Source organism: Telopea speciosissima, chromosome 7 (genome assembly GCF_018873765.1).
Source record: "Telopea speciosissima isolate NSW1024214 ecotype Mountain lineage chromosome 7, Tspe_v1, whole genome shotgun sequence".
NCBI classification, from domain to species: domain Eukaryota; kingdom Viridiplantae; phylum Streptophyta; class Magnoliopsida; order Proteales; family Proteaceae; genus Telopea; species Telopea speciosissima.
Window position 1 is genome coordinate 43,294,626 of NC_057922.1, and position 72,089 is coordinate 43,366,714.

Sequence of the window (72,089 nt, forward strand, 5' to 3'; positions counted from 1 at the left end):
AGGTCGGTGTAGTCGACACACATTCTCCACTTCCCGTTCGGTTTAGGGACCATGACGACGTTGGCCAACCAGGTCGGGAATTTCTCTTCTCGGATGAAACCTGATCGGCGAAGCTTCTCCACCTCTTCTTTGATTGCAGTTTGCCGATCAAGTGCGTAGTTTCTCCTCTTCTGCCGGATTGGTTTCCGACCCGGATCCACATGGAGTCGGTGCTCAGCTATATGTCTGGGTATGCCCGACATATCAGCAGCCGACCAGGCGAAGACATCGGCGTTCGCTTTTAAGAAATCTCCGAGCCGCCTTCTTTGATCTTTATTTAGTAGTGATCCGAGCTGGACCACCTTGGTTGGGTCATCTTCGCTGAGATGAAGTGGGGTCAAGTCTTCCACGGGTCGCCCTCTTCTCTCGATAAGCTCATCCCGCTGATCCTCGGGGAGATGTTCGACGCACATGGCCATTCCTCGAACATTACCCTTGTTTTGCTTGACGAAGGTCGCGTAGCACTCTCGTGCCTTCTTTTGGTCGCCTCGGACCTCGCCGACACCGTTCTCGGTGGGGAACTTCATCTTCAAGTGAGTCGGGGAGATGATGGCCTGGAGGGCGGTCAATGACGGACGGCCGAGTATGGCGTTGAAAGCCACTACCGACCGTACCACCATGAATTTGACTGGGATCGTCGCCTGGCAGGGAGCTTGCCCAATTGTGACTAGTAGATCGATCGAGCCCTTGATAGTCGCGGCCGCTCCCGAGAACCCGTGAAGCGAGGTTCCTTCGGGCTTAAGCGCTTCGTCGCCGAAGCCGAATTGTCGGTACGCTTCCAATGACATAAGGTCCACGGATGCGCCGGTATCGACCAATACCCGGTGTACGGGTCTGTTCGCAATTTCTACCTGCACCACTAAAGCATCGTCATGGGGTAAACTTATACCTTCGAGGTCGGCTTCCGTAAATGAAATCGTCACCGCCGGTTTGAGTTTCTTGGCGGGCATCTCGGCTACCCCGACGAAGCGAGCGTTTGCCTTAGCCTTTCGAGTACCTTCTTGCCCGGGCCCCCCGAGGATAGTGTATATGGGGGCTCCCTTGTCGTTGCTCGGCCCGGATCCGTCCTCCTTCTTCTCGGCTCGGACCTTGTCATCGTCTCTTTCAACTCGCCTGGTTTCGGCCTTAGGCTCGGTTCTTCTCTGTTCTCGGTCATCCGGCCGCCGACCTCCACGATCTTCTCGGCCTCCTTTGACATATCTCTTCAAGTGGCCCGCTTTTATCAGCTCTTCGATTTCTCTTTTCAGCTGATAACAATCTTCGGTGTCGTGACCGATGTCCTTATGGAATTGGCAATACTTGTTGGGATTCCGAGATGACCCCGCTTGCATCGGTCGGGGTCGGCGGATGTACCCCCCATCTTGTATTTGCATCAGGATCTCCTTGCGAGATGCATTCAATGGCGTGTAGTCGGGGCTCCGAGCTCGATCTGACCTTTCAGCTCGGCGATCCGTCCTTGGCCTTTTGTCTTCTCTTCGGTCGTCGGTTGTCGGCCTTTTCTTGTCGGTACGACCTTCGTTGCCCTTCCGGGCTTGGAGGACCTCGGCCATGTTTGCAAACTCGTTGCACCTCTCCAAGAGCTCGGCCAGGTTTCTTGTCGGCTTCCGGGCCAAGTCCTTGATGAGGTCCATGTCGGCCAATCCGTTGCTCATAGCCGTATGGGCCGTGGCCTCATCCAAATCCTTGATATCTAAGGATTCCTTGTTGAAGCGGGAGACGAATGCTCGGATCGACTCGTCGGGCCTTTGCTTCACGCTAAGAAGGTTGACCGTGGTCTTCTTATGTTTCATGCTACTCTGGAAGCGCGTGACAAAGGCTCGACAGAGTTGAGCGAAGCTTTTTATGGAATTCGGCGGCAACCAGGAAAACCATGAGGTCGCCGCGCCCTTGAGGGATGCAGGGAAGGCTCGGCAAGAAACGATCTCGGTTCCCCCGTACATGGTCATCATCGCATTAAAGTAGTTGATGTGATCTGTTGGGTCGGTCGTCCCGTCATACCTGTCAAACGGGGGAGGTTTGAAACCGTGTGGTAGCGGCGCGGTCATGATCTCGGGAGGATAAGGGTGACGCCCAACCAAAGAGTAGGCATCCGGGGTCGCCTGTTTCTTCAATCCCTCCACCTGCTCGGCCAAGTCTCGTAGCCGTTTCTCCAGCTCGGTTTCAGGTGCTCGGCCAACCAGCTCCTCGGCCCGTGGAAGATAGGGTCGGTCATCCCGTTGTGGTCGGCCATTCTGGTCAGCTCGGTCCTCACCATCCTTCCTTGTTCTTCTTTCTTCTTGGAAGTTGGACCCTCGGGGGCTCCCCTGTTGTTCTTCTCGGGGAGGTGAGCTCTGAAGCCGGGGAGTATGATGAGATCTTTCTCCTTGCCTCGGTGCGCGCCTTTCAGCTGGGTCTTTCCTTTGTTCTCGGAATCTCCTCGGCTGTTCATCCTCTCCGATCCGTCCAGAGAATACCGACCTCCTCGCTACCGAGCCGGCTGGTTCGATTTCCTGCCCTGTTCGCGGACTTTGGCGATGTTCTCGTTCACCCCGCCGAGCGCCTCCATTGGTGCGCGGAGGTGGAGTCTTCTGACGAGACGGGTGCGAAGACGCGGCCCGACTCGGCTCGATCCTGCGCCGGCCACCATTTTGTTGCAAGTTTCTTTCAACGCGCACTGGAGCTGGAGGGGGCGCGGCCAGCGGCTGGCCCATCAGCCCGCCTCGGGCCATCTGGTTCATGAAGGAGCGCAGCATCTCGTTGGTGTGGAGCATCTGCAGCTGCAAATCCATAACCTGCCGATTATTAGCCGGAGCTTCTGGGTCCAAATTCTCCGGCAATGGTGGCGGCGCTGGTAGGCCATTCCCGTCCAAACTTGGCTCGGCCTGTACCCGGCTAGCTGCGGCCGTGGTTAACACACCTCCCCCATTCCCGCTCTCGGGAGGGGGAATGGTACTCGTGATGTGCTGCGCACCAGCTGCCCTAGGGGGTCTTCTGTTTATACCCTGCCGAGAGGCTTCGGGAGGCGGTGATCGCCTCGTTTGCACAACAGGTTGCGGCTCCTCCGTACGGGAAGTAGAGCCATGTTGCCCTGACCTCGTGTGCACCATTATTATTGCTCTGGGAATTGATAGAAACGACGATGCTTGCTGATGTCGTTCCCACAGACGGCGCCAAATCTGTTGCGTGTGAAAACCTCCGATGCTTGGTTCGCCCGTGGATGAACCTGCAAAAACCAAGCAATGAGCGCAAGAGGGCCGGTGTGGCTCCGGCCTAGGACTCTCCGATGCTCAAGTCAGGTCTCCAACGCGACAGCGTAACTGCGTAGTAAAAAGCAAGATGTGGAATAGAGCTCCATACCTGGGTATTTATAGAGTAAGTAGGAGATGAGACGGTTGGGAGAGTCCTAGTATGGTAGGAGTCCTTCTTTCGGAAGGTTCTCTCGCGTAGAGCGGAGTGGAGAGTTATTTTCGGGGTCGGACTCTTATTAAGGTAAGAGTCCATGTAGAGTGTGATTCTGTGTTGCGCTGGGATCGTGGCTCGGTCCTTATCCCATGATTCTCGGGATGTGCTGACGTGGCCCGGAGATCCCCGGTGGGGTGCTATGGGAGTCTCAATGGAGGAGGGCTCGGCCTACGAGGTCGGCCGGTGGGGTCGGCCATGGAGGTCGGCCCGATAGGAGGTTGGTCTCGGCCATGAGGTTGGCTAGGAGTGCCTGGCTGACCCGTATAATCTCGGCCTCAGTCGCCGGAAAGCTCGCATAAACCAGGCTTTGTCAGGTGACTTATCGGATATGGGGTCGGCCCAATTTCCTGCTCGGCCCAACTCGGTTCTCGGACTGAGGTCGGGTCGGCCCCGTGGCAGCCTCTGATAGGTGGGGTGTTTTATGCCTCATCAGGGTAGGAGTTGGGTTCTAAGGGTTGGATCTACGAGGGTTAAATAGAGATAATTGGAGAAGGTTTCAGGCTTAATAAAACAGAATTGAGAGAAAAATATTATGTTCTCAGGAAAAGACCGTGATGTAGGTGAAGTATTAGTGAAGTCACTTCAGAACACGAAATAGTCAGTTGATGAAAAATTAGAAAAGAGCTTCATTACACTTTTTGGGAGGAAACCTCCTGTTGCAGCAGAAGATAAGGGTGATGCAAGAGCATCTTATTCTGAAGATTGTGTTGAGGATATGGTGTATATGGATGGCTCATTTGCTTCTGAGAAAGCTGAATCAGGGGAAGATGGAACAATTGATACTGATAAATCTGTTTCTTCAGAGCAAGATAAGTCAGGGGAAAAACATGTAGTTGCAGAAAATGAGGATGATGATTCTGATGAAGAAGGTGACGATGAGTGGGAAGAAGATGGAGATAAAGAGCGGCAACTTACTCCAAATTGTGATTTTGAAGAAAAAATTGAGTTTCACAATGGAAGGCGGAGGAGAAAAGCTGTCACAGCACGCGATGTTCATGATGGAGATCTGAAGGTAATCTTTGGATATGCCTTAGGTGTTGGTTACAATTCCCAATTCCCGTCCCATTCCTCCCACCCCCACAATGAAAAAGAAAGAAGAGCCGTTTGCCTGTGATTTCAGTGTGCCTGCTTAGTCCAACTATTCCTGAGAAAATGTTATAGCTTTTTCCATCTTTGATATCGTCTCTCTCACAATCTCAAGCTCCCCCTCCATCCCAAGAGCCCTAAAAGTACAAATCGTTGCTTTGTTGTTTTTCATCATCCAAATTGCTAGCTCGATAACCTTCTTATTCTAGGAAATTTGACTGATGGGTATTGATAGAAATTTAGAATTTGCAGAAATTTCGTTGCTAATTTGATCTCATTAATTCCAGTTCGATTGAACATGATACTTGCCTCTCAAGGAGTCATGAACTTGGAAACCTGTGTTGCAAGCCCTAGCGAACATTATCGTCTTCAACACCTGTTAATTGAGTTCACAGGAATCCAGGGACCAGTTAGAACGATTCTTAACAAACCCTAGAAAGCAAGATGAAATGGAAGAAGGGTAATAAAAATATTAATTTATCCATGATGAGGTGGGTGGGGGCACATGGGATTGCAGCATGAAGAAGAAGAATGGTATTGTTGGGTTCAGAAAAGTTTGATTCAATGTCAAAATCGGAGGTTGTTGGAGCATGGTTGGGACGAAGTTGCAAGAGGAGGAGGAAGAAGAGGAAGGGTAAAAGGGTCATCTCTCAATGACCAAGGGTTAGTTTGGGCATTATAAAAAATTTAACTATGCCACATCAGCACTTAACAGACAGATGCTAAAGGCAGGGGAGGACTTAATAATTTTTCAAAAACTATAGGGGAATCGTATATAAGGTAGGAAAACCAAGGGGAGGAACGTGTAATTAGGGCAAAGTACAGGGGAGGTATATGTAATTTTCCCAAAAAAAAATTTAGGGGAAAAGTTTTTTGAGCCGCATCTTGGTTCTCCTTGATTGCCTTGTTCTTTCTACTAATGGTTGTTTTTAAAAAGATATCATCCATATGATCCCCACATATTCAAAATAGAAGAAAGAAATTGATAATAAAAAAAAGGGAAAAAGTTCTCTGTCCGGGAGTGTGGCCTACGCCAGCACTCCCATGAGTCTATCTCTCTCCTCCCCTTGTGAAAAGACACCTCTGCCTCCTTGTTTTAAGGAGGAGAGGGATAGACACATGGGAATGCTGGTGTAGGCCACACTCTCGTACAGAAAATTGCTTCCCTAAAAAAAAACACAAAATCCATGTGATAAACCCAGATTCATGAAGACCAATTAGAGGCTACCACGTGTCTGGTCCAAGGAGGTGGACCGTAACAAGACCAAAGGAGGAACTAGCACGGGCGCGGACCACCCACACCCTTGGGCGCCAACCCCTTGGGGTAAGGCCTCCCGTGGGCACCAACCCCTTGGGGCACGGACTTCCATGCACACGCAGACATGGACCTCAGACACACGTGGATACAAGTGCGGATGTGGATCCTGATAGGAGACCAACACCATCGTCACTATCGTTGTCAACTGGACGTACATCGCCTCAAGGACTCTAGAACACCGCCTATCAACTGTACAGTCCCAGATGGACATAAACACTAAGCACCATATCTGACAATGTATCAACATCTATCCCCTAAGAACGACAACCCAACTAGGACACTGTCACCAGAGGAGAAGCAACTAGCCAAGGAAGAGCCCTGCTATCCAGGGACTCTATCAATCACGAAGACTACTCATCACCGACTGAGACTCTCCACACCGCCATACTCTACTATAAAAAGGAAGGTACTCTACCCCATAAAGCCATCTTGAATTCTATTATTCATCTATTTGCTCAGAGAGATCTAACTTAGGCATCAGAGAGTTCTAGGCCGGAACCACACCGGTTCTCCTTTGTCACCCAGGTTCTTTTGCAGGTTACGGCACTCGAAAGGACCCTTGAACGATTTCCTGATGCAATAGATTGGGGCCGTCTATGGGAACGACGGTACCCATCGTACCCACTAGCTAGTTTTCCTACTTACTCCATGGCACCACGAGGCTAGAAGACCACTCCCTCCACCAACAATGCCCCGAGGAAGGGGAACGGATCACCTCCCCTAGAGAGCTCACGTTGCAGGGCCAATGATCACATCTCTCAGGAGGAGGAGATCCCAGAGAACCAACAGGTTGAGGCAGTCAACCTCAACCCCGAAGCAGCCATTGAAGCCGCCGTGGAGCCAGTACCTAATCCCAATGCACCAGTGATTGTAGGTCAGATCAACGACTTGCAGCGCCAGATCCTCTGTGACCAACAACTCTTCCGCAACTACCTGAGGCAACGTGTAACATCCCACCATCGTAGGGAGGATCCTCGATGGGAGCAGAGCCCTAGGAGGTCACCTCCCAGGGGTGATAGGTCAGAGAGACACACCAGACAGCGTGGGGATCCCTCCCAGCATCCTAGGAGAACAGCAAACCTCCCAATACGGTCAGACCGTGGGAGGACACCATCACACCGATCCGTGGTACCCAATCCGAAAGGTCAATTAGGAGGTCGGTGTTCCAAGGTCGACTAGGAGGAAGTCACACACCAGAGCGAAGCCAGACCTATCGAGAAGAAAGCCCCTCACGTTCACGCCAGGGGTCATCACGACGTGACCATTCGCCATCCCGCCAACACTCAAGACAGGAGGGAACTTCAAGGAGAGGTCGAGAGCGAGGTCGCAGTGAACGTCCAACCAAATGTGAGGGACAATCACGAGAAGAAGAGGAGCTAGACCAGAGACTCCGAGATTTGGATGAGAAGCTGGAAGGATTGAAGAAGCAGAGCAAGGGCGAGACATACTCGATCCCAGGACAACATCCATTCTCGGCAGAGATCATGGCAGCCACACTTCCCTCCAGGTTCAGGTTACCCACCTTCGAACTCTACAATGGTACCATGGACCCCAACGATCACATCAACTACTTCAATGGGATGATGATCCTATATGGGGGATCAGATGTGGTCTCCTGCCGAGCGTTCCCTACATCCCTCAAGGGTGCCGCCACTTCGTGGTTCTCTAGACTACGACCAAGGTCGATAGGTTTGTTCGTAAAGTTGTGTGAATAGTTCATCACCCACTTTCAGAGCAATGTCAAGCAGAAGAAAACCACAGTCAATTTACTGAACGTGGTACAGAACCCTGGAGAGTCCCTCAGGGAATATGTCAGCAGGTTCACTAAGGAGTCCCTGGAGGTCCGAGACTTAGATGACCAGATCTAGCATGCAGCCTTGGCTGGGGGCATCAGGGACCTGGACTTGATCAAAGACCTGGCACGTCATGAGACCGGGACCATGAAGGAGTTCTGGAGCGGTGTAATGAGTTCGCCAACATGGCCGAGGTACTACAAGCTCGAAAGAAGCTGATCGAAGCCAAACCACAAGATAACAAGGGGTCGGCGTCGAATGACCACAAAGAAAGTAAGAGGTCAAGGACTGAGCGTCGACAGGAGAAGGACGACTGTCCATCAGGAAGGCCAAAGCCCGTGCCAGGTTCGTGGGAGTAGCAGAGAAGCCGAGCAAGGCAACCAAGACCAAGATGGTAATCTCCTTCTCAGATGCAGACTTGGAAGGACTGAGCTTTCCACATGAGGATGCTCTGGTAGTACAGGTGGAGGTAGCCAACCGACCTATACACAGGGTGTTGATAGATACAGGGGCATCCGTAGACATACTATCCCTAGAAGCCTACCGATAGTTCGGGTTCGGGGATGACCAACTCAAGCCAGAGCCCACCTACCTCCACGGATTCTCGGGTGCCACCGCCTCCATCAGAGGTACCATAGAGTTGCCCATCACCTTCAGAGAACATCCTCGGCAAGTGACCATCATGGTGAACTTCATGGTTGTCAAGTCCGTGGTATCCTTCAACGGCCTCTTAGGGCGACCATCTTTGATAGCCCTTAGAGGAGTCGTATCACCACTCCATCTGAAGATGAAATTCCCCGTCGAGAATGGGGTAGGCGAGGTCCGAGGAGATCAGAAGAAAGCCCAGGAGTGCTACGTGTCATCAAGAAGAACAATGGCAACACCCGCGGGATGGCACTCTGCATAGAGAACCTAGTCAGTGACCAGAGAGATGAACTGACAGAGAGAAGAGGAAGGCCAGTGGAGGACCTCATCCCATGGCCACTCAGCAAGGACGACCCTTCCAAGGTCGTACAGGTTGGCTCACTATTGAGCTAGGAGCAGAAGGATGAGCTTGGGCATCTCCTCCAAGCAAACATCGATGTCTTTGCATGGTCCACCTCTGGCATGCCAGGCATACCACGATCCATAGCAGAACACCAGCTACAGGTAGACCCAACCAGAAAGCCCATCCAACAGAAGCGGCGTAACTTTGCCCTCGACCGACAAGCACTTATCAAGGAAGAGGTCGAGAAGTTGAGCCAGTCTGGGTTCATCAGGGAGGAGAAATTCCCAACATGGCTTGCGAACGTGGTCATGGTACCAAAGCCCAACGGGAAGTGAAGGATGTGCGTCGACTACACAGACCTGAATAAGGCATGCCCAAAGGATAAGTACCCACTGCCCAGGATGGACTTGTTGATCGATGCAACCGCCGACCATGAAATGCTGAGCTTCATAGATGCCTACTCTGGGTATAACCAGATCCTCATGCATGAGGATGTTGAGTCCTATACCGCATTACGGATAAGGAGAACTACTGCTACTGTGTCATGCCGTTCGGACTGAAGAATGCAGGAGCCACCTATCAGAGGATGGTCAACAAGATGTTCGAGGAACAGATCGGACGCAACATGGAGGTATATGTGGATGACATGCTCGTGAAGAGCATCCAAGCCCAGCAACACCTAACCGACCTGGAAGAAGTGTTAACTGTGCTGAGAAGGAACCAGATGAAGCTAAACCCTACAAAGTGTGCTTTCGGAGTAACATCAGGGAAGTTCCTAGGGTTCATGGTCTCAGTACGTGGAATAGAAGCCAACCCATCCAAGATCAAGGCCAACCAAGAGATGGCACCACCTCGGACGGTCAGGGAAGGACAGAGGCTAAATGAAAGGATCGCGGCCCTTTCAAGGTACATGTCACGATCGGGAGACAAGTGCCTGCCGTTCTTCAAGACATTGAAGAACCTTCAAAGTCCTAAAGACTTTTCATGGACAGAGGAATGCCAAAAGGCGTTCGATGAGTTAAAGGAGTACCTCGAGAATCCACCACTGCTTAGGCAACCAGAACCCAATGAAGAGCTGCAGATCTCCCTGGCTGCAACCCCAGTCACGGTGAGCGCAGTACTGTTAAAGGAAGAAGCAAAGGTACAAAGACCCATCTACTATGTCAGTCCGGTGTTGATTGACGCAGAGACCAGGTACACCAGGATTGAGAAGATAGCCTATACACTAGTGATCACGGCTAGGAAGCTCTGACCATACTTCCAAGCCCATACAATCACAGTACTCACTGACCTACCATTGAAGAAGGTACTGCATAAACCAGACGTCTCCAGAAGGCTGATTGCCTGGGCAGTCGAGTTGAGTGAACACGACATCAGGTTCCAACCCAAGACGGTCATCAAAGGCCAAGCTTTGGCCTACTACGTCGCTGAATGCACTCTACCCGAGATCGAGCCAGAAGTAGAAGAACCTGAGGAGCATGATCGATGATCGTGGGAGATGTACGTAGATGGTTCGAGTAACGCCACAGGCAGCGGGGCTGGCTTCATACTCACCAGCTCCGAAGGATTTCGAATCCAGTATGCTCTCCGATTCACCTTCCCAGCATCCAACAACGAAGCAGAATACGAAGCATTACTGGCTGGACTCCGGGTGGCCAAGGCCATTCAAGTCACACACTTGTCTATCCGGAGTGAATCCTAGCTTGTAGTGAACCATGTGAATGGAGAGTATGAGGCAAAGGTCGAGCGAATGGCGTCATATCTAGCACGTATTAGAGAATTGGTCAGGGAGTTCATGAAGTTCAAGATGGTTTGGGTTCCCAGGATCGAGAATGCCACTGCCGACTCCCTATCCAGGTTAGCCAATGAAAAACTCAGAAACCTGGCCAGTGCAGTGTATGTTGAAATACTACATGAATCAACATATCAGGAGAAGCAGGTCAATGAGATTGAGGAGGGGCCTAGTTGGATGGACCCTATACTCAACTACCTATAGAACAACGTCTTACTGGAAGATAAGGTCGAGGCAAGGAAGATAAGGATGAGAGCTGCGAAGTACACGGTCCTAGACGGAGTACTGTATAAGAGGGGGGCCACAGCACCACTGCTTCGGTGCCTAGGACCCAAGGGAGCCCAATATGCCCTGACAGAGGTCCATGAGGGGATATGCGGAACCCACATGGGAGGAATAGCTCTAGCCTACAAAATCCTCCGCCAGGGGCTCTACTGGCCACGAATGCAAGAAGAAGCAATACAGTATGTCAAGGCTTGCAAGCAATATCAATTGTTCACCCCTGTACCCCATCTACCCACCACCAAGCTGACATCGATCCTCAACCCCATTCCCTTTGCCATGTGGGGGGTGGACATCTTAGGTGACTTCACAGCAGCATCAGGGAACAGCAAGTACTTGGTGGTCGCCATAGACTACTTCACCAAATGGGTCGAGGCAAAGCCATTGGCCAAAATAACAGAGAATGAAGTGTAGAAGTTTGTTCGAAACGATGTCATCTACAAGTTCGGGGTACCAAGGATACTAGTCTCAGACAATGGGAAGCAGTTCAACAACCCCAAGTTCCGAGCCTTCTGCCAAAGCTACAACATTGACTATCGGCTTATTTCAGTAGCCTACCCACAGGCCAATGGTTAGGTGGAGGTGACAAACAGAACCTTGTTAGACGGAATCAAGAAGAGGCTAGAAGGAGCCAAAGGGAAGTGGGTCGAGGAACTACCAAGTGTCCTGTGGGCATACTGAACCATAGTAAGGACACCCACAAGAGAAATCCCATTCCGCTTAGTATATTGTACTGAGGCACTGGCACCAGTAGAGGTCCTTGCGATGTCCCACCGAGTACTACACTTCAACGAGCGCACAAACAACGATAGACTACGAGCAAACCTGGACTTCCTAGATGAGGAACGCAAAAAGGCACTCCTGAGAAACGTGGCATATCAACAGCGAACGGCCAAGTACTATAATGCCAAAGTAAGAGAAAGGTTATTCCACCAAGGAGACCTAGTCCTAAGAAGGGCAAGTGCATCGTAGCCACGGAAGGAAGGGAAGCTATCAGCAAACTGGGAAGGACCTTACATAGTTTCCAAGTAGATACGTCTAGGGACATACCGCTTGAAAACTTTGGGGGGCAGGAAGATAGATCGCACCTAGAACTCAGAACACCTAAAGAAGTACTACTCTTAAGAGGAGTAGCAATAACAGTACCATAGTCGGCTGTCAGCCACTGTACACAGTAAGTCACATTACAATTACAGTTTTCAAGGATAATTTGAAATTTTATATTGGGATACATTCGTCTACTCTACCCGTTGGTCGAACACTTTCAAAACACCATGGTCTACGGACCACCAAGGTGCAACGCCACCAAGGTCCGTTGACTACCAAGGCGCAATGCCACCAAGATCCGCTGACCACCAAGGCACAATGCCACCAAGGTCCGTTAACCACCAAGGCGCAATGCCACCAAGGTCTGCTGACCACAAAGGCGCAATGCCACCAAAGTTGGCTGACCACCAAGGCGCAATGCCACCAAAGTCCGCTGACCACCAAGGCGCAATGCCACCAAGGTCCGCTGACCACCAATGCGCAATGCCACCAAGTCCGTAGACCACCAAGACACAATGCCACCAAGGTCCGTAGACCACCAAGACATAAGGCTGCCGAGGTCCCTAGACCACCAAGGGGTAATGCCACCAAGGTCCGTAGACCACCAACGACTGCAGACCAACAAAGTCTGAGAACCATCAAAGCACTAGGTCACCGAGATCGAACGACTACCAAGGTCAATAGACCATACACATCAACAACGAGGAAGAGTATGCGGAGAAGATCAAAATTTAACCTTAAATAGCAAGGGAAAGAAGTCATAATATGTACAATCCAAAGTGCATGGGCAAGGTTCGAGGTCCGAGGTCGAAGTTCGTGAGGGTCGAGGCCAAGGTTTGAGTAAGGACGTGTCTATAGCTGACGACCAATTCGACTCAAAAAAAAAAATTTTACTACCAAGGGCCGTAGATGACAGGCCATGGACATAGGCGGGGTTCGAGGTCAAGGTCCAAGGATGAGGTTCGAGGTCCGAGGTCGAAGTCAAGGTTCGAGTAAGGACGTGTCCATGGCCGACGACCAATTTTACTAAAAAAAAAAAAAAAATTTTATGGCCTAGGGCCGTAGACGACAGGCCATGGACATAGGCAAGGTTCGAGGTTCGAGGTTGAGGTTTGAGGTCGAGGTCCAAGGACGAGGTTCGAGATCTGAGGTCCGAGGAGTCGAGGTCAAGGTTCAAGTAAAGATGTGTCTATGGCCAAAGACCAAGGCAAAAGATATATCTACACAAAGAAAAGTAAAAAGAAAAGGTGCAAGAAGAGAGGTTTGAACCCACAACCTCTCCCACTTCACCAAGTGATTCACAGGCATACCCTTCAATGAGAGGAAATTTGCAACAAACCCCCTGAGAATGTAGAATCTACTATAATGGACACTGACCCAAGAGAGTGGGGGGGCAAATGATAAACCCAGATTCATGAAGACCAATTGGAGGTTGCCACGTGTCTAGTCCAAGGAGGTGGACCGTAACGGGACCAAAGGAGGAACTGGCACGAGCGCGGACCACCCACACCCTTGGGCGCACCAACCCTTTGGGGTACGGCTTCCCTTGCGCACCAACCCCTTGGGCGCCAACCCCTTGGGGTACGCTTCCCTTGGGCGCCAACCCCTTGGGGTACGGCCTCCCTTGGGCGCGAACCCCTTGGGGGGCGGACTTCCATGCACACGCAGACGTGGACCTCAGACACACGTGGATACGAGTGCGGACGTGGATCCTGATAGGAGACCAACACCATCGTCACTGTCGTCACTGGACGTACACCGCCTCAAGGACTCTAGAACACTGCCTATCAACTGTAACAGTCCCAGATGGATATAAACACTAAGCACCATATCTGACAACGTATCAACATCTATCCGCTAAGAACGACAACCCAACTGGGACACTGTCACCAGAGGAGAAGCAACCAGCCAAGGAAGAGCCCTGCTATCCGGGGACTCTATCAATCACGAAGACTACTCATTACAGACTGAGACTCTCCACACCGCCATACTCTACTATAAAAAGGAAGGTACTCTACCCCATAAAGCCATCTTGAATTATATTATTCATCTGTTTGCTCAGAGAGATTTAACTTAGGCATCGAAGAGTCCTAGGCCAGAACCACACCGGTTCTCCTTTGTCACCGAGGTTCTTTTGCAGGTTATGGCACTCGATAGGACCCTTAAACGATTTCCTAACGCAACACCATGTATGTGAGAAGGAAATTGCACTTTGGCGTTGTGAGAAAGTTTTTCCCTTTTAAGTAGGATCGAAAAGAAATTGAAGGAGTCTGTTGTCACCAGGTCTTGGATTTGACTCTGCCTTCACTTGGGGGTTCTATAGGGACGGGGGAACGGTTTAAGGGATGGGAATTTCCAACCATCAGTTTTCATTATTATTTATTTAAATGTTATACCATATGATTTACGTTATAATTTTCTATTACCTAATAGTTGCGGCTAACGATTAAGATCCATATAAGCCTTTTTTTTTCTTCTTTAGAAAACGGTATATGTAATTGCAAAATATACGTTATTTTTCCTACAAACATACTAAATTAGCATGACCGTTACAGGTGCAATTTTCACTTCATGTATATAGAATGATGTAAAACAATTTGTTCATGAATAGTCAGTCATATGTAGCATAAGTGTAATATCTATTTGGATAAATTATCGATCACTATTGAAAATCAGATCATCCCCTGATTTTTTAAAAAGGTCAAATCATCCCCTGATTTATACCCCAAAATGCCAAATTAGTATCCACCAGTTAGTTTTTTTTCTGTTAAGTGATGATGTCAGCCAGTTAAATAAATTTAAAAATCTAAACTACCCTTGATCAATGTAAAATTACTTTTTTACCCTTGGATCTAAAAACCTTGGATCATCTTCTTCATATGATCTGCAACCCACCGCCACTGGTCCTTGCATCTCTTTCCCCTCTTCTTGCATCAGCCATGGATCCAACCTGCAAAAAGCAACCTAAACCCGCTAAAACCCAAAAAGCAAGCAAAATTTCAGAAAACTAGATCAAAACCCAATAATTCTAGAATCTATCAGATTATTAATAGGATTCAAAGCAAATGAAAACAAATTTGGAATCAGAAATTAATCAAGAACAGAAATTGATTGCAAGTTTTGAAAAAATGAAAACAAATTGGAATCATAAATCAATAACGAAGTCCTTTCCTATTTAAAAGTTCCAACTTCCAAATCCTTATAAATTCTCTCAATCTTATCGTTCGAAAGTTGAATCATAGATTCACAGAGGGAAAGGGGGGGTTGGAATGAGAGAATTTTGAAAAGTTTTTTCCCTTGTACTTCGTTGTGTTGTTCTGTTCTTCTCCTTCTTCTAAAACCCTAGATTTGATTCAAATATGAACGAAGAAAACATCTCCATCCACGAACATTGACAATGGGGATATCCATCTCAATCAAGTCTTCAATGTTAACGTATTAGGCAACAGAGTCTACACAATTGTCACTCGCCGAGCCTGTGTTGTCAATCGTCATGCTCCGATTCTTAGCGACGACGACATTCATGAGCATCAATCTTGCCTTCAGATTGCAAATGCTCATGGGTACGACTCTGATTCCGTCACCGACGACGAAGATCAGGTAAACTTTGTTATGGATTTGTTTGAACGACGACGCGTACAACAATCGCATGTTACTGATAGCAGTAATGGTTCAGCATCGGACCCGTTGTTGGAAACTCTTATAAATGAATCGAGTTTTGGGGTTCTTGAGGCTGGGAATCGTGATATGAACATCGATTACGTGGAGCTAGGGTTAGGTTTGGGTTTCACTGAACATGGTGAGGAGGATCAGAATTAGCTCCAGGAATTAGCTCCAAGAATTCAGAGCCTAAACCTCCGGTTTTGGTCATCGCGGGGACGACCCACCGCCTCCGCCACCAATCGGGGTTGCGACAAAGCTGTCGGCAGCATTATCCGGCTGCGGCCGAGAGATCTCCACCAACATCTTCTCCGCCGATGGTTGCGCTTGGTTCGTTGGTGGCTGTGCTGGTTCGATGGCTGCGCTTGGTTCCATGGTGGCTGTGTTGGATGCGTTGGCCGCCGATGGTTGCGCTCAGCCTCTCCATTGCAAGTGACGAAAGCAATTTTCATTTTGTTTTAAATCAAAAGGGTAAAAATGTCATTTCACTTTTTTTATTTGATTTAAGCAAACATTGTTATTTTAGAGGGGGGCGAATGATTTTTTTCAAAAATCAGGGGTGATCTAAGTTTCGATTGAAAACCAGAGGATGATTGGTATTTATTTTGACATTTTAACCCCAAAAAAAATTATTTTTACATAATTTATAAAATAAATAAATCATAGAGAGTTAAAGTAACATTGCGATGAATTGCGAAACAAGTTAAATATGAATAATCAAACTAATAACTTTAGACTCTAGCTTCCCATTTATTTTGGGATATAAGTATCGATGAGCCTTTTCATAACATTCACTTCAAGTTAACATATGATTTATTGTCATGAAGTTTATTATTTTGTAATGGATTATATTTAATTGCACATTATAGTTTAAGGTAGAGGTTCTCTTAGCAAACGAGATCACCAATTTGGGTTTGCTTCGGCGGTTCATCAATAGGAAGGCAGGAGAGAGGAAAGACGAGAAAGAAATAGGAGTTGTTGGTGTAGCCCATGGCAGCAAGTCATATAGACATTTCCCATAGTTTAATTATAATTGAGGTGATAGAAAGATATCTCACGTAAGACATTGGAGAAGACCAATATATTTATCCTTGTAAATCTCTCACTTATTATTTTATGTTATTTATAAGACAGATTTTATCATAATTAGATGCAAAACATTAGACATATCGCAATTGTAAAATTATCATAGTTGAGAGAACAAAATACAAATGACTAACTGTTGGGACAAAAGACCAAGCATGGCGAGAATGAGCCATCGAGGTCGTGAGTCCATGATAAGGCCACGCGGCCTGACAAACACGATCGAGGATGCTCTCCAAGCTCATAGAAAGATCCAGGTCACGGACATTGTGCTGTGGTGGACACGGGGTTGCCCCCAAGCTCGCGTCACCAGTACGCAGCCCGCTCGCCTGTAAAGGGCAACGAGCACGGGAGGAACATCCTCCATAACTTACGTGAACAACACCAAGTCTAGCATGGGCCAACAGGGTCCGAGACTTTCGCCCACATCACGCCTAATCCTGCGCGTGGGAAGCAATGGATAAACATTATCCCCCCACTTCGCTTGGCAACGGTCTCACTCCACTCCGAGATTCCAACTTACCTTTTTAGGCATGACTCTACCTCTCAACCACCTTAAGAAGGGAGGTAACGCACGTCCGAACCATCTGAATTCTCATTGAATTGACTGTTGCTCAAGAGATCTAACTTAAGCATCAAAGTGAGATCACCGGGAACGTCCGGTCCTCTCTGCTAGTCCTTGTTTTGCAGGCAGAACTCTCTCCGGAAGGATTTTTGACGCAGCAGTTTGGTGCCGTCTGTGGGAACGACATTCTCAAAGCCTCAAACTCCTACCAGACAATCAAACTGAGGTCATGGCCGGAGAACAAAAACATCGTCCCACCCAACACCTAAGTCCCACCAGTCGTGGAGAACCCGGTGACACGCCAGGTGACAAAGAATTCTCGTGGTGGGGGACAGACAGGAAAACAACCCCAACGGCGGGCAAATACAGGACCCACCGGAACCCAGCTCCCGGCGGCTGGCAAAGCCGCGGAGACCCAACCTTCTGCAACTGAGGTGGCTGGCCAAATTACAACGCAGGATCAGGGCCAATCTAGCCGCAGCACCAGGGCACTGCCACCCCCACCGCCATTGCCTCAAGGATTCACCCCTCTGGTGGCAGATCCTACTACGCCTGCCAACGTGGGCCAGGTCCAAGACCTGCTGCAATAGGTACTCCACCAAAATGAGTTCCTTAGGAACGTGGTCCAAGAAATTCAGGCATTGAGAGCAGCCAATCTGGTAGCCACAGCTAACGCGGCCACTGGTCTACCGCCAGCATCGGCCTTACCCCCAAAACCAACTCTGCCGCCAGCACTGGTGCTCCCCAGACTTGCGCAGGAGAACCCGAGACCCGTGAGGGACGATGCAAGGGCAACAGGGAGCAGGGCTGGGTCCTCACACCCATCCAGAAGAGAACTGCCCCCTCCAGGAGTTGTTCGCACCGGGACACTGCCCACTAGAAGCAGGCCCTCGTGAAGGGGGGAGCATTCGGTGTCCACCGACCGAAGGACTCATAACAAAACCGAAAGAAATCGCTCCAAAGCCTCAAACATACGCACTGAGCAGGTTGACCAGCGGAGATCGCCCAAACATGACCTCCGAGATGAGTTGAATGCGCGTCGCATCCGCGCTGACCTCGTCTACCCCGCAGGCAATCAGATCATGGAAAACGAGCTTGACCGTAAGCTCAGCGAGATGAATACCAAGATCACGGCCCTGGAGAGGGGCAGTGTCCCTGAGGAGAGCTTCAGACCCGGCTAGCATCCCTTCACGACCGAACTTATGAGGGATGAGCTCCCTAAGGGCTTCAAGCCTCCTGCCTTTGAGGCCTACGATGGGAAGGGCAACCCCAACGACCACATCAACTACTTCACGCCATGATGACTGTGTACGGCGGATCTGACGTGGTGTCGTGCCGCTCGTTCCCCACCTCCCTAAAAGGGCCTACAACATTGTGGTTCGCAAAGCTGAAGCCAAACTCAATCAAAAGCTTCACCGAGTTGGCCAAGGCGTTCGCAAGCCGCTTCCAGAGCAACGTGAAGCAAAAGAAGACCGCTGCCAATTTGTTGGCCGTCAAACAGCAACCTAATGAGTCCATCAGGGATTACATCACCCGCTTCAACGCGGAGAGCTTAGAGATCAAGGACCTGGACGATGCGATGGCCTTCAATGCCCTGCATAACGGGGTCACCAACCACGACCAGGTGAAGTCGTTTGCCCTGGACCCAGTAACCACCATGCCACAGCTACTGGACCGTTGCTACCAATACTCGAACATGTTAGATATTATGAGGGCGAGAAAGGCAGTGGACGGCAAGGCTCCAGAGAAAAAGAGAGCGAGCGAGAAAGATGAGAAGAAGAAAGACACAAAGAGAGCAAGGTCCGACCGAGACCAGAGCCCAGATTACACCCCGCTCAACACCAGCTGATGAGCACATTTATGTGTGAAATCTTAGGGCATAAAGCATACATTTTACCACATTGGACAGAGTTACTCGGTGCTTTCTTGTGCTTTTCAGGGTTTAGATGAATTATTGTGAAAATGGAGGAGATGATGCTAAGGAGATGTTTTTAAGCTTTTTAGACGTGTTAATAGTATGGATGCATAGCCCATCGAGTCAGCTTCTCAACGGTTCAAACGGCACTTTCCGAGTTGAAATGAAGAAGTTATGGCCGTTTTCGTAACAACACGCGGAAATGGTCTGTAGGGGTTTATTTATAATTATTGACAGTCGAACGGGGACAAAGTGAAGCGGAAGTTCGGATTCCAGAGGCCTTAATGCAATTATCAGAAATTACTTTACTGTACCCGACAGATTCCATTTGGAGGGCTCTGGACAGTCCAACTTCAACTTGAGATATCTTGGGCTCCTGAACTCCTAATTGGACGATATTTGGGTCTGTTTTGGGTGATTTTTCGTAAGGAACACAATGGTGAGGCCTATATAAGCACCCCATGCTCCACGTTTTCTGAAGGATAGAATGGGTATTTTATTTATTCTTGAAGGAATCCTAATCATCACTCTCTCTCTCCTCCAACTTTCTAAGGGCACTTCTGAAATTCTACATGGGATAGATTTATTTTGAAAGATATTTTCTCATCTATGGAAGGTTGAAAAATCAAAGATGCTTTGATTTTATTGCTTGAAGAAGATACCTACAAAGAAAATGAAGCACTTGTTAGAATTGGAAATTTACTTTTCTAGAAATAGAAGGTCCATGTAAACAATCTTCTCTTCTTCTTCTTTCTATTTTTTTCTTTTCTCTTAGGATTCAAATTCGCCAAAGGTTGGTAAAATTTTACAGTAAAAAGGAAGCCCCAATTTATATGAAGAAGAGAAGAGGAAGAGCTTTCGAATCCAACGGCCAGAAGGCAAGTCCATCGGAGGGCCAGGAGCGGCTGGTGTTGGACTTGCCCGAGGTAATAAAAGCTTAAGCCACGTGGTGGAACCGTAGCGGGGGGCTTGGCGCGACGGGGATCAACCAACGGTAGGCCTAGCCTAGGCCTCATAATGCCTACGGCCACGCGTCCGTACAAATGGGGAATGTCAAGCGTCACCTCGAACCGAGACGTCTTAATGTCGAAGGCCCCGTGTCAAGTAATGGCCGGAACATCAGGTCACGCCCAGCCGCCAATATACCAGGCTTGCACGTGCGAGGCCAGGCGCCCAAAAATTTGAATAGATCCAACCCCCCAGGACACCAGCGTCCAAGGGAGTGGGGGCTTGTGTTGGGACAAAAGACCAAGCACGGCGAGAATGAGCCATCGAGGTCGTGAGTCCAAGACAAGGCCACGCGGCCTGACAAACACGAACGAGGATGCTCTCCAAGCTCGTAGAAAGATCCAGGTCACAGACATTGTACTGTGGTGGACATGGGGTTGCCCCCAAGCTCACTTCACCAGTACGCAGCCCGCTCGCCTATAAAGGGCAACGAGCACGGGAGGAACGTCCTCCATAACTTACATGAACAACACCAAGTCTAGCATGGGCCAACAGGGTCCGAGACTTTCGCCCACGTCACGCCTAATCCGCCGCGTGGGAAGCAATGGATAAACATTATCCCCCCACTTCGCTCAGCAACGGTCTCACTCTACTCTGAGATTCCAGCTTACCTTTTCAGGCACGACTCTACCTCTCAACCACCTTAAGAAGGGAGGTAACGCACGTCCAAACCATCTGAATTCTCATTGAATTGACTGTTGCTCAAGAGATCTAACTTAAGCATCGGAGTGAGATCACCGAGAACGCCCTGTCCTCTCTGCTAATCCTTGTTTTGCAGGCAGAACTTGCTCCGGCAAGATTTCTGACGCAATACTAACATATATTCATTCTTCAAACACATTAATATTTAAAATTGATAGTTCCTTAACCTTGTGAAAGAATTTATATGATATATAATAAAATAATGGGTGGTTTTTGTTATCACCAAAGTGGTTTAGTGAGAATTTATAACCTTCTCTTTGATAGCCCATTCTTTTATTCTAAAAAGTTATTTGAGTGAGGAGTTAAAAAAAGCTTTCAAAAATTTAAAGGTGTCTTATATATCAGTTTGTCAGTATTAGGTTGTCACTAGTGTGCACAATTTTCAAATATACAGGTGAAACAACAAGATTTACCCTCATGAAAAAGGGGGGAAAGTGTGTTAAATGGGTTCTTTTTTATTTTTTATGTTTTTTTCCTTCTGGAGAAGAAGATAGTATCTCTTCTCAATTTCAAGTGCATTAATTGTAATTGATTTGTGGTATTTTGATCTTAGAACAATTTTATTTGGCTTAATTTCGTAGCAACAAATAGTCTAAGGAATTCTTATATGTTCTGGAGTTTGTTGTCCATCTTCTCCTAGGTTGCTCATTAGTTTAAGTTTCTGTTCAATGTGTCTTCTATACTATGAATAAATTGCATCTAAATCAAATGAGATAAACATTCTGAGTTTTGGGTGATTTTTGTTTCAATCCAGAGATTGCTGACACGGCCAAGTTATCGGGCCTTACAAATCAGAATGTCTCCCAGCGTGAATTTTAATTTCCAGAGAGAAGTATTGAGGCATGACTGGATTTCTTCATAGAGAAACTGAATTCAACAATTGCTGATATGAGGAAGTATTCTAATATTTTGTTCGCTTTCTCTTGCCTCTTTCGATCTGATCACAGAGATCATTTCATACCCAAGGCTACAAGTTTATTTTCAATAGACCTCAATTTGAATTGGAGTTGTTTCTATTGATATGTCTTTTGTCTTTTTCTAAAATATTACTTTTCATAAGAAGTACAATGGTTCACTTGTTATGTTCTAAGTACCACTAATCTGAATGACAAATGATTAGTCATTTCTATATTTGACCAGTTTATTCGTTTCAGTGATTGACAATGATGATTTATTCTGATTTTTAACTTGGTATATGTGATGCATGCTACCCAAAAATCCTTCTTTATTTTAAGTCTTTCTCAAATCACGTTTTGTTAAATTTTCTTTCAGTTTGACAACCGTGAACTTCCCAGTAGATACGTCCAATTCATACCCAACTACCGATTTTGGCACAATTCCAATTGGGAAATCATACTGTTGAAGGACTTCGTAAGCCATTAGTGTATCATCGCCGGCCATTAATTGCAGGGGACGAATTCAAGTAAAGCATAATTAAGCATATATAAATGGTGACAAAGATATGGGTGTTGGCAAAACATTGAACCCAAACCATATCTTCCGGGAATGTGGCCTACCCACCACTCCCTGTGGTGACAAAGATATGGATGTAGGCAAAACATTGAACCCATCTCTAATAAATTGGACTAGTGTCCAATTTCTTCATAAACCATATCTTCCGGAAATGTGGCCTACCCCAGCACTCCTTGGCCTAGGCCTAGGCCACACTCCAAGATAGAAAACTATTTCCTAAATAATTATTTAACGTATGAACAATGGAAGACAACAGCCAAGTTGGTTGGTATCTCTGTTGCAGAGACAGAGCACCATGGATTTTTCCACATCCACCCCCAAAAAATAGGGCTGTAAATGGATAATCGAAAATCCGAATTCGATCCACATCCGTATCTGTTTAGGGGCATCCGTATTCGATTAGAGATATTCGGAAAAAAATCCGAATACTCTGATAAAAATCCGAATCCGAATACTTAATTATAAAAAATTAAGTAAATAATGATCTTGAAGGTTTTTGAAGATTCAACAGGTTCTAGAATATGAGGAGAAGAGAATCATGATCTAAAACTATGGATTGAGACTGAATTGTATCCACTAGGGGGAAGAAGGTTCGGGTTACACAAGGCAGAGGTGTAAACGGATGGTCAAAAAATCCAAATCCGATCCGCATCCGAATCCATCCGAATCCGTTTAGAGGTATCCGTATTCGACCATGAAATATTCGAATCCAATTACATCCGATCCGTATCCGAGCCGAATCCGATCCGTTTACAGGCCTACCAATTACTTTTTATATAAATTGCAAAATTGATGCTTCCTTCCTTCCTTCCACAAGAATATATTTGATGTGATGTTTAATTGGTTAGAAACTACAATCAGATGAGTGTTCTTTTTCAGGGTTGAACACTTTTCTCCGAATATGATGTTTTAATTGGTAAGTGTCACTATCGGAGAAGCATTGGCCATTCGTAGTGGTATACTTCAAGCCCTCTCAGACGGAATTGAAGTTCTAATAGTTGAATCAGACTGCCTGGATATCATTCAAGCTTTGAAGACTGTTCAACTAGGAGCCAGTTGGATCATTCTGATCTTCTTCCTTAAGTGAATGATATCACTCACCTTGGCGACCTACTTTCAACATGTTTCCTTTGTTCATATCCCTAGAGTATGCAACAGCTTGGCTGAGGCTCTGGCCGAAAGGTCATATCCTTGGAGAGCAGGATAGTTTAGTCATATTCCAATCCATGGGTGCAAGAACTTTGTAATTCTGATCTCATGAGCTTTGCTCGTTCAGCTGAATAAATTCCTACTCACTAAAAAATAAAACATAAAAAGAAGTTTTAATTGGTTACAAACTTACAATTAGGACAGTAAACGGATTGGATTTTGCTTGGATAGTGCTACATCCACATCCGCATCCGATTAGCTATCGAACGGATTCGGATAATGCTAAACGGATATGGACACGGATACAGATACGGATACAGATACGGATGGATACGGATCGGATATTTTATCCGTTTACATGTAAATATTACTTTTGGGATAACTATAGCCTATCCGTATCCACATCCGTTTAGCTTTCGGACGGATTCGGATAGTGCTAAACGGATTCGGACACGGATATAGAAACGGATTTTGACTATTTATTTACACCCCTACTTACAATCAGATGAGTAGTTATTTTTCAGGGTTGAACACTCTTCTCCCAAGCATTGTTCTAGGAATCGGTATCGGATGCGGGAGATTGGTCTCAATCGATAGTCCCGCATCTATCTGGATCGGACAGATATACTTTTAGTTTTCATTTAAAAACCCGTTTGTTTTTTTCCCTTTTTTCTAGGTCCATATCGATACATCAATATGGGATCACCCTTGGATCAGGATTAGGGAGCACCGATACCGATATGGATCAGGCAATTCCACTGATCCGATATCAATCCCTAAAACCATGCACCCGAGGGAACTTTAGACTGATCATCCTGAACAGGGTTTCAAAAGTCGGAATTGGATTTGGATCAGAATCCGATTCTGATTCTAATCAACCCAATTCCAAAATCTGGAGTGAGGCAACTTTGGGTCGATTCTGACTGATTCCAAAGCTGTTCCGGATTCGATTCGAAGTTTTAAATGGATGACAATGTTTGACTGCTCCTGCATATTAACATTTTGGTCAACATAGTCTATCATGTTCAGAGCAAAAACATAGTCTATCATGTATCTCTACTGCACAAGACAAAATTTAAGATAATAAGAGCACAACTGCATCCAAAAATGCTGAAGATCAAAATGCCTGTTTACAATCCTCATGTCTAATTTATGTATTGACCAAAAACATAACTGTTAGAGATGGCTTCAAAGAATCAAAATACAAGAAACAACTCAAGGGGTAAGAGGGAAAGAACCTTACCAGAAAAAGAATGAGGAAAATGATCTATTTTTTTATTTTTTTTTGGAGGGGGGGGAGGGGGGAGAGGTTGGGATGTGGAAACATATAACTACTGTGAGATCTGAGAGAAATTAACAGTGAGATTAGTAATGCCTGTGATAGGATATCATGGCAACAGGCACTGGGTCTTCTTGGTAAACAAGTTAGCAATTGACCGCAATGAACATATGAAAATCACAATCAGAGCCGTAAGATGAAAGGACAAACAATCTTACATACAGTAATGCATCAATTCAGCTCAATTCCTTGAGTCTCTTTACTAAAGCATCTAGGGATTTCTTCTTTGTATTCTGCTTGAGGCCCCTCCCTGCAAAGGATCCAAATATCCGATCTGAAGGATCCCTTAGCTTCTCTGAAACCGTCACCACTTTCCTATAGTCCAGCAAGTTATAGCTCCTCTCCCGAATCACTGGGTTGAGAAAACTTTCAGGATTATTGCTCAAAAGTAAATTAAGCAACTGCCTTGCTTCAGCCAGAGCTGACTTCAATTGATTTCCATCCTCCTCTGAGAAAAGTTGAGCTTGGTTTTCTGTGAATGATTCCAGCATCCGAATATCAACATCAATCCCCATAATAGCATTAATATTAAACCTCTTAACTGAATCCCCAACTAGAATCCCAATGATAGTCTCAGATATATGGGAAAGAACATCTTGTAGAACCCTTTTAAGTACTTCAACTGGAAGTATCTGTTGAGCAGTGGAAACTAATGTCTCAAGATATATAATCACTTCATTCACATACTCGTTGCCATTTTGTGGTGCTTCATCAGCCATCCAATTCACATTCTCAGTCAACATCATGAACCCATCACCTTTGGCTTTAAGCATACCAGAAAGCATCCCTTCCGCAGCATCACGGGCAGTTTTCAGTAAAAATTGTTTCCTACCTCTCTCTGCCATTCTCAAGGGTATACCTGAAAGTTGGGCAGCATGGCGGAAGAAAAAGTCACAGGCCCTCTCCAAAACGGCCATGTTTGCTGCTACCTGCATTGCCTGGGAAACTCCATGGACAGATGTATCGATAAGCTTAACCAGTGCCCCATCCAAGACCTCATTCAAAAGACGTTCCAAATATTTCTTGACAACATCATAAAAATCTAGCTGCCCACCATATGTCATGAAGCTTACAGAATCCTCAATAAAGGACCGTACAATGCGACAACAATCTGGAACTGTAGAAGAAAATGGTGCAATATATGGGAAAGCTGGAATTATATCAGATGTCTGGAGCTGAAATGAGAGCACATTCATTGAATACTCATACTCCTTCTTCATTAGCATCTGGTCGAACTTATCAGCAGCAAGAGCTTCTGCTATAAATTTCTGACAATCGGAGAGCAGGAGCTCATGATATTTGTCACTGTGCTTGCTAAGAACATCGAGCAGAGCATCCACAGGGTAGCCATATCTACGAAGGGTCACACTAAGCAGACTAACATAATCTTTTATAAGGAGGAGATGATTTGCGGTTTGCATCCTAGAGAACTGATCCTCTAACACGGAACACATCTTTGAAACAGCAGCTTCCCATAGATTCTCAACTTCAAACTTGGAAATTAAACCACCACCCGTTCTCAAAATCCGATCCTCCACGATGAAGAATCCAGCAATCTGTGCGAAAAAGGTCTGATGGGATTCAAGAAACGGAGTCATGGAGGATACCTGATAATCAGACGTCAATTGAAGCTTCCGATTCTCAAAATAGTATTTCTTAAATCGATCCTCAAGTCCCAGGGTATGGTGGATATGAAAAGCCCTGTACAAAGGCGTCAAATCAAACCCCAAAACGCCACTGCCACCGTTACTATACTTCTCGTTAGCATCGTCTCCGGCAGCACCAGTGAGGATGTCATCGTCATCTTCCTCTTCCAGGGCATAAACACAGTCCCTCAAGCTGAGCCTGCTCTGCTCCTCCGCCTGACGTTGCTTTATTCGAAGCTCCTCCTCTCTCTGCCTGGCCGACGACGCTTGCCCTATAGCCACTTGACCTAAATTCCGACTAACGATCCGGATCTCGACAAGCCAATCGCCGAATTCCTTACTGACCCTCTTCTCGATGTGTGATCGAATGGCTGGGATCTGTTTCTGGAGCATCTTCCGAAGTGTGGAAGACGGAGTTTTCTCCAGGAAACCGCTCTCGATCGCATCGACGCACTTCAATGCCATATAGAAATTGTTAGCAGAGAGATGAAAATTGGCTCTGGAACAGAGCTCCATCAATCGAACACAGATTTGAACGGAATCTAGGGCTAAGGAGACGTTACGGCTGACGTTCTGAGCCACAACGAAGGCGTCAAGGGAGGCCAAGAGAGGACCTGCGACAGACTGCAAGAGTTCGTTTGAGTGGGAGAGAGATGACTTGAGGGAATCGACATCGGAGAGAAGAGATCGGAGATCATCGACGGCCATTATAAAGTCTTGGTAGTGTGCCTTACATACCTCCTCGATCTCGGATTCTTTAGACCGGCCGAAGTGGCGGAGGTGGTGAAGGAGGGTTTCGGGTTTACCAGAAGCAAAGGCTTTGCGTACGAAGGGCACTAAATCTTCGGTATTACAGATCGCGGAGGAGAGAAGAAGTTGGTCAAGCTTGTCCGAGGAGTCGCCATCGTTCGCCACGGGAGCAACTTTGCGGCTAATCCTTGACGTCTGCATCGTCGCTTTCGCTTTCGCTTTCTGTTACCGCTTGGTAGAGACAGTTACAATGGCATCTATCTATCTACCTTCTAGATTGACGCAGGATATTTAGCACAGAGCGAGCGAGGATGCGAGAGAGCGAGAGAGCGAGAGAGAGAGAGAGAGAGAGAGAGAGACCAGCGCTCCTGCAGGCGGAGCATGATGGAGAGGTTCGAGTGTTCGACTTCCAAGTTCCAACCTGGAATTGGCATTTTAGATCTCGAGATTTTCAGAATAATGAGTAAAATAAAGCTGGAGAATGGATGTGATGGGCACGGCTACGGTCGTATGTTTTTCTTTGGATTTTCTTATTTTTCTTGCAACCAAACCAAACTAAGTGGTAAAAGAAAATATGTTTTCCGATATGTACGGCGCTGTTTACTTAAACCATGTTTCTACATTTCTTTTCCCCTAGTCCCTCCCCCACCTAGATGGATTAAGTTTGGTTTGTTTGTTATTTATTTTTGATTTTTGAGAAAGAATGAAACACGCCAAACACCCCCTGCACCTATCGAAACTCACTGTCCGGGTGGGGTCCAACCCCATCTATTAGGGGAACTTGGGAAATAGAGCGTGCAAGAAATAAAGTAGATAAAAATACTTGCACCCTGACACTGGTCCTTGTGAAATGGGTGTGGTAGTCATTTTGTGTGTCCCTGTCCATGGGCAACATGCTCTGCATAATTCAGTGGTGTTCTCCTTTTTTTTTTTTTTTTTTTTTTTTTTAAAAAAAAAAAAAAAAAAGAAATAGACCGTCATGGACGGTTGAGCCGCGCTCAAGTTTTGCATTGAAGCTTGATGTTTGATGGGCTGGTTGAGGCCTGGGTTTGAAATTTTGATCGGATCAACCAATTCAACCCTATCCCAATTCCAATAGATTTAGATTAGACTTATCCTGTTTGGAAACTAGGGTTTTGAGGGTTTTTGGCTCACTTAATCAATTCTGGCAGTTCAAATTCGAATCTAGATCCTGATTCCTTTTTTTAAACCCTGGTTGAGGAATATCTCGAAGCTCAAGAATGGCCCATTTTATCTATTAGATTTAAAATGGTACCCATGGGCCATTTTGTTTCTGGTGGATTCGGATCGGTAGAGTGATAATAACAAGCTCAATTAAACTTGAACCCGGATTCTAGATTTTTCAAAATCACACAAGCTTAGTAAATTGAGCACAAGTTGCTCAACATAGGTCATAATGACCTAATTTCAGATCCTAATGAACAAGGACTTCTGTGGATACAACTTTGATCAATAATGTTTCTTCAGATTCTCAGTGTAAGTTATCGGAATTTTGTTACAAGTGACGACAATTGCACGGACATTCAAGAAACTTGGATGGAGTAAAAGATAGAGTGACTTACTTCTTTTCTAGGATGCAAATCAACTCTATTGATAGTTTACAACTCTTCTAAGATGTAGGTGAAGAACAATACTCTTACTCTTCTAGGAAAGAGAGAAACTTCTTCAAAAGCTTCTTGGTTGAACTCTTCAAGGTTCACAGGGGAGAACTCATCATGATTCTAACATATGCTCAAAGCAATTTCAATTGAAAAGTCAAGCTCAATTACAAATACGATAAGTAGACCTTTCATAGGCAATAAAAAAAAGAAAACTTAAAAGTTCCTTCAACATCTCAACTATTGAATTACATTGAGTTTCAAGGGTTGAGATTACTTCTTGATTTAGGAAAACTCTAAAGTTTCTTTTCCACTATCTTGTTGGTTGCTCCAAGCATAAGTACTATGTTTTGAACCTTGTTTTAAGAAGCATTGGTTATTGTTTGAATAGACTTAATGCTATTTTCAAGAGAAGACTCAAGAGGAAAAGAACTTAGCCAAATACAATTTGCAAGTGGGTGCCACATCATCAAACACTAAGAAGTTCAAGAGGCATTGTAGAGATTCTCCACTATTAAGATTTTTGTTGATCTTGGACTAGTTATTTTTTGGTCCGATGGTCTTGGACTTAACTTGATGGGCTTGGGCCTTGATACGGGCTAACCTCTTTAAAGGTTTTGGATAGTCCAAGTACTCGTAAATATGATTTACCATACATGTGTGGGCTTGGCCTGCATCAGTATCCTATCTTCACTTCTTTTGGCATTAATCTCGAAAAAAAATCCTCTGTAGTGCCCTAATCTAGCGGTGCACTGCAGTGCAGGCCTGAGAGCTCGACACGTGGAGGATGCGACATCCAACAGTGCCAAGCTTGAGAAGAAAGAAAAAAAAAAAACTGCCTTGTATCGAGCTCACACCATTGGATGAAGCTTCTTCTTCCACGTGTTGAGCTCTCAGTGCCGCATTGCAGTATACCACCATATGCCCGCATTGCAGAGGATTTTAATCCATTAATCTCACGTTCTGTTTAAAAAACATGTCATCATGCTATGCACACTTTATTCATGAGACATTGAGTAAAGTTTATACATAGAAAGACACGCCATAGAATCCTAAGAAACTTTTTCCTTTCTTTTTTGGGTTAAAATATGTTACAAGTATACGGGTCAACCCGATTGGTTAGATCCAATCTACAGTGTTATTGCTTTAGTTGGTAATGAAACTTGTGTTAAGCTTCAAGCCAGAAGGATAATAGAAAGTGTGAAAGAAGAAGGTAATCCATAATAATCCTAGAAAAGAAAATGCTGGGCTACACATAGGGTGGACTTGGGTTGGACCTACGCCCCAAGCCCAGTGATTTAGAGTTTCAGCTTGGGTTGGACTTATCAACCAAGCTGAAACTTCACCATTAAATGGGCTTGGGCCACAACTCCTATAGTAAAGGTAAAAATTTTCCTACTAAGATTGTGATTTAGTAGGAATGTAGAAAGCAAGGTTTTAGTCCATGGTATTGACATCGGTGATAGCTGTCGATACCAGTATAGATCGATTGTATTGGGCCGAATCAAACCGTTTTACCCATCAAAATACCAATAAGGGGTTTTTGGACCATTTTGCCCTTCCCTAGTCCAACTCCACTGATACTATATCGATATAGGCCATGGCCGATCCTAATACCCAAAACTATGGTAGAAAGGTGCCATCAACCATTCATGGGGAGCTGGAAATGAGATTAGATTGTATCTACTAAATTGTACATGTCAAAACATGATAGCACCATGTTCGTTTTAAATAAGAGGAAAATGTTCTCTGTGCTGCAGCGTAGGTTGTGCTCAGGCACATGGACCTGCCACTCAGGGGGGCAGGATGGTCATTGCGCCCACCCCATGTGCCTGGGTGCAGCCTGCGCTGCGGCAGAGAGAACAGTGCCCCTTAAATAAGTTCCCTATAAGATATATTACGTATTGGGTTTAAGGTCCTCACCACGCCAGCACAAAACCCAAATTGCATGCTAGCATCGGTTTCCCCATCCAAAACAATATAGCACTATCCCTTCAACATGTCCTATATACCCCACCCCCATATTTGTTGTCCCGTAATACCCCTTCCAATGCCTGAAACTGCACACAGGTGCCGGAGGGAACCCTCCCCTTATGTATTATAGAATTTTATTCTTTGTAAGGTGAATAAAACCTTTTTTTTATTATTTTTTCCCTCAATCAGAGGCTACGAATTTTCAAGCTTGGTCTACTTCAGATTCTAAGGTTTCTATCAATGGTCTGGCTCAAATTGGGCCAAGTAACATTTGGGCTTTGGATCCAGCCTGAAGACGTCCTTGGACTTCAAGACAAAATACAGCCCAATATTTGAGCAACTCATGTAAGGGTGTCAACTTAGAACTAGAACTAAAAGCGACTATTTAAAACCAAATCGAATTGAATAGAAAAAAATTCTGTCTATTTGGTTTGGTTTGATTTTGATTTTAGATTAAAAATTGCCGGTTTGAACTGAATCAAATGAAATGTAACTCGTATAAACCAAATCCGTGCAAATCTAAACCATTCTAAACCCTAAAGGCTAAAACACAAGTCCTACGATTTCAGTTTTCACTTCTTCTCTTCTGCTTCCGTCTTTAGTTATTGACTCTCCTCACTTCTCTTCTATACTTCTGCATTTTTGCTTGTTTTTTCTTTTGTGTCTTGCTTCTTTAAGGCTAGCATGACACATTCCCAAGTTTCTTATGAATCAAAGAAGTGAACCAAATAAAATGAGTAAGTTAAACCGAATTATGGAGACCATACAAGAACCATAAAATAGTATAAAAATACTGCACAATTATTTATACTCAATGATAATATAAAATTATCATTTTAATTACAATATAAAATACGTAAAAAATAATGTAAATTCTTAAATAATTGTAGATAATATTAAGTTACAATCGAAGTGGCGGATATTATCGAAGTGGATACGGATCTTTATATATCCTCTCAGTTCGTACAGTTCCTCTCATAGGGGGCAAAAATGATCACCTTATCCTCGGCTCGGATGGGGTTCACCCCCTCTTATTAGAGGCATTAGGGAACTGTACCGGACAGGAAACCAGAGAGGCCAAGTGGATACATCAATATCCAAATCCATATACAATTATCATCTTGATGTCAAAAGCTATCTAAATTTGTATCTGATTATCAGAATAAATATCCAAATAAATATATGCGAATCAAATTCGAATTTTCGACTATCCATATACATCTCTATTACCTAGCCTGTATACAGCCTTTGTTTCGATCTAAAAATGATGTAGTTAACTAATCCACTAAATGGGGGTGAATTAAGATAAAGATTTCCATTATAGATTTTACTAATTAAGGCTTCTCAACTCTTTGTCTCTTATTTAAGGATTCTCAATCCGATCCGCAGGAGAAATGAGATGTTGGTGGTGTTGCCATTCTTCCTCGACCCCTTCTAATCTCTTCTTCTTCGATGCTTTGGGATTTCTGTAGATCGCGTAGAGCACTAGCTGTGCTGTTCCAAGTAAAAATCCGGTCCCGTTTGGTACCTGCTTAGCAAACACCATAACCTTCCATCACTTTCTGCTTCTTGCAACCATCACCTTCATGACTCATGAGCCATGAAACAAAAGTGAAAAAATTTAAAAGCCAAACACCCATCCATGACCACGAGTAATGGTTCCAAAATATTCCAATCCAAGAGGTCTTCGGTATTGAACACATTAATTAGGTCTAGTGTTTTTTATCTACATCAGTGGATAGGTTATCCATTAGGGTCTTCTAATGAGGAGGAGGAGAGACATTTAGGTAGAGTGAGTGAAAGAAATAGAATGATATGTGCACGGATTATTCAAAATAAAATAAAGAAAAAAAAGAGAGAATATATAGGAAGAGAAAGAAATAAAATAAGAAAAAATAAAAATTAAAGGTAGAAAGAAAAGAAATATGAAAGAAAATAGAGAGGTTTTACGGACGAAGCCAGACGTCTCTATCTTGTTGGGAGGTAGTTTGCCTCTCTCAAGATAAACTCAAGAATATTTTAATATTTTCAAAGATAAATATTTCTTCACTTTCTTCTATTAAATAGGGATTTACAAATAATTAACTCTACAACTCACGTATTCCATTCACATACCAAATTAACGTTATTAGCTAATAGTAACTCCAACACACTACCTCACTAATAGGGATTAATAACTAAATAATACTAATAACCCCACAATAACTATTATTTTTTAGTTACACACGTAGCACGTAACAGAGTCTTCTAAGGAGGTGGAGTCTACCAAGAGAGTGGAAGAGGTGGAGTCTTTAAGAGTTGAGTTTTCGAAGAGAATGAGAGAGGTAGAGTCTTCCAAGGTGGTTGAAGTCTTCAAGAAGTGGAGTCTTCCAAAAGTGGAAGGGAAGTCCTATAAAAAACGAGAAGTGCTTCTCAGGAAGAATAGTGATGATCCAAATGAGCATTCAAGATGTAAGTATCCAAGCAAGATTCCATGGGTTACAACGTGTGTACTAAAAGTGAGTATCAAAGAGTGCATGGGAGATGATTGAGCGGAGGGCGTACAAGCAGGCTCGGATTGGGTATCAAATTGAAAGAGTTACATAGTTTCTCTTCTCTTGAATCTTTGTTGAAGATTGGATCTCACTCTATAGACATAGGTAGTTTTATCGAATCATGTATATCTCTTGTCTCTTGACTGTATGTGTTTGTTTTATTTCAAATTTTCGTTGATTCTACATATACGTTTTTGTGTGAAAAACACGATTCCGTAAGATGCTCACATCGAAATAGAACATTGTTCCCATGTTTTCACCTCAACAGAATTAAATGAGATATTTAAGGGAAAAAAAAAATAAAAAATAAATGAGATGACATAATTAAATATGTGACGATTGTTCATCTATCATATATCCGGTGACAGTAATAATAGCATTTGACTTGATTGTATAAAAATTTATGGGTTTTGATTAGAACTTACTCCAAGGAAGTAATCTCCAACAAGCAACGCATAAAATGCCCAAATCCCACCGTTTAAGAACAGGAAAAAAGACAGAAAGAAAGGCATGTACTCCACGCTCTTCGTCGTCACCACTGTTTTCTGCAATAATTCTCTCATATAAATCTGAGTTCAGTAATCTTTCAAAGTACGTTTTAGCTATCGGTATCGGTACTCTTATTGGTGTTAGCTGATACCGATACATAACAGTACCCTTAATTATCGGTTTCAGCCGATACCGATACAATATTGATTGAATCAATCTCTATCGAACTAATTTAAGATTTAAAAAAAAAAAAAAAAAAAAATCCAATTTTCATCAATTAATCCATTTATTAAAATTCCTTCATTATAACAAGGCCAAAGCCCCTTGTTACTACCTTCTACTATTACAGTATTACACTAAGAAAAGCATAAACAATTATAGCTATTTGTTGTCTTTCTTTCTCCCCATTTTCATAATTTTTTTTTCTTTTTTTTCTCTTTTCTTTTCTTGCTTTCTGATGAACCTAAATTCATACCAACCAATCAGAGGTCGCCATGTGGCACAACCTAAGAATGCGGGCCAAAACAGAGCCGGGGAAGAACCGACCGTAGACGTCAACCACCAGCGTCCACGGGCGCCAACCCCATCGGGCACGGCCACCCTTGGGCGCCAACCCCCCTTGGGGTGTGGACCTCCTTGGGAACCAACCCCCTTGGACGACAGCTCCCTCAAACACGTCATCCCCAGGCACAGTCTCCCTCGAACACGGCAGCAACCACCGCCATGAACAAGACATAGACCGCATCACCAAGGACTCTAAGCCACCGCCTATCAAGTCAAGTAGTCTGAAAGGACTCATATACTAGGAACCTCATCTACCACGTAGATGAGGTCTATCCACCAAGGATGCTAAGTCAATCATGACACTACGTCTCTCACGAAGACGACTACCAAGTCTACCATGACACTGCATCTCACGAGAAGACAACCTATCAAGGATAAGCCCTGCTACTCAGGGACTCTATCACCTACGGCAAACACTCTACATCAACTGGGACTTTCTACACCGCCATGCTCTACTATAAAAGGCAAGGTACACAGCCCCGTCAGGGGACATCTTAACTCAACTTGAATATTACTATTCATCTGTTTGCTCAGAGAAATTTAACTTAAGCATCGGAGAGTCCTAGGCCGGAACCACACCGGTTCTCCTTTGTCACCCCAAGGTCTTTTGCAGGTTACGACACTCGAAGGACCCTGAGCGATTTCTTGACGCAACAGATTGGCACCGTCTGTGGGAACGACGCTAGCTATTACCTCTACTAGCTTGTTTCCATAACTATTCAACCATGGCACCACTAGGTAAGAAGACCGCTCCCTCCACCAACAATGCCCCGAGGGAGGGGAATGGATCCCCTCCTTCAAAGAGCTCACGTCGTAGAGTCAATAACCAGGACCATGTCTCTCTGGAGAGCGAGATCCCAGACAATGATCAAGTTGCGGTGGTCGAACCCAACAACGAAGTGGTGGTGGAGGTGGTACCTGACCCCAATGCCCCAGCAACTATGGGTCAGATCAATGACCTACAGCGACAGATCCTTGAGGATAAACGACTCTTTTGTGACTACCTGAGGTAGCTTGCAACATCACACAGTTGCAGGACGGACCCTCGACGTGAACAGAGCTCTAAGAGGTCCCCTCCCAGGGGTGATAGATAAAAAGGCACACCAGGCAGCGGGGAGAGCCTTCCCAACCTAGGGGGAGGTCGGCGGATCCTCCAGCACGGTCGAATCAGGGGAGAACACTATCACACCGATCCATTATACCTAACCCTGAAGGGTCCATTGGGAGGTCGGTGTTTGATGGTTGACTAGGAGGAAGTCATGTGCCAGAGCAAAGTCGGACTTACCATGAAGCAAGCCCCTCGCGGTCAAGGCAAGATTCATCACGACGCGACCCTTCACCATCTTGCCAACAGTCCAGACGGGAGGGGACTTCCAGGAGAGGACGTGAACGAGCTCATAGCGAACGACCAGTCAGACGTGAAGGATAAACATAGGATGAAGAGTTAGACAAGAGACTCTGAGAGTTGGGCGAAAAGCTGGAAGGGTTGAAGAAGCAGACCAAGGGTGAGACACACTCAATCCCTGGACAACACCCCTTCTCAGAAGAGATCATGTCAGCTTCACTCCCATCCAGGTTCAGGCTACCCACCTTTGAACTCTACAGTAGTACCACCGACCCTAATGACTACGTCAATTATTTCAATGGCATGATGATGCTATATGGTGGATCGGACGTGGTATCCTGTCGAGCATTCCCTGCATCCCTCAAGGGTGCGGCGACCTCATAGTTCTCCAAACTGTGACATCGGTCGATTGGATCATTTGCAGAGCTATGTGAACAGTTTTTGACCTGCTTCTAGAGCAGCGTCAAGCAACAGAAGACCACGGTTAATCTACTGAACGTGATACAAAATCCTGGGGAGTCCCTCAGGGAGTATGTCAGTAGGTTCACCAAGGAGTCCTTAGAAGTCAGAGACCTAGACGACCAGACCCAGATACTGCCTTGGCTGGGGGCATCCGAGATATGGAGTTGCTCAAGGACCTGGCGCATCATGAGACCAGGACTATGAAGGAGCTCTTGGAGCGATGCAACGAGTTCGCCAACATGGCCGAGATAGTACAAGCTCGGAAGAAGGCAATTGAAGCCAAGCCACAGGACAACAAGAGGTCAGCACCAGATGACCGTAAAGAGAGTAAGAGGTCGAGGACTGAACGTCGACAAGAGAAGGGCGATCACCCATCAGGAAGAGGTGACAGTAGCCCGGAGAGGAGTGAGAGAGCTGGCAGTCCAGAGTTCACACCGCTGAACACCACCAGGTCCCAACTTCTTATGCAGATCCAGGACCGTGACCTAATTCAATGGCCACGACCCATGCTAGCAGGACCTGAGAAGCACAATCCCAACAAGTACTGTCTCTTCCACAAGGACTATGGGCATGACACAAAAGATTGCTACCAACTGAAGAGGAAGATAGAAGGTCTTGTGAAAGCAGGGAGTTTGAACAAGTATGTGAAGGGGATACGTGATGGCCGTTCAGGCCAGGGAGATCGAGGACGTGACCGAGAAAGAGAACCAAGGAGGGAAAAAAGAAGAGCGGACCAAGATAGGGAGAGAGACTGCACTGATGAAAGAATAGATGTAGCAGAGCCCAGCGGCACCAAGGGAGCCCCCATCCTCACCATACTTGGAGGACCAGGGCAAGAATCAACCAGAAAGGCCTAAGCCCATGCCAGGTTCGTGGGAGTAATAAAGAAGCCAAGTAAGATAGCAAAGACCAAGACAGTGATCTCCTTCTCGGATGATGATTTGGAAGGTGTGAGCTTTCCACATGAGGACGCCTTGGTAGTACAGGTAGAGATAGCCAACCGACCCATGCACAGGGTGCTTATAGACACAGGGGTGTCTGTGGATGTACTCTCACTGGAAGCTTACTGCAAGTTCGGATTCGGAGACGATCAACTCAAGCCAGAACCCACCTACCTCCATGGATTCTCGGGCGCCACAACCTCCATTAGAGGCACCATAGAGCTGCCTGTCACCTTTGGAGAGCACCCTCAACAGGTGACCATCATGGTAAACTTCATGGTCATCAGGTCCGTGGTGTAGTTCAATCGCCTCCTAGGGTGACCTTCTCTGATAGCCCTTAGAGGTGTGGTGTCTCCACTCAACCTGAAGATGAAGTTCCCCACTGACAACAGAGTGGGGGAAGTTTGAGGTGATCAGAAGAAGGCCAGAGACTGCTATGCCACCTTCGTGAAGAAGAACAATGGCAACACACGGGGGATGACACTATGCATAGAGAACCTGGTCAGCGCCCAGAGAGATGAACTGACAGAAAAAAGAGGAAGATCGGTGGAGGACCTCATCCCCTGGCCACTCAGCAAAGACGACCCTTCCAAGGTCATACAGGTTGGCTCATTATTGAGCGATGAGCAGAAAGAAGAACTAGGGCACCTCCTTCAAACTAACATGGATGTCTTCGCATGGTCAACTGCAGACATGCCAGGCATACCCAGATCCATAGCAGAGCACTGGTTACATGTATACCCAACCAGTAAAAGAGAAGAAATTTTACCCTCGATAGATAGGCAGCCATCAAGGAAGAGGTCGAGAAATTGAGCCGAGCAGGGTTCATCAGAGAAGAGAAGTTCCCTACCTGGCTCGCGAACGTGGTCATGGTACCCAAGCCTAATGGGAAGTGGAGAATGTGCGTCGACTACACTGACTTGAACAAGGTGTGCCCAAAAGACGAGTACCCACTACCCAGGATCGATCTACTGATCGACGCCAGCGCCAGACATGAGATGCTAAGTTTCATGGACACCTATTCTGGCTACAATCAGATCCTCATGCATGAGGATGACGAGTCTTACACTGTCTTCCGAACGAACTTGGAGAACTATTGCTATCATGTCATGCCGTTCGGATTGAAGAATGCAGGGGTCACCTACCAGAGGATGGGCAACAAGATGTTTGAAGAACAGATTGGGCGTAATATGGAGGTGTGCGTAGATGACATACTCATGAAAAGTGTCCAAGCCCACCAACACTTGACCGACCTGGAAGAAGCGTTCGTCGTGCTAAGAAGGAACCAGATGAAGCTAAACCCTGCGAAGTGCGCCTTCGGGGTGACGTCAAGAAAATTCCTGGGGTTCATGGTCTCAGTACGGGGAATATAAGCCAACCCATCCAAGAGATGGCACCACCCCGGATAGTCAAAGAAATACAGAGATTGAATGGAAGGATCGCTGCCCTTTCAAGGTTTGTGTCACGGTCGGGAGATAAGTGCCTACCATTCTTCAAGACATTGAAGAACCTCCGAAGTCCTAAAGACTTTGCATGGACAGAGGAGTGCCAAAAAGCGTTTGAAGAGCTGAAAGTGTACCTCGAGAATCCACCATTGCTTGGGCGCCCAGAACCCAACGAAGAGTTGCAGATTTACTTGGCTACGACACCCATCGCAGTGAGCGCAGTGCTACTAAAAGAAGAGGGTAAAATACAGAGACCCATCTATTATGTTAGCCATGTCTTGATTGATGCAAATACCAGGTACAAAAGGATTGAGAAGGTAGCATATGCACTGGTGATCGCGGTTAGGAAGCTCAAACCTTACTTCTAAGCCCATACCATCACAGTCCTCACCAACTTACCATTGAAGAAGGTACTGCACAAGCCAGACATCTCCGGACGGTTGATCGCCTGGGCGGTTGAACTGAGCGAACACGACATTAGGTACCAACCCAGGGCAGCCATTAAAGGCCAAGCTCTAGCGGACTTCATCGCCGAATGCACCCTACCTAAGACTGAGGTAGAAGCAAAGGAACCAGAGGACCAAGACCGAGGATCATGGGAGTGGTCGTGGATGGTTCGAGTAACGCCACAAGAAGCGGAGCTGGTTTCATACTCACCAGCCTTGAAGGATTTCGAATCCAATATGCCCTCCGGTTTGCCGTCCCAGCATCCAACAATGAAATAGAGTACAAAGCACTACTGGCTGAACTCTGGGTGGCCAAAGCCATTTAAGTCACACACCTATCCATCCAAAGTGACTCCCAGCTAGTGGTGAACCAGGTGAATGGAGAGTAAGAGGCGAAGATCGATCGAATGGCGTGATACTTAGCACGTGCTCGAGAGTTGATCAGCGGGTTCGTGAAGTTTGACATGGTTCGAGTTTTCAAGGTCGAGAACGCCACCGTTGATGCACTGTCCAGGCTAGCCAACGATGAACTCAAAAACCTGGCCAGTGCAGTGTACGTGGAAATATTACATGAACCAACATCCCAGGAGAAGCAAGTCAATGAAATTGATGAAGGGCCTAGCTGGATGGACCCTATACTCAGCTACCTACAGAACGACGTCTTACCAGAAGACAAAGTAAAGCAAGAAAGATAAGAATGAGAGCTACAAAGTACACCGTCCTGGACGGAGTATTGTACAAGAGGGAGGCCACAGTAGCACTACTTCGGTGCCTAGGACCCAAGGGAGCCCAATATACCTTGGCAGAAGTACATGAGGGGATCTGTGGAAACCACATGGGAGGACGACAACTAGCCTACAAAATCCTTCGACAAGGACTCTACTGGTCAAGAATGCAAGAGGAAGCAATACAATACATCAAGGCTTGTGAGCAATGTCAATTGTTCACCCCAGTACCCCATCTACCCGCCACCAAACTGACATCGATCCTCAACCCTATTCCCTTTGTCATGTGGGGGGTAGACATCTTGGGAGAGTTCACAGCAGCATCAGGCAACCGCAAGTACTTAATGGTCGCCATCGACTACTTCACCAAGTGGGTAGAGGCCAAGCCATTGGCCAAGATCACAAAGAATGAAATGGAGAAGTTCATCCGTGATGACATCATCTACAGGTTCGGTGTGCCACAAATTATAGTCTCCAACAATGGGAAGCAATTCAACAACCCTAAGTTTAGAGCCTTCGGCCAAAGCTACAACATTGACTATCGACCTGTTTCGGTAGCATACCCACAGGCCAATGGTCAAGTGGAGGTCACAAGCCGAACCCTACTGGATGGCATAAAGAAAAGACTGAAAAAGGTCAAAGGAAAGTGGGTCGAAGAACTACTGAGTTTCCTGCGGGCATATTGCACCACAGTAAGAACACCCACATAGGAAAAGCCCATTCTGCTTGGCATATGGCACAGAAGCATTGGCACCAGTAGAGGTCCTCGCCATGTCCCACAGAGTACTACACTTCAATGAGAGAACCTATACAGATGGACTGCGAGCCAACCTGAACTTCCTGGATGAGGTACGAGAGAAGGCATTACTGAAGAACATGGCATATCAGCAGCGAACAACCAAGTACTACAACGCCAGGGTGCGAGAAAGGCTATTTCATCAAGGGGACCTAGTACTAAGGAGGGCAAGTGCATCGCAGCCGCGAAAAGAAGGGAAGCTATCAGTAAACTTGGAAGGACCATACATAGTTTCCAAGCAGATACGTCCAAGGACATACCGCTTGAAAACTCCGGGGGGCAAGAAGGTAGACCGTACCTGGAACTCAGAACACTTGAAGAAGTACTATCAGTAGAAGTAATAGCAGTAGAGCAGCAACACCGCCAACAGCAGCAATAAAATAGTAGCGGTAGTGGTAACAGTAGTAGTAGCAGTAGCAGTAGATGGCATCACTATTTCAAGAATTATTTGAAATTTTTTATTGAAGTAAAGAGTTGGTTTCGAAAATACTCATCTTCTACTACTCGACCAGATCACTGCCACCATTCCAAGGTCCGTTGGCCACCAAGGTCCGTTGACTACCAAGGCGTTATGCCACCAAGGTCCGTTGACCACCAAGGCGTTATGCCACCAAGGTCCGTAGACCACCAAGGCTTTATGCCTCCAAGGCCCGTTGGCCACCAAGGTCTGTTGACCACCAAGACGTTATGCCACTAAGGTTCGAGGACCACCGAGGCGTTATGCTGCCAAGGCCCGTAGGCCACCAAGGTCCGTAGACCGCCAAGACGTAAACATCACTAAGAATTACAGACCGTCGGGGGTTACAAAGGTAAGAGAACCGTCAAGGCAACAAAGATCACATATATGCAACATCCACATCGAAGAAGATAAAAAAGTCAAGTACATACAATCCAAAAGAGATCACAATCCAAAGTTCAACATAAAAAAAAAACCTATCAACTCAGGGTGCATCAGACGGAGGGGCGGCATCCGACCCAGCGGGGGACATCATATTAGCCTCAGCAAGGCGAGCAACACTCTCCTCTGGCAAGACTACCCCCTCCTCCGTTGCCACAATGTCGCCCTCCGGAGAAGCACGAGCCACAGCCGTAGTCGCAGGCAACGACGTGGTGACCTCCGGGAACCTTGAGAAGTCATAGTCGGGGGTCGTCTCTAGAATGCGGACCGCCAAGTCTCAGATGCCGGCTTCATATATCTCTTGGTTGTACTTGTAGAAGTACGCAGTGATCTCAAGAGACTTCTGATAAGCTGCCACTGCTTGCTCCCTAGCCTTGGACACCTCAACCACATGACTCTGCCTCAAAGCGCGAAACTCCTTCTCTAGGGCACGAACTCTAGATGAGCTCTCAGTCGCTGTAGCAGACGCCACCCTGAGCTCCTCAGCCACACTCCTCTCCTGTGCCACGGCCTCCTCCCGAGCGACCTTATGCCCCTGAAGCTCCCTCTCCAAGCCTTGAAACTTGCGGTTCAGCTGGATCTCTCGGAAGGCATGGCTCTCTAGGCAAAGCACAGTCTCCGTGACACGATGTTGGACCTGCAAGCAACATAGCCACAAAAAATCATCCCAAGTACAAGAGCAATAACAACACCAAAAGAAAAAGAGTGAGAAGCACAACTCACAGAAGCTATGTCCTGGTTGAGGGACTGTGTCAGGAAGGCGTCGCTAAACCCTTGCAGGACCGAAAGCTCACTGGGAAGCCTCCCCATATCTAGCCACTCGGCATACATCGCGACTGGTCAACGTCGCTCCCTCCTGAAGATCCTAAGGTAGCACCAAAGGGGAGGAGGTGGGCGGATCAACAATAGCGTCAGAAGAAGAGGAGACCACCCCTTTGCCTCTAGAAGGGGGTGGAACAGAGGATCCAGGAGTTGTGACAGTATGAGATGACCGTGGAAGAATAACCCGAGGTCTAGACCTCACCGAGCCAGGGGGTCAGGGCCTCCCTTCCGCTTGGTCCTAGCGACCCCGGAAGGAGAAGAAGTAGGGACTGGAGGATCAGCAGCAGAAGAACCAACCCCAGGTGGAGCAGCCTCAGTACTCCTCTTCCGCAAACTCGAGCAAAAGACACTAAGATCAGGTCGAATATCCACTACACCGCAACATACAATCAAGGAACATACAACAAGTCAGATAATAGGTGCACAGAAGAAAAGTATATAAGCAAATACCAAAGAAGCCAAATGTCTTACCAGGACTCAACTTCCAAAGACATAAGAAGGCCTCGGAATCCAGTTGACGGACGTTGAACGGGTCGCATCCCTGACATCGCTGGAGGGAATCGCGCTCAAAGTCGCTCAACTCAAGAGGGAGGTTCACCCCCTTGACATCAATAACCTCCCAGGTAGATCGCAAGGCACATCGGGGGACCATGGCAAAAATGAAACGGTCTCTCCAATACTTCACTAAGCTGGTGATCCCCACCAGAGGATCGAGTGCGGCGAGCGACCCCCTAGGGAGACGACGGGCAAAGTGGAAACACCCCCCTTCCCCCTTCTTCAACACATAGAAGTAAGAGAACAGGGGAACGGCGGCGGCACGCCCCCTCCGAGCGAAGAACACCTAAAAGCCAAGAATGACATGCCAAGAGTTGGGCAACACTTGCCCAGGAGTGAGACCCCAGTGCTCCAACACCAACTCCACAAAGCGGGAGATGGGAAAACGAAGACCATGAGTGAAGAAGATACGGTAGAGGCAGACCTCATCCGCTTGATGGGAGTAAGCGCGGTCATCAGGACCAGGGACGTGAAGAACAACCTCAGAGGGTATATGGTACTCCCGATGAAGTGATGCCAAGTCCGAAGAAGTCAAGATGCTAGGAATATGAGCCAACTTGCTCTCAGGGTCACCGACTGAAGTAGAAGCTCTGGAGACCTTACGACCCCTGCTAGGGGCTGGACCTCCAGAAACCTCCTCATCCCCATCACTAGCAACAGGGGAAGGCAAGGAAGAAGAAGTATCCGCGGGGGATGATGACCCCAAAGAAGACTCCTCAGCAGATCCAACAACGACCGTAGTAGGATCAGAGTCATCAGATGAAGACATGGGCAAATAATGAAACAGACTGACTACTTACTTAGAGCGACTACCTCTCAAGATCAAGCAATCGATGAGAAGAGAGGGATGCCCACCTGCAACCACCAGGGCCGAACTAGTCAAAAAAAAAAAAAAAAGGAGAGAGAAGAGAAAGAAAGGACCATACCAGGCACAAACCAGAGAAGGGCGCAAACCAGAAGGGCGCAGACTCAGAGGGGCGCGGATCGAGAAGGGTGCGAACCAGGGGGCTTGGATCGAGAAGGGCGCAACCAGAAGGGCACGGATCGAGAAGGGCGCGAACCAGGTGGCGCGGATTGAGAAGGGCGTGGACACTTGGGCGCGAATCAGAAGGGCGTGGATCGGCGGGCACAGGCGCTTGGGAGCGAATCAGAAGGGCACGGATTGGCAGGTGTGGACGCTTGGGCGCGAATCAGAAGGGCACGGACCAAGCCGAGCGCGGATCAGAGCCCGGTGTAGATCGAGATAAGCGTCGACCGGCGGGCGTAGATCGTGGATGGTGAACAATGGGCAAGCATCAACCAAGGCAAGCTAAAAACAGATCAACAACCAAGCGAGTACAAGCACAAAGCCAAGGCCAAATACTAAGCCATGCACGTCGAAGCAAGCCAAGTCAAAGCTAGAAGCCAAGAGGCGTCAAGCGCGCAAAGGGAGAACACTACTTCTCATTGTGACCCAAGAACAAACATATGGGGGGCACAATGAATAGTAACCAAACTCAATGCCAAGCCAAAGTGGAAGATGCAAAAAGCAAATAGAGCAAAAACAAGAGAGAGAGGAAGAGAAATGGAAAAAGTGAAAAGGAAGAATGAGACAAGAGCATATATATCTACAAAAAAACAAATGGGAGAGGAGAGGCTTGAACCCACAACCTCTCCCTCACCAAGAAATTCACAAGCACATCCTCAGAAAAAAAATTATTCGCAGGGAACCCCCTAATGGGTACAAGTACGCAAATGATACTCTCTTGAGCACACTGTTCCAAGAGAGTGGGGGGCAAATGATGAACCTAAATTCACACCAACCAATCAGAGGTCGCCACATGGCACGACCTAATAATGCGGGCCAAGACAGAATCGAGGAAGAACCGACCACAGACGCCGACCACCAACGCCCATGGGGGCCAACCCCATCGGGCGCGGCCACCCTTGGGGGCCAACCCCGTTGGGGGCGCAGACCTCCCTGGGCCCCAAACCCCCTTGGGGTGTGGACCTCCTTGGGCGCCAACCCCCTTGGACGACAGCTCCCTCGAACACGGCAACAACCACCACCATAAACAAGACAAAGACTGCATCACCAAGGACTCTAGGCCACCGCCTATCAAGTCACGTAGTCTGAACGGACTCATATACTAGGAACCTCATCTACCACGTAGATGAGGTCTATCCACCAAGGATGCTAAGTCAATCATGACACTACGCCTCTCACGAAGACGACTACCAGGTCTACCATGACACCACGTCTCACGGGAAGACAACCTATCAAGGATAAGCCCTGCTACTTAGGGACTCTATCACCTACGGCAAACACTGTACATCAACTGGGACTCTCCACACCGCCATGCTCTACTATAAAAGGCAAGGTACACAGCCCCATCAGGGGACATCTTAACTCAACTTGAATTCTACTATTCATCTGTTTGCTCAGAGAGATCTAACTTAGTTATCGGAGAGTCCTAGGTCGGAACCACACTGGTTCTCCTTTGTCACCCAGGGTCTTTTGCAAGTTACGACACTCGAAGGACCGCTGAGCTATTTTTTGACGCAACACTTTCTTCAAAGGAATTGTTTATGCGTATTTAAAGTACTATCTTACAATGCACTGGCATGGCATGGGCTGGGATACCAAACTCAGATCTTTATCCCCTCTAGTTCTCTGCCTGACCTAGTTCCCCAGTGCCTCTAACAGAGGGGGGGAAATGACTACCCTACCCCTGCCCGAACACTTTGCCAGGGTGGGGTCCACCCTCCTTATTAGAGGCACTGGGGAATTGGGCCAGGCAAGGTACTGGAGAAGATAATTTTCCCACCAAATTCCATGGATGGTAAATGAATAATTGGTTGAATTGTATTAGGAAAAAGAATGCTAGCCGGTCACGTGGTTCTTGTGCCCAAACACAGGACCACGTGAATTTACCATTCAATAATTCCAAGTGAAATTGAAAATCCCATTTCAACAAACCTCCCTACTTGTGCTCTCATTGGTCCCACGCTGATGCAAGCGCTACATGACTAGACAAAACGATCTCTTGATCTCTTGCCCACAAGTGCACAACATGAGATTTATTTTTGAGATTTTATGAAGAAAAAAAGGTCAGTACTGGATATGCACTTACCATGGCTACAAGAGGTGAACCATACATAACTATATTTAACCCTGCACATATGAATCCCAGTACATCAATCCGCAGATCTCCATGCATTGAGAAATGGGTTGCCAGAATTACTGCTGCCAGAAATCCAACATCCAATATCACCAGAAGAATCACTGTCTTTGCCTGAAGAACGTAGAGATTAATTAGATCACCATTAAAGAAGATTATTTGAAAAAGAACGCTTACCGATTGTGTGCTTCCTGCACCCAGACATGGGACCACGTAAAATTACCCTTCAGCCCTAGTTAACTAAAAAATCCCATCTCCTTGGCTAGTGCTGGTGCAGGCACTACACGACCAGACAGCGATCTCTTGTCCTATTCTTATTATTATTATGGGTAAATGTTCTCTGTGGGGTGAGGGCGGGGGTGAGGGCGCACCACGCCCAGACACAATGGGGGCAAAATGACCACTCTGCACCACCCCATAAAAGGCAAAACTTCCGCCCCTAGATACCAGCGCACAGGGCCTCTGCCCTCCTCCCCCACAGAAAACACTCTCCATTGTTCTCTGTCTGGGAGCGCAGGCTTTAGTGCTGCACCCAGACACATGGGGCGATCATTTCGATCATTCAGGGGGGGTCACTATGCCCACCTCATGCGTCTGGGTGCATCCTGCGCCCCGACACAGAGAACATTTGGCCTATTATTATAATTACTATGATCTATAATGATACCAAAGAAAGCAGGCGCTGCAGATACCTTCAATTCTGCAGGTGCAAATATAAGGAATAGAACAACATATATGGCTTCGACCAGAACACCGAAACCATTGACAGTGGCAACAAGATAACTACCAGGTTTGATGATGCCGTAGTAAGTCCAAAGGGCAGTGTTGAGCAAAGTGCAGATGTAAGGAAGGCTCTCAAACTCTTCTGTGGATCTGTTCTTCACTATTCTCTGAAACGTCCCTCTGTTATATATCATCACATTCACAATTTACTTACTGTGTTAGTCCATTACCCACCATAAACTCTCTCACAAATGCTTCAACCCTTCTGGGTTTTAAATTCTAACTCCATATCTAAAAAACCCAACTGGGTTACTTCCATACTTTAGGGGAGTTAAGAGTTCTTACATAGGAGAAAGGAAAACTAGAACAGAAATGATGTTGCCTGAACAAGAAAGTCAGAAGCCAAGAGAGTGAGAGAGTGTATCAACTGCACAATAAGAAGTATTGGTTGAAGGGATTGGGAGAGCATAGACAGATAAGTACTATTACCTATGACTCCAACATAGAAACTGAGGCCTTCCATTTGCAGTGCTGAATTCTTCAGATCCTTGCTCTGGAAGGTAAGATGAGCATATAAATTTGGTCCAATTTGAATTAATAGAAGTGGAAAGATCTAGAGAAGTTGCCTTTTCTTGTGGAGGGAGGTATTTGATATTATTGTGGAGAGAGGTAATAGAAGTATAAAGATCTAGAGAAGCCTGTTTGCTAGTGGGTGCGGGGCCTGGTTGGGGACTAATTTTTGTCGGCCTTGGCTCCACCAAGGTACCACCCCTTGCATATGCACATTTTCTCTTCCACACATGGTGAAATGGTTTCCTGTCATTTTCTCCTAAGAGTCGTACTGTACCAAGGGGGTGTATGGACTTAAAGCTAATCTACAATGAGGCTGGATCAGGTTCTACCAAAGTGTTGGGGACTTGGTAGAACTCATCCTCAAAAGCTAATTGTTACTGAGAGACTGCTCAAGAATTCATATCCGTTGTGGAACTATTTTTCTGTCTTTCGAAAAGAATCACAACAATCTCCCCCTTCATGTGGGAGTTATCGAGACTTTCCCCGTCTTTCCCTCCACAATGGAGCATCCAAGATCACATTGGGTTCTGGTGCCTAAGTACGTATAACCCCCCCTACCACATACACACACACACACATTCTCTCATTCATATCTGATGTGAGACTATTTTTCTACATTCCGCGTGGAACTCCAACACTAAGGGCATACGAGAATTATTAATTTTCGTATGAGAACTTGTTCCTGCACTCATCTACGATTCGAAAATGCTATGTAAGAAAGAACAATTAAACACCCATAGCCAAAAGATATATGTGGTTCAACAAGGTGTTTATGTCCACGGTGAATCGTATCTCTGTTTACAAAAATTTCCTTCTTAATCCTAATGACCCTTGTAGTTTCCAATTTAAAAAATATATATAAAAATACAATTTTCAAAACCACATTATATAATACAAGACAAAAAATCTCAATAGGGGAGATTTATGATCTTCAAATATTCTTATTCACCGAGGGTGCTGAGAAAATTTCTTCTTTAGTATAATTTGTAAATTCAAATGGGATTTATTTGTTTTCATTGTGACTAATCTTTACGGATTCATGTGGTTGTATATTTTTTATTCAATCAAATGACGGTTCATGCCCTTCTCCATCTTCACACCCATAGAAGATGGTTCACCTACCATCTTAGGGTTCACAAACCTCGCCCAAGGTTTTAGTATGTTTTAAAATACTTTTCCCATACCCTTTTCCACCCCGAGTGAATGGAATCCCATTCACCATTGGTGGAGGGAAACTCGGTCCCTATATGTATATAGAAGCCCTGCCGTTCTTTTATCTTGCCTTTAACTCAATTAAAATTGAAACCCAGATGTGTGAGCACGAGGTGACCAATCCACAAAATTAAACTCCATCTAAACTCTTCCATGGAGGATATTAAGATATGGTCTTTATGATGTTAGGTAGTAAACCTTTCTTATGTGGGCCATTATAAATTAAAACGGACCTTTTTCTTTTTCATGTTATAAAGCAACGATGACTTTCCTGCTACCATTCTTTATCTCAGAAACAACCTTACTTTGTTGATACACGATTATTTTGGCGTTTAGAAATGATGATAATGTGGAGTAGTCTTTTTGACTTGATTATATATTGGACCCGAAATTTTGGAAGGAAAAGCTTTAACTGTGTCTGAAATCTTGAGAGTGATTCAGCTGTTAAAAGCAGCTATCTTTTATTCATATAAATCCCAATCAACATCATATATGTAATCTTACCTACTCCATGGACTTAGTCTAAAGAGGAAAAGTGATCCTCAGAATGATTCCTGATTCCCCATGCAAGCGTGGGAGTCAAGGAGAGGTCACATAGGGTAGGGATGTGATTTTTTATTTCAAGAGGGATTAGGCAGTAATTTTGCGTACTCCTATGTTTGAGCACAGAGGTCACGGGACCAAACAACATTCTTTTTCCTGTGTAAATCCGCTTAAGATTAGGTTTTTTGTAATAATTATAGCCTGTGTAAGCTTGGGTTGGGTTAGGCTTTAAGCTTCATGCTCAGCAATTTGGATCCTCTATTGCGGAGCTGTCCGGCAGGACCGTGCTGCCCAGACATGGTGTTGTGCATAATGTCCGCCTTACCCCTATCCAAACACCTTGTCCGAATGGGGGTAAGGTGGTCATTGCGTGTAACATCGTGTCTGGGCAGCATGGTCCTACCGGGTAGCTTGGCAGTAGAGGATTTGGATCCTCATGCTCAGCCTGGCCCAAGCCAGATTTACATGCAATTTATTGTGTACTATTTTCTTTTCTTCGATATTGTATAAATGTGGTTAGGATTAAATTTTCTTTTACCCCTCTTCACTGTGATGATGTGATGCTATGATCTCTACTATTTTCTTTTCTTCGATATTGTATAAATGCGGTTAGGATGAAATTTTCTTTTACCCCTCTTCACCGTGATGATGTGATGCTATGATCTCTCTCTCTCTCTCTCTCTCTCTCTCTCTCTCTCTCTCTCTCTCTCTGGCAAGAGATCATTGCTTGGCCATGTAGTCCTTGCATCAGTGTGGGAATCAATGAGAGCTCACATAGGGTAGGGATGTCATTTTTATTTCAAGAAGGGCTAGACGGTAATTTTGCATACTCCTATACTTGAGCACGCGACCAAGCAACTTTCTTTTTCCTGTGTACATCCACTCAGGATTAAATTTTCAGCAAGTATTATAGCTTGTGTAAGCTTGGGTTGGGTTAGGGTTCAAGCTTCTCGCCCACCTTGCCCAAGCCAGATTTACATGCAATTTATTGTGTACTATTTTCTTTTCTTCGATGTTGTATAAATCCGCTTAGGATTAAGTTTTCCTTTACCCTTCTTCACTGTGATGATATGATGCTATGATTAGATTCTGGGTTTATCATTAACTCTCGACCGTTATTTAAAATACCCTTTTCTAGTTCAATTAGATGGTCAGATGGGAAGGATGAAGACACACTCTTCACCATATATAATGTTTTGTAGGCCAAAATTTCCCTTCTATTTCACATGTGTTAACATTCTTTATGCCTAGGCTTGGAATATATTTGGGTTTGGGCCAGGCTGGGTTGGTTTGAATGAAAACGACCTGGATTCATAGGTTGAGGGAATGGCATTGTATCAAATATCAACCCTATCTACCCGAGTTAACTCAATTTCTGTGATTATCTAATCATGAATCGGCAAATATTGACTGTATAGGCTGAGTTAACTCGGGAGCTACTAGGACCAAGGCGTTAAAAAACCTCAAGCTGGGCGTAATAAGGATCAAACTTAGAAGTGAATCTATTTTAAACCTTAGGGGTGATGTTCTCTGTGCCACAGCGTAGCTTGCGCCCAGACACATGGGCCTGGCAGTCAGGGAGGTAGGGTGGTCATTTCGCCTACGCCACCAACACAGAAAACATTCTCCCTAAACCTTAATGCCAATCCAGATCCGTAGACGTCTAGGTTAACGGCGGAAACCAATACCAATCCCAATACCAATTACTAAATCCATGTTTCTACCTGCTCCCCTCTTTGCCAAAGGGAGAGCTTGTTTGTTTTGGTTCTTTTTATAAAAATTTAGGGGAAGGGTTTGCTGTCCGATTGTGTGGCTCCTCTACCAACTCGGGGGCTAATGAGAAACACGTAGGGGCATCCAACAAGAGGAATACAGTGGCCATTTCACCCCCTTTGTGTGAGAGTAAAATGGTTAAAATCCATATTGGTATCAATATCTTTGAGGGCAAAAACATCTTATGCATTGGATACAGCCGTTACAGATTGATACATAAAAGTATCGGCTTCAAAACTGGCCGATACCTGATATGACACCATGAACTAAAACTATGGTTGAAGCAAGCAGATGGGGGCCCAAAGTGTCATTGTAATGGTGGATGATCGGGGAATTAAAAGTCAGAGCACAGAAACAGAAGTTTGTCGATTTCACTACTCACACCAACCGAAAGCGATGAATCTTTCCCTTCCGCGTCCAATCTACACACCCCAATGGTCTACTAGTGGGTACTGGGCCTGGTGGGGCATTAATTTCTGCCGGCCTTGGCTCCACCAAAGTACCACCGCTTGTATATGGAATTCAGATCTCCTACCCACATTGGGACAGGTGGGGACAGATCTGACCCCTCCATTGGGCATGGGTCCTAGACTCCCATGGAGGAGTCAGATCTATCCCACCCGTCCCCATGTGGGTAATAGATCTGAACTCATGTATATCCACTTTTTTCTCTTTCACACGTGGTGAAGAGGTTTCTTGTCTTTTATGTGGTTGAATAGGACCATTAAGAGTCGTGAACAAAAGTCTATCCATGACACAAAGATATACGTGGTTCAACAAGATATTTACGTCTACAATGATTCTTATCTATGTTAAAAGGAAAATATAAAGATATAATTTTCATAAAGAAAATTTCTCCTTTAGTATAATTTGTAAGTTGAAATGGACTAATTAATATATGTTGTGACTAATCTTCACGATAATTTGGGAACGTATTTATTATCCAACCAAATGATGGTTCCAATTGTATTTTTTATTTTCACAAAACCAATTATCAAGAAGATGCAAGGATATACATAGATAGGTAAATAATTAAATTTGAAGTCGAAATGTGATACATGGTAAATCTAAATCATTTCTTAAATATTCAACTGTTAGGATGACAATTAGGATTGTCATTATATCGGTGGAATGAACACACCTAGCTTTTGCAAAGTGAAAAAATGATGTATATGAAATGAACTTGCCATTTGTTAAAAGAACAAAATTTTCCTCCACCATCCTAAGGTATTTGTATGTTCCAAAATACCCTCCTAATACCTTTTTTCATCCTAAATAAATGGAATCTCATTCACCGGGGGTGAAAGAAAACTCGGTCCTTTTATGTATATAGAAACCCTTATTTTGTCTTGCCTTAACTCTATTAAAATTGAAACTCCAATGTGTGAGCACGAGGGTGACCAATCCACAAAATAAACCCTATCTAAACTCTTCCATGGAAGATATTAAGATATGGTCTTTACGATATTAGGCAGTAAAGCTTTCTTAATGTGGACCATTATAAAACGAAAATGAAAACCTTTTCACTTTTTCATGTTGTAAAGCAATGGTGATTTTTCTGGTCGGGTTGACTATCTACCGGTCACCTCTTTATGGTAGAGTCCTTAGTAGACTAGTAGCTCGCGTGAATCACATGACTTAGGACTTCTCATTTGCTTGGCACTTCCCATCGGCCAGTCTAAGCCTTCAAAATAAAATCTATTTTTATGGGAGTCTGATTGATACCCAATTAATAACATTAGATTCCTCTTGATCTAAATTGGTGGTTTTGACTTTTATCTTACCGAAGTATCGAAAAATTTTGTCAATCAATCTGAATCTTCGAAATAAAATCTTTTTCTATTCACACACATAATCAAGATACCAAATGGAAAGACATCTTGGTGGAACGCCATACAATTTCGGCCTTTTATCTTCTCAAGTACAATACATTCTCAAGTGCATCAAAAAGATACATTTAATGGTGCACATGCATTTGAAAGAATGTTTTAAACAAAAATACTTTAAAATACACTGTTAGATGTACTTTTTGATGCAATTGAAATGATAAAAATTCTAGAATTCTCTTCTTCCAGATTTTTTTTAGAGAATAACTATATATTTTTTTCTTTGATGAAAAGAATAACTACATGAGATGTGAAACAATCTGCCTGGTCTCTTTATGTCAAGTCAGAGCACCTTCCCCAATAAAGAACCCAATCTACCACCCACAAGTGGGATGGAAGGAACACCTCAAAATTTTACAAGAGAAAACTATGTTTGGTGAGTCAAATAACATGTAAAGAGGGTTGTTCCAGTCTCATTATCCACAACATGATAGCTCAAATTCGAAAAGACAACATAACATCTTTAGGCCTTGGGTTCGAGAGGACACCAATTTAAAGAGGGCATGAACAACCCTTTTCTCTTTTTGTAACAACCACCTCTAGCTATTTCTTTTTTGGTAAAGACAATCGCTGTTGCCTTAATGAGCGTAAAAAACGCATCTGGTGTAGATGATTAGATGGTAATATCAATCATTTATAGCCTCATTTACAGTCCATCTACCTCCACTAATCCACTTGGTTTGGCCATTCTATATTTGGGGGGACAGGACAAATGAAGGGGTGGGCCCGTGGGCATAGAGCCTCACTGGATGGAAACAGGACACTTACCATTCTTCGTCCAATATAGATCGTCTACGGCCCAGCTGCCCGTAGCAGCCTATGCAGCGTAGATTGGACCACATGTGCAATGATCACCTTACCCCCTGCCTAGCGCCTTGCCCGAGCGGGGGTAAGGCGGTCATTGCATGCGCACTATCACGTCTCACAGGCTGCTACGGGTAGCTGGGTCGTAGGAGATCTGGATCCCTTCATCTCAGAAACAACCTAATTCTGTTGATATCTTTCATTAAAAAAAAAAAAGTTGTGTTCTGTGCTCTAGGTGCGTGGGTATAGTCCCACATCGGTGTGTGTGGGATTTTTATCCTCTCCTATTATAGCACGGTGCTGTAACGCATCGTGCGGAAGCTACAGAGGCCATGTGCACCATGTGGGACCCGTTGTGCCACATGGCCTCTGCAGCGCCGCACGATACAGTACAACACCGTGCTGTAACAGGAGAGGATAACGATTCCACTACAACAAAACACACTTGTAGCTATGGATATTTAATTGCGGTTCTTAAAACCACAGCCATAAGTGTCATATAACTGCGGTTTCTTCATGTGCAGTAATATGGGGGTACTTATTGCTACGGTATTTATAAACCGCAGTAATAGAGGACTCTGTAACTGTGGAAACCAAAGCGTAGTAAAAAACCGTAGTAATATGGAATACTTATTGCTGCGGTATTTAAAAATGCAGTAACAAAGGACCCTATAACCGCGGAAACAAAATCACGGTAAAAAACCGCAGTAATATGAAATATTTTTTACTGCAGTAAATAAAACCACAATAACAAAGGACCCTATAACTGCGGAAACAAAACTGTAGTAATATGAGATACTTGTTACTGCGATTTTTAAAACCGCAATAACAAAGGAACCTATAAATGCAGAAATAAAACTGCAGATAAAAATCGCAGTAATATAAGATACTTTTTACTGTGATATTCAAAGCCACAACAAAAATCGCAGTTAAAAAGTGCAATAATGTGTGATACTTATTGATGCGATATTTAAAACCGCAATAATAGAGAACTCTATAACTGCGAGGGAAAAATCGTAGTTATATCGGATATTTATTGATGCGGTATTTAAAATCGTAGTAATACAAGACCCTATAACTGTGGAAACAAAATCTTAAAAATATTGATGCGGTATTTAAAACTACGGTAACTAAATTTCTCACCCCAACTTGTGAGCCCTAATTTTTGCCCCCTAAATTCATTCTCACCCAAACGTACGCAGACCGTTTCCCTGGCTCAGTCTCACTCTCTCGTAGTGTCACGCCCCCATCCCAACAAGGGATAAAATACATTATAAGGGGTGACTAGGACAACGCTTGTCATCCTACTAAGCTGCCAGGATCACTGACACAGTGTCCCAACGCACAGTCATAACTAATATTAAAACAATATAATATCAGAGTGCGGAAAGGAAAATATTACATTCCAATTGATCAATAGTTTTGCGGAAACGTATAAAATCAATAGTTACAAGATGATCAAAGCCTAGATGATAAATACTGTAGTTAATCCATTTTTCATTACCATCTAATAATGATCAACAAGGGTATAATAGTAAATGTTTATACATGGGCGTACGCCCTAAAATAAACAAAAGGGGAACAAGTCCCTAGAATTCTCACGGCCCGTAGGCACAATTGTCACAAAGACACCCGTTGCCATGCTCCTCTAACACAGCTTCCGGCTCCTCCGTACCTGCATCATAATCTAAAAATTGTGTACACGAGGGGGGTTAGCTCTCCACTGAGCCAGTGAGGGGATGGGGATGCACAAACACACAATTCACATAGTCCAATGATGCATGCATATGTTAAGTAAATTTTCCACCTAACATCACAACTAAGTCAATGGCATATGCTACTGTGACAACTCGGGAGACACTGTGGGTCACTTAACTTATCGCCACAATGAAACCTCAATTGTCACCTGGGACCTACGCCGATCGAAGCCTCCAAGACCACTCAGTGGCAGACCCCTGATAACCAATACTACCATGATGGCCTCTCCCACCTCCACGAATCCGGTGTCGATTACCCAACACCTAAACCCCTGTTGGTAAGGGTCGTAGCATAAGGGTGTAAAATCCTAGCCACAGCTACATGCAAGTCCTATCGTCTCGAGAGGTAATCCGGGCGCATCAACTTTTCATCTGGTTTAGTGCCCGGTTACCAGCACGGCACGGCGCATACAGTTCAACATGACATTAAACATAATTTCTTCATAAATATATATAGTATCCGAGGTTCCGGCACCGGCACCCACCGGCACCGAGACCCATCAAAGTAAAGCATCTCCAATTAACATCATAACATTCATATATAAAAGTATGCAATATGCGCAAGCATGCTTAATAATTTATAATGATGACATAATATACAATGCAATAATAATATCAAGCCCAAACAACCAAACCCACTCACCACGTATACGCCAAGCACCAAGATTATCAGTTGTCGTCTCGATCAAGCAATAAGCCACAAGATGAATATATTAACCTAAACAAAGAGTGAAATAAGGTTAAACGAGCGAAGGGAAAGGATCCCCAAAAGGTCTCCCATAATCACTTAAGTATAAGGTTTCAGAAACAAAGTGGTTGCAGGAGTGGTTTCATGCCCAAATTCTGCAACCACATGTAAATCTTAGGAAACCAGGGGCTCAGGACAGTTTCAGTCAAGGTCGGTTGCAGATGTGGTTTCAGAAAACTGAAACCGAGTGTAAATCCGACCTTCACAGGGGCTCAGGACAATTTTAGTCAAGGTCGGATGCAGATGTGGTTTCAGAAAACTGAAACCGAGTGTAAATCCGACCTTCACAGGGGCTCAGGACAATTTTAGTCAAGGTCGGATGCAGATGTGGTTTCAGAAAACTGAAACCGAGTGTAAATCCGAGCTTCACAGGGGCCTTCTCGGGAAGGTAATTTCAGGGTGGTTTCTTGCAGGTCTGAAACCACATGTAAACCCTCACACCTTCAGGTCCAAAATCCGAAGGATTCCCCTCCAAGGACCCCATTTTCAAGTGGTTTTAAAGCACAAGAACTTCTAGGAAACTCCATCCTAAGCTCATTAGGGTCCAACCTTAAATCTCTCAAATGGCAATGAGAACCCTTACATTAGAGCTCATAATGGAGTGAAATAACTCCACCATAGCTTGGGCTTTAATGCTCCATCGACTCCCTAGGTTCCAAGAGAGATCTAGGTCAATCTCTCCCATTACCCAACCCCTTTTAACATCCAAAATAGAAGAAGGAAGAAGCTTCAATAGCTTACCTACCCCCAAGATGAGAGAGCTCCACGATTTATGGCCCAAGAGATGGGGTCTCCACCTTCCTCCAAGCCTCTTCACCTTCCTCCTGTTCTCCTTCCTTCTTTCTTCTTTCTTCTTTCTCCTTTCTCTCCTCTTTCTCTCCTCCATGATTTAGGTTAGATGGGAGAAGAAATGAAAATGAATGCTTCTCCCCCCCCTTTGTCTTATTTATAGAAAATGGGCTTGGGTCCTTTAAGTTAAATGGGTCAAATAGCTAAATGGGTACTTTAAGTTAAATGGGTCAAATAGCTAAATGGGTGGATCCAAGATAAATGGGTCAAGAGGGCTTAATGGGTTGACCCATGGTTTTATTTAGGGTACAGGAATGGGTTAACCCATCTTTGGGTCAAATAGAGTCAAATGGGCCCTCAAGTTGAATGGGCCTCTTAACTAAATGGGTTTGCCCACAGGTTTCAAATAGAAAAGAACCCACTTGGGGATGGGTCCATCCACCATGGGATTATAAGCCCATCACACGCTCCCTTAAATAAGTGAGACCCACAAATAGAATATTCCCAACTCAATTAAAATAGCCCGGGCGGTCTAAATCTTGACCCATACTTCGAGGGCATCGAGGAAAAGGGTAAATAAATAAAATTAAGGGCTAGAACTTACTTCTCCATTGCCATGGTGTGTCAATGGTAAGCCCATACCATGGTCAATAATTTGTAACTGGGTTTGACCACCAGTGAGAACAGCTCACCAGCACATGGCAGTGATAACCACGCGTCACGGAAAAATAATAATTAATTATGATCCGGGGTGCGGGTATAACATCCTCCCCACCTTACAAGAAATTTCATCCCCGAAATTTGAGGCAGCTAGGGTCTCAAGTGAGAAGGGCTGTTGGATAACAACATCCCAAGTCACCCACATCTTGAACGAAGTCAAAGGTCGGGTCAAGATGAGGCAGTGCCTACGTGGCACAGCAAGTCAGGTTCCACAATTCTCTTTTCCTTACAAGGTCACATTACCACAGGGGTGTGGTTCACAATAACCCTAGAAAAACAGGGTTCCAACTACTAAGTTAAGTCTCAAGGAACAGAGTTCCCTAAATCTTCCAGATCAGGTGATACCATTCTAGCCTTCACTACTCAGTGAGTCTTGGGTTACAGGATTTAACTTGTCCATGTCCCAACATAGGATTCACATTCTAAAGGCTTTCACATCTGGTTGTCTCATTACCTAACCCAACTTTAGAATGATTTGGAATATTGATGGAATCTCCTATTGTTCACTCCCAGTACGGAGGGAACGCATTTGGTGATCCATTACCCCATTCATATCTCGCGTTGGAGAAGGTTTTGTTACATCCTTGTTTAGCTTTCACAACCTTTAAACCTATAACACAATTATCCACAGAAAGAGTCCACAAGAACCAACAACCTTACTAGTTTTGTTCAAGTCAACTCTTCGCGGCTCTAATTTAACCTATCCGGTCATTAATTCATTATTCATTACCCTAAGGTTTGTCACAAGGCGCTCCAACTAGTTTACGAAGGTTGAGTAAGTCATACTTTAGAATCACTCTAGTCACACAAGTCCGGGTTCTAGGATATCTATATATATTTATCACACCAATAGTAGGCATAGATTCAATAATTACATTCAAATCCCTATGGATATATCTCATTAGGTCAATCCACAAGAACAAGTTACATCCTGTTTAGCTTCACAACCTTTAAACCTATAACACAATTATCCCACAGGAAAGAGTCCACATCAGTCCTCTTTCGAGAACCAACAACCTTTACTAGCTTTTGTTCAAGTCAACTCTTCAAGCAGTCTCCATAATTTAACCTATCCGGTCATTAAATTCATTATTCATTACCCTAAGGTTTGGTCAACCAAGGTCAGCGCTCCAACTAGTTTCACAGCAAGGTTGAGGTAAGTCATACTTGTAGTACCAGAGAATCACTCTAGTCACACAAGTCCAGGGTTCTAAGGGATATCTATATATATTTATCACACCAATATGTAGGCATAGATTCAATAATTACATTCAAATCCCTATGGATATATCTGTCATTTAGGTCAATCCACAAGAACAAGAAGTTTTCAGGTACGGTTCACTAAGTCTTTTTTTTTGGAAAGTCAAATCACGGTGTAGGACTTTCTCTATGAGTCTAAACAAGGTTTGGATGGACCAAGTAAAGTTCAAATAGAGTCGTCACTAGCTTGAGGTGTTATGAATGACTTCCAAATACACGTGACCTTCATGGCTTACTCAAATAAACCAGTCTATTACTTTCCTTTCCTACGCACCCCATTGAGGGTCTCTACCCATATAGGTTTAGGTTTCTCCATCCATAAGGTTCGGGTCTTTAAATTCATAGGATCGAAGGTCTTTATCCTCAAAGGTAACTCTTCTTCCTTTATGTAAGAGAGGAGTCACAGCGGTTACCAATGCCTGCTACTTTTTATTAGCTGGCCCAGTCGGGTACAAGTCCTAACCTCTTTCAATTCAAGGTATTGACTAGACTTAGGTGGTTCCCACAAATGGGTCACACAACGGGGTGTCCGATCTAGGGTATAGGCACATAATCATCACATATAAGTGTAGTCAAAGGTCTCCAAAACAAGCTAAAAATCCTAAAAGAAATTGGGTGGACTCACGAGCGATGTCAGTACTCTGGGTCTGTTCGTGGCTCCTCCGCGAAAATAGGGAGAGCAGACTAACGGCGGATGTGGAATGCGAATCCGTTCGTTTGTCCGATCTCAAAAGTCTCAATGGCCGAGAGGGTTTAAGTCAAACGGATTTACGGACGGATGCATGAGTGTGGATCCGTTCGTTGATCCGCACAGATTTATAATGATAATTTCAAGTTTTATGCGGAGCGGATTCACGATAAGTGGATTCGCTCATTCGTTCATTTGCAAAAATTTAACATAACAGAGCCGCGAGTTTTAAAACTCACTTTTGGCTCCAAAGAAAGGAACATAACCGCAGGGAGAAAAAGCTCTACAGGGACTTCTGTTCAAGCTTCCCTCGGATGGTTTTCTTGTAATCTTAAGCCTCAAGGTTTAACTCTCACTTGTTCAAGATATGGCTTTCTTCCCATTTCTACTTTCTCTTTTCTTAGATTTGGGATGAATCATCTCAAGTTGTGATCATGTCTTGATTTTGCTTGTAATCCCATAGCCATGTACACCAAATCCATACCAAAATTGATTGGCCGAAACTAGGGTTTTTGGATGTAATCAAGTCCTATTTGATCGATGACACTAAGTTGTTGGATCCTTGTTTGATTATTGCATCTTTTATAAATTTCAAGTCTTTGCAAGTATTTTTGAGATTACCACTATGCTGTCATGTCTAGTTGAATTTTACTTGGATTATGCCCAGGTTTTGGTTATAGTAAAATCCTCAATTCACAATATTTTGGGAAAAATCTCCAAGTTCAAATCTAATTCTTTTACATGCCATAAATTCTCATAGAAAATTATCACATTGCCTTATCTTCAAGCATATTCCTTGTATACATGATTGTTGATAAAATCCTTAGAATTTTTCTTCTTTTCCTCAGATAAATAATTCTTGTCAATTGTTGGGGTATTTTCATCCAATAACTTGCTTGTTTGGCATTGCTTGGAATGTAAAGTAGCCAAAAGTACATGTTGTTCACATTGATCTCATTATTCACATCCACGCATTAGGAATCTCACATGAATTTTACATGTGCATTGATCTTATTCATTTCTCTTCACTCCAAACATCTTCCTATGGTTATCATGTCTCATTTCCCTTATACGCTCTTGTCACAATACCATTTCCACATCTTGTATACATTTCACTTCTGTACTTTTATTTGTCAAGCATAAAGCTTAAGTTACCGGGGTAAGATATGCCACAAGAGGGGCGAGGAAAACATCAAATAGAGGTAATAAAAGCCTAACATAGGTTGGTTCATCAAGACAGGGCAAGAAAATCCTTTCTGGCTTGGGCGGTTTTAGGTGTGGTTTCAGTAAGTTGCAACCACAGGTAAATCCGAGCTTTCACAGAACCAATTTTGTTATTAGAAATTCACGGATTCTCAGTCGGTTTCACAAGATTGAATCCACGGGTGAACCCACATGGCCCAAAATTAAAATTTTAAAACCCACAACTTAGAGGTTTATTTTCCTCCTTCAAAACACAACTCTAAAGCTCCGGAGAAACCCTAACTGCGATCGTGCTTGCTCTCTCCTCACTCCTTGGTGGATTTTAGTGCTCCAATTTACTCCTCAACAATATCCAATCGCATTCAGGTAAGATCTCTCTCTCTCCCATCGATTTCTTTCTCTTGGGGAAACCCCAAAACCTAAATGGGGTTTTGCTTCCTTTTGCTCAGTAGGCTGTTCATAATCTAATCTTAACAATTTTCTCACCATAAGCAACCTATACAAGGGCTTGCATACAATCTTGGCATCTAACTCAAGGATTTAGGTTGGATTTTGGAAAAACCAAAACCTACTCAAATTTTCCTCTTCTCTTTTGCCATGCATGAATCGGTCTTACTAGATAGGGCTTAGTTTACATCCTTTGAGTTGTCACAAGCCATGTTTACTTGTTCCTCAATATTCAATCTCCCAATCACAAAATCTAAAAATTTTCTTTAAAGTTTATAGCATGTTTCAAGATCAAATAAGTCCATATTTTGCTTGAACTCACTGTTTTGCATAAAGCATTACTCTCTAGGCATATTATGACCATGAATCTTCATTATTTATCATGTCATTCACATAATGGTCATGCCTTTTCTTTTTCCCTAACTTCTTAGATCACAATTGGATAAAATCAAAATTTTCTAGCCTAAGAATCCTGCTGAAATTTAATTTGCTTTGGAAGAAAAATCAAGGACTAGGTTTTGAACTTCACAACCTTACATTGATCATCTACTTAGGCCTTAGCATTCAAGGTACAAATTTGCTATCTATTTGACTCTTGGCTGCAGGTTAAAACAATTAATGGCACCATGAGCACGGCGTACATGCGTTGAACAAGTTGCACCAACTGTCCTAGATCCACTATGGTTTCAAAAGATAGAGGACCAAGAGCTTTACCTAGACTACTTTCGCTTTAAAAAATATAGTGGAAGGGCGGGATGTAGTGATGGATGATCTCAAAGCTTACATGGTGGGGCAGAGATTTTAGGCATTGGGGTGGACCAACATTCTCAACCTTCCTGAACCATACTACCTACAACTCATTTGCCATTCTATACAAATCTGGACACCGAGAACCCAGGCATACAGAATTATCGGGTTGTTTCATGTGTCAAGGGGGTTCCTATAGCCTTCATTGTAGCACAGTTGGCCGGCGTTATCAACGTGTCCATTGGAGGAGCAAGGACCTATTGTTCACTTAGAAGGAATCCCTATACCTTAATCAAGTGGGAGGTATTGACATTCTGACGACCATCAGGCGGCTGAACCTGCGAGTGGTGGATGGCTTCGATGAGGTCACGAAGCAACTCTCCAATCAGACTTGGCGCCTAGAGGGTATCGAGAGAGGGGTAGGTGACATCGACACCTTTCTTGGTCGCGGTGGTGGCGGTGGTGCAAATGACTAGCCCAGCTTTCTCTCAACAAATTAAAGTTATCTCGGATCAGTTCTTCTAGTTTTTGTCTTAGGGTGCACAACTGAGAACTTTTTTGAAATGGTAGACTTGTATATTTAATCTGAGATGAACATAATCAAATGTTTTGAGTTGGAACAGATGAGATCTTGCATTTTGAGTTGGGAAAGACACAGTTATGCCGAAGCAGAGAATCTGGAACAATCATGGTGTTAGATTAGTATCTTTTGATTGAGCAGGATAGAATCATATGTCTTTGTTGGAATAGATGAAATCATGAATGTTGAAATGGGAAGGATATGATCGCCTCCCAAGAAGATTTGGAATGATTGAATATTTGTAATTAATCTTATATATATCTTTATGTACTTGCTTAATTCTCTCTTGTTTAAATCATTGTTGATAATTATGCTTGGTTATAATTGGTTCATTATTGTTTATGAATTTTAACATATAGTTACTCATTTATGACCTACTTAAGGCTCAACCAAGCAATTTCAAAGTTGTAGCTTAACAGCCTATGGTTCAAGTCCTAAGTGCCATGTTGCCTATTATCTTCTAAGTTTTTGTTTCACCACAACCAGTCTTCTCCTATGTCTGCACACAATCATTTATGTTCTTGAAGATTTTTAGTTTAGAACCTAATTGTGGAGAGTAAATCAAGAGTCTGCGAGACTGTGGTCGGTGCAGAGCATCATAGCTCTGATACCACTCTGTCACGCCCCCATCCCAACAAGGGATAAAATACATTATAAGGGGTGACTAGGACAACGCTTGTCATCCTACTAAGCTGCCAGGATCACTGACACAGTGTCCCAACGCACAGTCATAACTAATATTAAAACAATATAATATCAGAGTGCGGAAAGAAAAATATTACATTCCAATTGATCAATAGTTTTGCGGAAGCGTATAAAATCAATAGTTACAAGATGATCAAAGCCTAGATGATAAATACTGTAGTTAATCCATTTTTCATTACCATCTAATAATGATCAACAAGGGTATAACAGTAAATGTTTATACATGGGCCTACGCCCTAAAATAAACAAAAGGGGAACAAGTCCCTAGAATTCTCACGGCCCGTAGGCACAATTGTCACAAAGACACCCGTTGCCATGCTCCTCTAACACAGCTTCCGGCTCCTCCGTACCTGCATCATAATCTAAAAATTGTGTACACGAGGGGGTTAGCTCTCCACTGAGCCAGTGAGGGGATGGGGATGCACAAACACACAATTCACATAGTCCAATGATGCATGCATATGTTAAGTAAATTTTCCACCTAACATCACAACTAAGTCAATGGCATATGCTACTGTGACAACTCGGGAGACACTGTGGGTCACTTAACTTATCGCCACAATGAAACCTCAATTGTCACCTGGGACCTACGCCGATCGAAGCCTCCAAGACCACTCAGTGGCAGACCCCTGATAACCAATACTACCATGACTGGCCTCTCCCACCTCCATAGAATCCGGTGTACTGATTACCCAACACCTAAACCCCTGTTGGTAAGGGTCGTAGCATAAGGGTGTAAAATCCTAGCCACAGCTACATGCAAGTCCTATCGTCTCGAGAGGTAATCCGGGCGCATCAACTTTTCATCTGGTTTAGTGCCCGGTTACCAGCACGGCACGGCGCATACAGTTCAACATGACATTAAACATAATTTCTTCATAAATATATATAGTATCCGAGGTTCCGGCACCGGCACCCACCGGCACCGAGACCCATCAAAGTAAAGCATTTCCAATTAACATCATAACATTCATAAATAAAAGTATGCAATATGCGCAAGCATGCTTAATAATTTATAATGATGACATAATATACAATGCAATAATAATATCAAGCCCAAACAACCAAACCCACTCACCACGTATACGCCAAGCACCAAGATTATCAGTTGTCGTCTCGATCAAGCAATAAGCCACAAGATGAATATATTAACCTAAACAAAGAGTGAAATAAGGTTAAACGAGCGAAGGGAAAGGATCCCCAAAAGGTCTCCCATAATCACTTAAGTATAAGGTTTCAGAAACAAAGTGGTTGCAGGAGTGGTTTCATGCCCAAATTCTACAACCACATGTAAATCCTAGGAAACCAGGGGCTCAGGACAGTTTCAGTCAAGGTCGGTTGCAGATGTGGTTTCAGTTTGTGTAAATCCGACCTTCACAGGGGCTCAGGACAATTTTAGTCAAGGTCGGATGCAGATGTGGTTTCAGAAAACTGAAACCGAGTGTAAATCCGACCTTCACAGGGGCTCAGGACAATTTTAGTCAAGGTCGGATGCAGATGTGGTTTCAGAAAACTGAAACCGAGTGTAAATCCGAGCTTCATAGGGGCCTTCTCGGGAAGGTAATTTCAGGGTGGTTTCTTGCAGGTCTGAAATCACATGTAAACCCTCACACCTTCAGGTCCAAAATCCGAAGGATTCCCCTCCAAGGACCCCATTTTCAAGTGGTTTTAAAGCACAAGAACTTCTAGGAAACTCCATCCTAAGCTCATTAGGGTCCAACCTTAAATCTCTCAAATGGCAATGAGAACCCTTACATTAGAGCTCATAATGGAGTGAAATAACTCCACCATAGCTTGGGCTTTAATGCTCCATCGACTCCCTAGGTTCCAAGAGAGATCTAGGTCAATCTCTCCCATTACCCAACCCCTTTTAACATCCAAAATAGAAGAAGGAAGAAGCTTCAATAGCTTACCTACCCCCAAGATGAGAGAGCTCCACGATTTATGGCCCAAGAGATGGGGTCTCCACCTTCCTCCAAGCCTCTTCACCTTCCTCCTGTTCTCCTTCCTTCTTTCTTCTTTCTTCTTTCTCCTTTCTCTCCTCTTTCTCTCCTCCATGATTTAGGTTAGATGGGAGAAGAAATGAAAATGAATGCTTCTCCCCCCCCCTTTGTCTTATTTATAGAAAATGGGCTTGGGTCCTTTAAGTTAAATGGGTCAAATAGCTAAATGGGTACTTTAAGTTAAATGGGTCAAATAGCTAAATGGGTGGATCCAAGATAAATGGGTCAAGAGGGCTTAATGGGTTGACCCATGGTTTTATTTAGGGTACAGGAATGGGTTAACCCATCTTTGGGTCAAATAGAGTCAAATGGGCCCTCAAGTTGAATGGGCATCTTAACTAAATGGGTTTGCCCACAGGTTTCAAATAGAAAAGAACCCACTTGGGGATGGGTCCATCCACCATGGGATTATAAGCCCATCACACGCTCCCTTAAATAAGTGGGACCCACAAATAGAATATTCCCAACTCAACTAAAATAGCCCGGGCGGTCTAAATCTTGACCCGTACTTCGAGGGCATCGAGGAAAAGGGTAAATAAATAAAATTAAGGGCTAGAACTTACTTCTCCATTGCCATGGTGTGTCAATGGTAAGCCCGTACCATGGTCAATAATTTGTAACTGGGTTTGACCACCAGTGAGAACAGCTCACCAGCACGTGGCAGTGATAACCACACGTCACAGGAAAATAATAATTAATTATGATCCGGGGTGCGGGTATAACACGTAGCCCTACTCACTCTGTTCTTTTGATCTATTACATCGCTGACATCCCCTGTTCACTTTCACTCTCATGTAGTCCGGCTAACTCTGGACTTGCACACTACAAGAAAAGTGCTCAAATAATATATTTTGATGGTGAACATCTATGGCAACGTTTGTCAAAGACCGCCGTTAAAGGTAGGTCTACGACATCAGATTTTAGAAACCACCGCAGTATATACATGGTGGAGGAATATGGTTGCAGTTACCTGAAACTGTCATTTAATTATTTTTACATTGTGGAGGAATTCCCTCTTGCATATATTTTTAATTATTTCTAAAAATGTGGGTCCCACATAAATACTACCTTTCTCACTACACATACTAGTGTAGTGTACAGATTCCTCCCCACACTATCTGTGTGAGAAACCCTATCCCAAATTAAAAATAAAAATACTTGTGTGGAGCCCTCACTTTTTGTAAGGGGGCGTAAACGTTTGCAGATCTCTTGAGTAGTTGTTTAAGGGTGTCAATTGTGTACCAAAACTGGAACTAGACCAAATAAACCAAACAAACTAAGCCAATTAAAATTTGCTTCGGCTTGAGTATTGAATTTTAGACATAGGGAGAAAGAGAGCTAACTGGTCGCGTGCGGCTCTCAACCCCTACATCTAGACATAGGACTATGCAAAATGACCGCCGCATCCCCATGAAAAGTTAAAAATCCCTAAGGGGAAATCATATCGTGCAGCCTTGTTTCTAGGCATGGGGGCCGAACGCTGCACGGGACCGGGTAGCGTTCACTTTCCCATTAATATATTATCGTATATCAATATATTATAATACTAATATATTATCAATATATTATAATACTAATATATTATAGTATATATTACTAATATTATTATTAGATTTTATAATAACAGTATTTTTTTTTTTTTGTTAAGAATACTATACTCTATTAATATATTATAATATTACAGTTCAGTTTTGGATGAAGATACCCAAAATTGGAACCCTATTTCTCTTCCCGCTCTATTGAAACTCCACGCGCTCTATTGTTCACTCAAATCTCTCTCAAATCTCACTCAACCACTCGAATCCTCTCTCAGTCTCTCTCAATTCTCACTCAACCTCTTTAATCCTCTCTCAATCTCTATCCCATCGCTCTCAATCTATCTTCCATTGCTCCACAGCTCCATCAGGGGAATTGAAGAAGGACACGACAGAACCGACGGGCTTGAATGCATCGGTACTAGGTATTATTCTTAATCCCAGTTTCATCTCCTGTATAAGAGAGGAGAGGAGAAGACTTTGAATAGCAGTACTAATGTCTTGTTCTTTATCATCAGGGGAAGAAGGAGACGAGGGAACCGACGCTGAGAAAGTTGGAAATTTCAGCCTCACTCTGCATTCTGCGGTTTCTGTGAATGTAAAACTTATTTGTAAGTTTTCTCCACTCACAGATATCACACAGAGAACCCCTATAAGGTTTGGCATTATGTTTCCATCTTATTGGAGCTTTGAAGGTGTATAGTTAAGTCTTGAATGAGCTGTTCGTTCCAATGGAATCCTAGGGGATGTAATGACGTATCCATATAGGGCGCCTCCAAATGAAGTAAACAAAGCCAGAGGGAAATTCTTTTACTTCTCTCTCTCTCTCTGTGTGAGCAAATTCTAGGTAATTTTGGAGCCCACCCGCGTCTGTGTTAACGACGCTGCAAGGTGTCTTCTTTCTTATCTAGCTCTACTCCAAATTTTCTATTATTGATTAAATTTCAGTTCTAACGCCAGTCTCCATTTGTTGGTTTCAGTGGCAGAACTAACCCCTTTTGAATATTTGATTTTCTCTGCATCCCATGCTTAAATTATGTTCGACTGGACCTAAATTTCTTTTCATGATTCTTAAGAAGCTAATGGGGTTTCTACTTTCTTCTCCTCCCCTGGTTAATCATTTTGGATATTTGGTTTAGTATTTCAGTAGTTATTGGATAACCTTCATTTTATACTGCTTATGTTCTTCAATAAATCAATAGATTAGGCTTGGTTGGTTTGAGGGTGAGACTTCCATATTTCTGTTGGCTTGGCTTCCTGTCACATCTATTCAATATTATCTTTTTTACTTCTTCTCCTTGTAACCAACTTTCTTAGTTTTCAAAATTGATGCTCCAATAATTGCAGGTTTTTTTAATTGTTAGTGTTGAATCCTCAGGAGGACCCACCCTAAGGCTTTTACCTTTTTTCCCTTCCCTGCAAAAATAAAAAAAAATAAAAAAAACCGAAACATCACTGATAATTACTCTGTATCTTGAACACAAAAGAGAAGGGGATTCCTGATTACTGGTCATTTGGCCCAATGTATTTCCCTAACCTGAATTTGTTTGTTCACTACAATCCTGTCGGACAGGGCATGTGATTGTGATCTTTGGTTGGGTGGTTATACCATTCCTTTCTAATTTTCATTCATTAATTGATTTTAAGAGAATCCATTCCATTTTTTTTCGTCTAGTTTTACTTCTTAGTTCTTTGTTGTTTTTTTAAAAGACAATCCACTACTTTTTTTCTTCTAGTTTTAGTCCTTATCTCATTAACGGTCTATTAGTTGGCTCTATTTAGCACACGTTCCTAAATGATGGGGTGAATCTACATTAATTCTTCTTGTTTCTATTTTTTTTAAGTTCTACAGTAATAATTATGATAAGAGTAAAAATTAATTGATTTTTCTTTCTAATTCGTTCTTAAACATCTCTTTAGGTCCCTTAGGACCCTGTCCCTTTGTGCTAACTATCTTTTAGGATCCTCTCAAGTGGAAGGTATATTTGCTTAGGTTATTAATCTTGATAGTTACATCTATGTAGATGTAGGATATATAGTTGTTTGTACTCTCACCTCACTACCCTTGTAGCTAATTGAAATCATGTATAAAACTATTTATGTTCTTTACTTATTGTGGGTGCAGAATTAGCTAATCTTCATTACTTGCATTCCTTGTATTGAGTGAAAACTCATTGACTGCCTCCTCGCAAACAATCGAAGGTGAGAATGAGTATGGAAAATATAAAGTTCAGTTTTGTCTTGGATGATGCACTTAATTAAGTTTCCTTATTAGTCATACTGTTTCTAATTAATGTTTTAAAATCTTATATTAGCCACTGGTTGGGAGTTCTAAGAATGAAATTAAGACTCCATTATTGGAAATAATGGTTTAGATAATTATAGGTACTGATATTAAGCCTTAAGGAAAGCTAAATGATGTGTAAGGAATGCCTTACCAAGTGAAAATACAGGTTACATGTTCAACCACTAGGACCTCACTTGGTGATGGTTCCACCTGCTGGGTCAACACATTGGCGAGTAGGCTTACCAAGTGGAAATCCCACCATCAATTTTTATCTAAGAAGACAGCAGGAGTCCTTTATGCAGCTGTTTAATGAAGCTGTTCCTCTACTTTTGATCTAAGCTCACTTGGCTTTGGTTTTGTACTGCTTTAGAGGACGTGCTCCCTCTCTCTCTCTCTCTCTCTCCCTTGCTTTTCTCTTTTTTTCTTTTTTTCCCCACAAATTAGCTTCTTCCACACATGGATGAATTCCATATCGACAATTATTTGTAATGGGTATGGACCTTAATTTATTTCCCTCCCGCAGATTGAGGGTTTTGGAGATTTAGACTATAGACCCATAAGCTTGGTAAGTAGCTTGCAAAGGTCCTGGCATATATAAAAAAAGAAGCTTCAACAAACTTTGGGAATTGCATGCCCAAGCTTAAATGTACATATTTGTTGAGTGACTTTGAAATATTAGGTTGACAGACTTGTCCTTTAATCATTAGGTTAGCTAAGATAATGAGTCTCTACTCACAGGTTTTGTTTATATTTATAATCCATCTCTTTTCTTCCCTCCTCTTGTTCTCCTTTTCTTTTTAATGTATTGAAACATTGGAATGTTTTATGGTATCATGTTATGTTCCTTTTTTTCCCCAATCTTTATTTTTGCTAGGTGGTGTTCTTGTCAGAACCTAGGGGAATTAACTTCTCTAGTGCATCTATATAAATCCCCAACGGTGGAGAAGTTTGACAATGTAGATCTACATCACTTGTCTTAATTGTAGGATTGCATTGTAATTAGTGAGATGAGTTCTGTCTTCATTTAGGAATTTTCAAATTTGTTTACTGTGTCCCCTAAATGTCGCCAGTCCTTTTAACCTCTTAAATATGTCAGGTATGGTGTCTCAATGGACATGTATATCAGATTTACTACATGGGTTATCTTTGAAAGTGCTCAAGAATTGACGCAAAGAGACATGGAAATTGCATGGAACTTTGCAGCTAATTAGCATTGCTTAGCATTGCAATAATAAGCTATCACTTATCACCATCCCAGTAGTTTCTGCCTATCACTTGCATCCTCTGCTCTAAGTAAGTGTACAATTCAATCTTATTTACATCAACTTTTTCCTTGCTTTAATGTTTTAAGCATGCGAAACAGAGGTTAAATGCTCAATGTCAGGACTATTTGGCAAAGATAAGATATTCCGATAGCTTTAACTTCAACTTGTTACATATAGAAACTACTTGAGAAAGATAAGACCCAAATCATTAAGCCCTGAACTGTTTCCTTGTAAGAAACAATCCCCCTCCCCTCTTTTTTTTAAGAACTCGGTATTTATCAAGTCTGTGCCACTCCTTACACTTACTGGGTGTTGTTCTCAGGTTGGACGAAACCCATATGCATTGGAAGACATGCTTTTGGTGATCAATACAGAGCAACAAATATTGTTATCAAGGAACCTGAAAAACTCAAATTGGTATTTGGTATGGATCATTTCTTTAGTAAAAGGCCTTCTTGAACATCTTATGTTGAAATTGTTATTCTTCATTTTGGGTTCTTTGTTATTTGCTTTGCCCTATTGTATTTTTATCTTAGATCTGTTATCAAAATACCTTGTCCATAATGCTTTGCAGTACTAGAAGGAAATGATGAAAATACAGCATTTGAGGTTTTCAACTTTAAGGGTGATGGAGGTGTTGCTTTATCCATGTATAACACAGTTTGAGGTTTTCAACTTAGACACTGTATCCTTAAAAAAAAAAAAAAAAGGGTTTAAGAAAAAAAAATTAAATTTGTTTTTAGTCTTTTAGGATATTTGTGTTTTTCAGATTTTGTCATAGATTATTGCTGGACAACTGATACATATTACATTTTAGTGCCTTTGTTGTTGCTTTTCATCATTGATTGGAATTTAATTGAGATGCATTCATAGTTTTAATTATTATTTGCTTGAGTTACTTGACTTCTATTTATAGAGATTTTTCATTGTCTATTATAATTTATTGGTCATTATTTTTAACTATTATTTGCTTTGAGAATAATTTCTTTTGTTATCTACATATATGTGATAGGTGTCTGATGCTTCTAGTGGTCACGATGAGTCACTACTACAAAGGATTTGCACCTCTTTAGCAAGTTATGATGTTTTTTCTAATCTCAACAAGGTAAAATGATATGCAACTTATGTTTTTTTCATGAGTATTTATTAAATGATTGTTAAGTGTTAATTTTATTATTATTGTTTACAGGAAGTACACTAAAGACTCAAATAGTCAATCAAGAAGATCGTAAGACCCTTGCAGAGTTCCTCAAGAGTATAGAGCTTGGGAGGCTGGGATATAGTCAAGATCCGAATAACAAGAAACACTCAACTACTAGTCTAGTCTAGTAGTTTCTCTTTTTTTATCCCCTAATGTACAATATGAATTGTTGATGGAGTTGAGTTTTCTAGGATAGGGTACTTGATGTATAGGGATTCGGGTGAACATGGTTCTTATTTTAGATGTATTTTGAATTTAAGTGATTCAGATGATGAACATGAATTAGATCATTTTTATGTATTTTGGATGTAAAATAATTATTTATTGTGTATTGAATGGGTTTTATTTTAGTTATAATATGTTGATTGGATTTTTATTTTGGATGTATTGTGGATGGAGTGAGTTATGTGGATTTAAGATATAGGTAATCCATAGTTAAAGCCTTTGTTGCACATCCACAATTGCCATAGAGTCATAATAAAATATCTATAGCTATAAATTTTGCAACATAAAAAAATCTGTAGTTAGAAAATCGTCACTACAAATTTTGGGGATGCAAAAATCCACAATTAAAAATCTGCAGTAATAGATTTGCTACGATAAAATCTGCAGCAAAATATCTACAACTATAGATTTGCGCGGAAATATTTACAACTAAAAACTGTAGCTATAGATTTGTTGCGGATAAATCCATAACTAAAGTCCGCAGTTAGATATTGACTGCAGAAAAATCCATAGTTAAAAATCCACAGCTATAGATTTACTAAGGAAAAATCTACAGTTAAAAA

General features: G+C 43.9%; 2 protein-coding genes across 2 annotated transcripts; both read right to left on the minus strand.

Moving 5' to 3' along the window:
* Nucleotides 1-24,789: 24,789 nt before the first annotated feature.
* LOC122669621 (exocyst complex component SEC15B-like) lies at nucleotides 24,790-27,395 on the minus strand. The gene has a single exon (XM_043866419.1). It carries the CDS (start codon nucleotides 27,275-27,277, stop codon nucleotides 24,857-24,859), a length of 2,421 nt encoding a protein of 806 aa, XP_043722354.1. The 5' UTR covers nucleotides 27,278-27,395; the 3' UTR covers nucleotides 24,790-24,856.
* A 4,637-nt stretch (nucleotides 27,396-32,032) lies between these two features.
* On the minus strand, nucleotides 32,033-47,202 carry LOC122669292 (bidirectional sugar transporter SWEET17-like). The gene is made up of 6 exons (XM_043866034.1): nucleotides 47,065-47,202; nucleotides 46,921-46,957; nucleotides 46,545-46,755; nucleotides 45,805-45,966; nucleotides 33,629-33,748; nucleotides 32,033-32,197 (listed from the first exon to the last, which is right to left on the minus strand). The coding sequence occupies exons 1-6, from the start codon at nucleotides 47,096-47,098 to the stop codon at nucleotides 32,033-32,035; spliced, it is 729 nt and encodes a 242-aa protein (XP_043721969.1). The 5' UTR covers nucleotides 47,099-47,202.
* Between the last annotated feature and the right edge of the window lie 24,887 nt (nucleotides 47,203-72,089).

What these genes read in the sequence shown, in the direction of transcription:
- LOC122669292 (XM_043866034.1), bottom strand. Translation starts at nt 47,098, where the DNA reads ATGGAAGGCCTCAGTTTCTATGTTGGAGTCATAG. An exon ending in TTGCACCTGCAGAATTGAAG is followed by an intron (nt 45,967 to 46,544) that starts GTATCTGCAGCG and finishes TACGTTCTTCAG; the next exon opens with GCAAAGACAGTGATTCTTCT. An exon ending in TTGGAGATTACTTCCTTGGA is followed by an intron (nt 32,198 to 33,628) that starts GTAAGTTCTAAT and finishes TTTGCTAAGCAG; the next exon opens with GTACCAAACGGGACCGGATT.
- LOC122669621 (XM_043866419.1), bottom strand. Translation starts at nt 27,277, where the DNA reads ATGCAGACGTCAAGGATTAGCCGCAAAGTTGCTCCCGTGGCGAACGAT.